The sequence below is a fragment of the Mytilus galloprovincialis genome, chromosome 10 (genome assembly GCF_965363235.1).
Source record: "Mytilus galloprovincialis chromosome 10, xbMytGall1.hap1.1, whole genome shotgun sequence".
NCBI lineage: Eukaryota > Metazoa > Mollusca > Bivalvia > Mytilida > Mytilidae > Mytilus > Mytilus galloprovincialis.
The window spans coordinates 5,631,256-5,703,344 of record NC_134847.1 but is presented as its reverse complement, the minus strand read 5'-3'; the positions used below and the strand labels follow the sequence as shown (position 1 = coordinate 5,703,344).

Here is a 72,089-nt window from a genome sequence, read left to right as displayed (position 1 = left end):
AGAACATTCTATATTTTCAACGTATAAATAAAGGCAACAGTAGTATACCGCTGTTCAAACTCATAAATCCATGGACAAAAAACAAAATCGGGGTAACAAACTAAAACTGAGGGAAACGCATTAAATATAAGAGGAGAACAACGACACAACACTACAATGTAACACACACAGAAACGGACCAAGCATCAGACAAAATCCCACATCAACACCAAATACATGAATTTGGGATAGACAAGTACCGTGACACGTCTTATCGCAATGTGAATTTACACTCAAAATTAAGAGAAAACATACGACGCAACGTTAAAATGTAACACACACAGAAACGAACTATAATATAACAATGGCCATATTCCTGACTTGGTACAGGACATTTTTAAAGAAATAAATGGATAAATCTTAAGAAAAGTGGGTCTAAAAATATTTCGTATATTTCTGCTTACCCTTCCGGAGCACCTGAGATCACCCCTAGTTTTTAGTGGGGTTCGTGTTGTTTATTCTTTAGTTTTCTATGTTGTGTCGTGTGTACTATTGTTTTTCTGTTTGTCTTTTTCATTTTTAGCCATGGCGTTGTCAGTTTGTTTTAGATTTATGAGTTTGACTGTCCCTTTGGTATCTTTCGTCCCTCTTTTATTACCACTAGGTCGATGTCTCTGCTGGTGGACATTTTGTCCCCGAGGACATCATCCGCCCAGTAGCAAAACTACAATTGCATGAACTTACGAAGATCAAACAGGAATCTGGCTCGGACGTCGCCCAGTATAAAAAGGTTCGAAACAGACGTCACCATGGACACGGTGTCGTCTGATACGGCAGGTGTCCCGTCATCACCAGACATGACAAATATCTCAAACACGACTCATTCAGATCATCGTCCTAGTGACAATAGCAATATTACACATATACAGTCATGTTCAGTTCTCCTTAAAGACATTTTGGTGTTTGATGACACAGAACAACACTGTCGCATTTCAAAATGTGAGACAAAAGGCTGCAAAACATGTGCTATTTTAATTACAGATGCTGAATTCACTAGCAATTTGACCAAGAAGTCATATTTTACCAGAAGTTACGGTGATCTGAATTGTAAATCGATAAATGTCGTCTACGGATTAGAGTGCAACCTTTGCGGATTGGTATACGTCGGTGAAACGAAAGGAAGGCTTAACAAACGTATGTGCGGTCATAGATCAGACATTAACCTTTTTTGTAATTATTTTATTTTTGAAGATGAAACATGTGATATTACATAATACAGTATTAGACACAAGTATAAGAAGTTAAATAACACTTGTAAGGTCAATTAAATCATAATGGTATAATAAGATATAAATATTACAATTGATTCTGTTAATTTAATGCTGCATCTAACAATTGCCACTTCTGATTCAATTTTAATTTTTGTGTAGGGGTTAAGAAACATACAGAGTATTTTTCTATTTTGATCCAATACTTTAAATATTCTATGCCACCATATTTTGTGGGCAATACGCTCTTACATCTACATTTGTATATATTGTATTTAAGTAACAACAAAATATTATTAACTGTTTTACTGTTGACAAAATCCTCAGACACACTTAAAATGACCTCTTTTGCACTAAAAGGCAGGAAGATGTCATAATTTCTAATCAAATCTATAATGGAAAACCAGAAGTTTTTTGTTACATTACATTCCCAAAAAATGTGAAAAATATTTTCTCTAACTTCTGAACAAAATGTACAAAGTTCAGTTTCTTTTAATTTACATTTATATAAAAAGGAATAACATGGTAAAATTATATGAACAATCTTAAATTGAAAATTTTGTAAAAACGAATTTCTTGTTATAATGAAGGGCATGGAATAAATAGCATTCCAATCTTCAATCTGTATATTTAAGTCTATTTCCCATGTGTTACGGGAAGATAGTGATAATACTTTATTATCCTTCAGAAATAAATTATAGAAAAATTTACAAGATTTTGGTTCTTTTTTAACTTTATCTACTAATTTATTTTCAATATTATCAAGTTTAGAACTACCTTCTATCCTACTTTTCCATCTATTTGGAATAGCACTTAAAATACCATAAAACTCTACAAAATTAGTCTTGATATTATACTTTTTCTCAAATTCTTCATATGAGAATAATGTATTATTATCTGACACCAGATCATTGATAAAAAAATATACAATTTTCAATATATTTACCCCTTCAAAATCATCTTGCCATCCATTTTGATGTTTGGATTTAGCTATATGGACTGGGCCAGAATATTGGTATTGTTTTCAACTTTCAACTTATTTTTCAATTTCGAAAAATTTACCAGGATATCATGCCAAAAGGGATTGACTTTTTTTGCTAAATAAAGCAATCCTTCCTTACTTAAATGTAAAATTTTACCCCCCTAAAGTTTTGTATATAACTAAGCAGCAAAACTTTCCAAGGAGAATAATTTTGGGGGTCTAGTAATTTATACAGCCAAGACATTTTTACACTATAACAAAAATAGTAAATATTAGGCATCTTAAGACCGCCATCACAGTGTTCGGACATAACCACTGTTCTTTTCACTTTATCTGGTTTTCCTTTCCATAAAAAATTGAAAAATATATTTTGAATCTCCTTCAAAACCCCATCTGGGGGGTTAGGAAGGACAGCCAGAACTTGAACCAAAATGGGAAGTGCTAAAGATTTAATAACAACCACCCTCCCAATATATGTTAGTTCTCTATAAGCCCAAGTATTAAGAAGTGACTTGATACTGTTTATCTTGGCTGTAAAATTACATAGAGTCTTATCCCTTTTAGCAAGCTCAAACCATATACCTAATAGTTTGAACCTCCCAGAAAGGTTCCAAACAAGATTTTTTTCTGGCAAAAGTTTTTCCATACTACCCTTTTTTGACCCAATCCATATGGCCTCAGTTTTGTCAACATTACACCTAAGTCCAGCATATTCTAAAAATTTATCAAACAAATTGAGACATTCATTTAGAGACTTTTGGTCACCATCCAGGACTAGGGAAGAATCATCAGCATATTGACTCAATAAAAATTCAGAGTCATTAATTGATACCCCAGCAATATCAGGGTCATTTTTAATAGCTGCACTAAGTAGTTCCAAAACTAATATAAATAGATAAGGAGACAGAGGATCCCCTTGACGAACCCCTCTTTTCAATGAAAAGAATTCTGAAATATATCCGTTGTTTAACACTGCACTAGAGGCATCACAGTAGCATGCCTTAATCCAACTTATAAATGTATGGTCAAAGCCATAAAACTGCAAAGCCTCTAGTATGAAAGACCATTCGACCGTGTCGAAAGCTTTTTCAAAATCGACTAAAAGTAAAAGTCCAGGAATGTCGTCTTCCTCCATCTTTTCCATCAGATCATAAATAAATCTAGTACATTCGCCTATATACCTACCTTTAAGAAATCCTTTTTGTGTTTGACTAATTATATTTACCAGCACCTTTTTTAGTCTATTTGATAAACTTGCTGTAGCAATCTTATAGTCTACACACAAAAGTGTGATAGGTCGCCAGTTCTTTAAATAAGATTTTGACTTACCCTCCTTTGGTATACAAGTAATGAGTCCCTGCCTTTGTGTGATTGAGAACTTTCCATATTCTAAAGCCTCATTTAAACATCTTACCAGTGGTATTTTAATATCATTCCAAAAGAATTTATAAAACTCAACAGTAAATCCATCTATACCAGGTGATTTGGAGTTCTTCATAAGTTTAAGAGAAGACAAAAATTCCTGCATTGTTAAAGGTCCCCCACAGGAACCCACCTCTTCCTCATTCGGTTTTGTAATAAAAGGATTATCATGTTGAAGAAATGTGTCCCTGTGAGTTTTCAGTAACAATGGTTTACAACTAGTATATATATTTTTTTTATAAAACTGTTTTTGTTCATTTCTAATAGTACTGGGATCTGTTATCTCAGTCTCGTCCTCCAAAATAAGTTTAGGAATAATTTTTCTGTGTAATGTTTTTTTTTTTCCAAATTACAAAAATAGTTACTTCCCTTCTCCCCCTCTACTTGCCATCTTGCCTTAGCTCTTGTTATTATCCCTTTTAGATTTTTTTCCCGCAATATTTTTAATTCTAGTTCGATTCCTTCCCTTTCTTGGTATACTGATGGCAAGTTATTCTCCAAAAGTTTTTCATCTAATAATGATATCTTATATAGTAATTCTTTTTCTTTTTTATTTCCTTCTTTTTTCTGGAAAGACGAAAATGAGATTGCAGATCCACGGACTTTCATCTTAATCATATCCCATAAAAGCTGATAGCTTATATTAAACTGTTTATCCTCTGTCTCAATATCCATAGATGGATCAGACTCGTATTCTTCTATGACAGTTTTGATATCCCCTTTTACTTTATCAATAAATTCAGTTTCCTTCAAAAGACTGTTATTAAATTTCCATGTACCCTTCTCTCTTAGCTGACTAGAAAACCTTAAATTAATCAATACAGGAGAATGATCTGATCTATAACTTATCCCTATATCTGATGAAACTACAAATGCTTCTATATCCGAGGTAATCATAAAATAGTCCAAACTACTTTGTTTGTGATTTGGACCCCGCCATGAGTACCTATTATCAAAAGGGTGCTGCTGGCGCCATATATCTAATAAATCTAGTTCATGCATAACCTTATGAATCTTGGCTTTTGACTGGGGGTTATTTTCACTTCTATAATGTTATGTGTCCATGTCATAATCTTGAACAACATTCCAATCTCCCGCTACTACAATTGACGAATTGCCATAGTGGGATATTTTGTGTTTTATGTTCTCAAAAAAGACTGGGTCATCATTATTCGGTCCATATATAGCTGCCAAAGTTATACGGTAGTCCTGAATGGTGATATCTAGTATAATAAAATTACCCATCAGGTCTATAGTTTCCTCATGGATCTTGAATTCAAAAGTATTTTTGAAAAGAATAGCTACCCCTCTACTTTTACTAGAATAAGAACTAAATTTCCCCACATATCCCCATTCATGAAGCCATTGTTTTTCTTTTTCAGATGTGCTATGGGTGTCTACTAATATAGTTATATCATATAAGTCCTTATATTTTGTAAATATATCAATTCTTTTTACTGTTTCTGATAAACCCCTGCAGTTTACGCTACCAATAGTTTTAGTCGACATAATATAATAAAGTGTTTAAAAATGAGTAGCATAAATAATATAAATATCCACAAGCACAATATATCAAAGCAGCATCAACAAAATATACACATATGCATCTATAATACGTAAAAGTTGTTTCACAATGTTTCAATTTTTTACTTAAAGTTACCCCCACCCCCCAAAGAGTTTTTGTCGAAAGCACCATGCTATAAATAGAATGAGCAATTACTTTTGTGCTAAAATAGAAATAAAAAATATATCATAAAAGTTCTGTTAATCTCCAATTTTTTGTTCTTCAATTTGCTCGTTTTAAATTTGTGTATCGTTTGTATAAAGGAGCAGATAGACAAACTAAGATGAATTAATAATAATAAGCATCATAATGGAAAAACTGAAGAAAAAAGTAAGTAACGAAAAAGAAACAACACAGAATATTTAACAACACATAAACATGATAAACTTGTTTTCACACAATGTAAACAAAACACATATAAACATATACACACATGCGCCCCCACATACATTTGCTGAAACCAGAACATACATCTATTCATGTACATGTATATATATATAAAAAAATATTGCTGACTCCATCTTAACTGTATATGCAAGTCTCCAATTTTAGAGTTATCGAGAATCAAAAACAGGTACATGTACTATAACATTGATTGTCCTATAATAGAATACTTTCAAGTTTGAAATGGATAGCGGGAATCATAGGTTTCCTGCCTGAATTTTTAAGCGGCACAGATTTACTACATTTCCATGAACATGTACATGTACATGTATATTCTTTTTATTTTGCATAAATATTGTAAGAAGAGTGCCAATTTTTAAGTATGAGCATACCCAGATTTCACGAATCTGTATATAGAAGTTATTTTTGCATACACATCGAAGATGATCCGTAATTTTAATAATGAACTATCTAAAAGTACACATGAACCCATGACCTGTCACCTTTCACCATGTTGAAGTTGTAGCTACATATTCTAGTTCAAATGGGAATTATAAGGTTAAAAATACTTTGAACTGCATTTACTCATATACTTATAGTCAGAACTGATTTACCTCTATTTGTTATTAATTACAATGTAATCCTGCTTGTGTACTGGTTATTTTGCTCACTATTTGGAAAGGGAAAAAGAATTCTGTTTGGAGAAAGCCTGTTTCAAATAAAATGCATGCTAGTATGTTTATTCATACATATAAGGTTTATCTCTAACTGGTTCATAATTCCATGTTATCAGACTAGTTTTATCAAAGTATCTGAACGGACCAAGAAAATAAAAAAGTAATAGTGTTCGTTTTTACGTTTAGATGTTGCCGTGTAGAGTAATTAAGATTTTACTTATATTTTATAGAATACGCAATATTGGGTGCACTTTTGCATATCAGTGTAGTGCCATTTAAGTTTTTGAGTTAATAATCACAGTAAAAAACGATTAATTCCTACCAATAATCTTTATATAGTGTATTTGCGTGTTTTGATAAAAAATTGTACACCGGAAGTTTTGAAACGGATAGTAAAAGTATAGACAAACACGGAAATGACTTTTTATATTCCGTAAAAAATAAATTAAATTCAGATAATTCTGGCTACAATTACAATATTCATACTTTCAACTCTTATGTTAAATCAATATTCAATAGGAAAAAAAAAACAAAAATACTTTAGGAATAACAACAAAAAACTAGTTACAACTTTAAATAGCTTGAAGTGAATGAACATCAAATATCAAATGGACATAATTTACGAAACTATTCTATGATTTGAGTTTCTGCCTTATGTTGTCATAAATGTCAAAACGATGTCGTTCTCCATTATTGTCAGTGCCATATATGTGTCCTATGAAATACCACGCACTGGTAACATCCTCATGTAGGTATAACCGATTAAGAAGTCCTTGGTTTAATCTTGTGACATCATCAGAAATCCGAACTTCCAGCTTCTCGTTGATTAGTTTTCTATTTCGTAGTAAAGCAATTTTAGATTCCATGCGGAGAAATTTTACTAGAATTGGCCTAGGTTTGCCCGGTTTTCCAGGAATCCTGTGTGCTGCTACAATTTCTGATGGGTCAATTTTAACGCCCAGTTTACCTATCTCATTAAGAAAATTTTGAGGCAATTTTTCCCCCCTTTTTTCTGGAAAGTCAAATATTTTAACGTTTTTCTTTCTTGAATATTGTTCATTCCAATTAGATAATTGCATTGCATCAGTTGCTCGCCTACCAGTATTTTCAATTTCTTCTTTCAGTAGTCTGTTTTCTTTATGAAGGCTTGCGTTTTTTTCTAAAATGTTTTCATTGTCAAATTCTACGCTATCAATTCTTGCACTTAGCCTAGATACCTCTGATTTAAAGTGTTGTTCTACTTTCTCTTGGTTAGTTTGAATTTCGACCATCATTTCTTTTTTTAATTCTTTTTTCATCTCTTTTTTCATTTGGGTAAGTAAGCTTGTTACAGTTTCTGTGACTATCAATTTAACATCTTCTTTTTTCAATATGTTTTTCATGGAATTTATTATTTCATTTAATTCTGTTTCAATGCATAGACTGTGATCGCCATCGCTAGATAGACATGTATGTGGGCGTTTTGCAGATTTTGGTTTTGCGGGTGTTGAGTCACTAAATACAGAATACAGTCATTTTCCTGTGTGGCAGATAGTTTGCCAACATTAGCTGTCGATACAAAGCTTGTAATTTGCTGTTGTAGTGCCATTATCGGAGGACGGAAAATGTTAATGTATAAATACTATAATAATACAATATATAGATAAAGGCAGATCTGGTGTGGGTGCCAATGAGACAACTCTCCATCCAAGATATATGACTTTGTTTTGTTTTTGTTTACAAAGTTTACGATCTATTTTTGAACTGCTATTATATAGTGAGTTTTGTTTACTCAATTAAGTCACTACCAATGTCTATATTTAGAATGTGTTTTCTATTGTTCCAACTTCAGAAGGCCTTTAAAGTATCTTTCTTTGAAAAAATCACCAAAATTGTTATTAAGAAAGACTCACATCTAATTGCTAAAGTTTCCAAAATCCAAGAAAAATCATTTACAGAACTGTAAAACTTCAAACTAGCACAAAAACATCGGAGCGTCACTACCCTCGACTGACCATAGACACCATATTTTTCTCTTTTTCCTCTTTCATTACCCTTAATGCTAACGACATTCTATACCAGCATTTCAATCAGCCCGATCATTCCATCATTTATATGACAGTTCGCATTATCGAAAAGATATACCATAGCTCTAACAATCCTAATCTTTCAACGACTCTCCGTAGACAAAAAGAAGACTACTGGATTAGACAATTGGGAACTGCAACACCTTATGGCTGCAATGACAAAATTGATGGTATAGGTATTCTATCTAGTCCTTCGTGTAACTCGGTGAATGTGATGAATATTTTCAACTCGACTCCTCGACGTAGACGCAGTCATGGTCATCGTCATTATACATCACTTTCTCTGCATGATGTCTCTATTAATGACTTGCTGTCATTCATACAAACGCCGTTAGGTATTCATCACATTCGCACGAAACTTTATTCATTACCCCTTTCAAAACTTCATTCTCTGTTCAATTTATGTTTGGAATCCACTGTTACAAACCCTCATTCAAACCAATACAAACTTGAAGCTATAATTTCGGATATTGCAAGTCACAGACTTTTCAAGCCAGTTCGTATTGGAAAAGATGAAAAAGAGAAAATATCTTTTCTTAATCTTTCCTTTGCCAACAAAGGTCTCGATGGCGTCAACCTAGGCAATATCCTTCATCATAAATTAGTGCAATCGAAAATGCCTCCTTATTTCGAAGACTAGTCTGTACCAATAATTTTTTATACCTATACCAAACCTATTGCAACTAAAATTTTCAATTACAAACGCGTTTTGCAGGATCTCGATATTGACGACTTCAAGTCTAAACCTCCTGATTGCACTTGTGCTAATTCCAAATTCACATATAATCCTGCTGGCCACGTTATTACCGGTGACCTTAACATTGTTAATAACACTTCTCTACGAAATGTGTTATCGAAAGGTCCCAAATATCGTGAGCCTAAATCCATCAATTGGAAATACAACTTTAAAATTTTGATGGATTCAGTCGAGGATTATGCCAGGCAATGGGCTAAGCGCGAGAAGGAAGACGTAGACACTCTTTCCGAATGGATTAAGGCAGTGAGGTCGTTGATACAAATCAGAATTAAGAAACTGAATGGGTCCATCAATGCCCATGCTACGTCAATCTTTAAAGACCCAAATGTTGCAAAACACCTATCTGACCTCCATGACAAATATGTTGTTGTCCCCGTAGATAAAGCCCAAAATAACATCGTTTTTGTGTGTAAAAGTCACTACATCAACTGCTTGATAAACGAATTAGGTATTGACAATTCACTTTGAAACTCAACATATACCCTCACGACACTTACCAAAGAGGAAATCCTGGATAATCATAGGTCTGTTCTATGTTCCTTTGGAATTTCAACCAAAGATGAAGAACTTGATCTTCCATCTCTGTATTGGATACCTAAACTACATAAGTGTCCTTACAAACAACGGTATATTGCTGGGTCTTCCAAGTGCTCCACAAAACCTCTTTCTAAATTATTAACATCTATTTTATCAGCAATCAAAGACGGGCTTCAAAGGTATTGTGAAACTGCCTATTCTAGAGGTGGCGTGAATCAGATGTGGATACTTAAAAATTCAAAAGATCTTTTAGAGTACATACAATCTAACTCTCTTTCATCTTGTAACAGTATTAAAACATTTGACTTTTCTACTCTGTACACAAGTATTCCACATTCCAAACTAAAAGATAAATTGAAAGAGTTGGTATTACTTTGCTTCATAAAAAAGAATGGCCAACGTAGATACAAGTATCTTGTCTTAGGGAGGGATAAATCCTACTTTGTAAAAAATCACTCTGATTCAAACAAAAAATTCTCTGAAACTGATATTATCAAGATGCTTGATTTCTTGATTGACAACATATTTGTTACGTTCGGAGGACGTGTTTTTCAACAGACTGTCGGCATTTCAATGGGAACAAACTGTGCCCCTATACTCGCCGACTTGGTTCTTTATTATTATGAGGCTGACTTCATTCATGAACTTCTTAGTTCCTATCATTGTAGTTATGACGTAAGGAACATATCCGATATCATTTGTGAAACGGTTATGCCATAACGGTCAAACAACTCGTGATGGCGTCCGTAAAATTTACGAAGGGACGATTTCAATTTCACTATTTGGAACTCTTGGTTTAATAGCTTCATTGTGAGCAGGAACCCTCTATTAAGAAATTTATGATAGGAAATGCAAGCACAGAAATATCGTGTCAATTGGGACTGGCACAGCATTATCAAAGAAATAAACAGTCGGTAAAATTCAAGAATAATGAGCGTATTGATAAAAAACAAGGGTTCTAAAATAGCCAAAATAATCCTTCATATTGTATGAACAGCAATATTTTGCACTTAATTTACAAAAAGAATACTGAAACAAAGAACCATGAGCGCATCATACACCTGTCACTTTTATTTTAAAGAGCCATAACTCCTAAAGTCATATCAGAAATTAATTAAAAAAGAGGAAGTTTATTTAAATAGATTTAAACAAGTCATCAAGTTTTCATAAAAACTGTTTCACTTATTATTTAAGTTGTTGTCCCAAAACTGGAAAATTCCTACAATTTTAAAAAAAATCAAAAGGGGACTTATTTCAATATATAAAAACATTTCATTAAAGTTTTATCAAAATTTATTAAATCGTTTTTGAGTTATTGTCCGACATAATGACGAAGAACCGACAGACGGACAACAGTATAACATATTACCTTCCGTAAACTAAGGTATAAAAAACAAATAATTTATTTCATGAAACTATAAATGTGTAGCTGTATCATTTTTTAATGCCAATTAGTTTTTCAAAACATTATTATTCTTTTATCAAATTTATGTACATATATATTCTCCATATAACTACGCATCTTCGAGTCTCAACTTGTAGTGATTCAAACAAGTTTGTGAAAGATACATTAGACATAATAAAGATGGATGCTTCGATCAAATATTTGACTTTTGTAGTGACGAAAACCTCCCCGCTACAGAAACTATTATTTATGTCCCTCAGAATATATGTCACAGTTGTCATCAACTACACAGAAGGTACTAGATCACAAAGGTGAAAATCATGGTCCTAAAAAACAACTGTTGGCCCCTTGCTGGTTCTAGAACCCTATTATGTGCTATCATTCCAGTGGAAATAGGGATGCTAGGATTTATAATAGGAACAATGGCGTGGTCACCCAAGCAAGCACAATAAGTGTCAGTTCTAATTTCGGAACAAACATGCAACATATCAAGCATCAGGGTGGATTACTCGTACCTTGGAATTTAACATTAAATCTATCAGTTTACCTTAAAGCTGTGGTGTGTAATGTATTTTCTGGAATAAGTTGAAGCCTGATTACTTCTGAATGAGGTATTGGTACTTGTACAGCATGGTAATCAGGTAAACGTTTTGGTACTAAACTTTTCGCAGTTTCAACAGATATGGTTAACGATAAATACTATTGGTTACATAGTGTGCTAGTGACCTAATACGGTATTTATGGGGGTCAGTAAATTTCATATATACCGTATTAGGTCACTAGCACACTATGTATCGAATTTATTTTACCGACTATCTTAACGTGTGAAATTTAGACCTATCAAAATGAGCAAGTCTTCAATACTGTTACCATTAAGAAACTACTTCCATTGATCTTAATAAAAACCAGATACCAACAATAACAACTTGTTAGGTTTAAATTTGTTTGATGAATTTATATCAATCTAAATCATCAACTTCTTCGTCTGTTGAAACTTTTATGTTATTTTCACAGTACCGTTTTGTTTTTATATGGGGACGTAACACCACTACTAACCGTGTATGAAATAAGCCCCGCCTCCCTACTACCTTATATGGAATTTAAAGGGACGTAACACCTCTACTAACCGTGTATGAGATAAGCCCCGCCTCCCTACTAACCTAATACCAAATATACACGGTCTCCACGAGGACGCTTTTAACCAATCACATTCCTAGAAATGTGTAGGAGGTAAGATACAATTCATTACTGTCACATCTTTCGTGGACTGACATCATTTATTCATAACAAAAAATCAATAAATTTGGTATCAAAATCTTTAGAGATTTATAGTCCAAAAGCAGGTGAGGGTCGTCACAAGTAATCAGAATTTCTGCTACTCTCTTGAATAGCAAACTGCTCTTCATTTTCTATGGAAAATTCCATGTCAGTTGATTCATGGTATAAGTGCCTTAGAACTGACTTGGAGGCTTTCACATACTGATAATATTTATTTATGAAATCCTTTATCATTAATCTGGTTGACAATTTAGGAAAGTCATTATAAATTTCAACTATTAATTTTGTATTTTGTCTGGCCATTTCACAAGGATCGTCTTACTCAACTGTCTAAATAAAATTTAAGGTACACCACCATATGACATATATATAAAAGAATAGTTGGTTTTGATAGTTGTAAATACGTTATATATTTTCGTCTTTCTAGCCGGTCTGATGGTTCAATAACAAAACATTATATGGCTTAATAGTTTGAACCTGATCATCAAGTTTTTCTGATTTGTCCACAGGACTACAGGAAGCATGAATTAACTGAAAGGTTATGTCATTTTATATTGTACGAGCTGGTTTAGTGTGGTATATTGTCTGGTGGCGAATATTGTCTCCATATAGTCTCTCCTTGTATTTAGTCAAACAAATTATCAAAACTCAATGTGTTTGGCTTTAACTTTATGACCAGCTGTGGACATGCAATGAAAAGACATTTTGACAAATCCATACAATTGCCATTTTTTTTTCAGATGGTAAAACTGGTGAAATGAGATGACGCTTTCCAAAATCACTGTATCCGTAAAAGTGTTTAAAGGGTAGTGGTACTGGACAACATTTTTTTCAGTTTACCATGGTAACTATCATTATCAATGTACCTTAGTGCATTACACAATTTATTTAAACTCTTTTTCCTGTGTCGAGAACATCTGGTGTCCTCCCCTTGTCAAAATTGGACACCCATTTAGGGCATTCTATCATTACAGAATACAGTCTTTATGGTCCAGATAACTTATTTCTTTTTGGGGCTTCGGAGGTAGCTGTGGTGTTTTTAGATGCCTTTATCATGTTTATGAATGAAAAAAAAAACCATTTTGTTTTCGTCGGTCATTTGTTTGTGGTGACTGTACATTAGATAGTCCTATATTACTCTGACGTTTAACAGTTGTTATGCCAGACAAGTTAGGGACGACAAAAAATCCATTGGACGTAAGATTAATCTTGGACTGTATATAAGATACACCCGAAATTTTAAACTTAACATACTTGCAAAGAAAGTCCTGTAACGACTGTAGCTTCATATACGGTGACTTTTCAAGACATCAGTTTTCGTATGGTCTTTAATTTTCCTGCTGATAAACCTTCTGTCCTTCTGTCCTTTGAGATCTGGTATGGATAACTTAAACTCACATTCAACTGCCGTGTTCTGCAGCAGTGTCTTTGTATGTTTTACAACAAATATCACGGTCATGTTTTATTCCAGAAGATAAACTCAACAATATAATGGCATAAAATTGGGTAAAAAGTTGTTTTAACCTGCATGTCAAGAAACATCAAACAGAATACAAATATAACTGTAAATGTGTTGAATATTCAATAATGAAGTCAATGACTAACAAAATATATAGTGACTGACCGGTATGACTCTCGATCACTTTAGTATTTCAGGGACAATACTGTGATTATCTTATTTTCTTCTTCCAGGGCTCAATAACTATTCAAAGGATTTGTTTTAGATATTGATAACAACATAACAATCTGCTATCGTTCTATCAACATGTGAAACAAAAATTGTGCAGTATACATCTGATAGGTCCAAATCAAATTGAAATTTCAAAAGGTCTAAAAGCAGTAAAATAAAGGACCAAACATGTAATCGACAACAAGTTTCAAAACATCAACTCTTCTTTTGATTACAGTCCAATATGATACCAATATTTGAGTAACTATAATTGTGACATTTTCAAGAGCTTACCAATATGGCATCTAGTACTCTCTCACAAGAAGAGGAAAACTATGTACGAATGTCATTGTTACTCACTGGAATATCCCCATGTGCTGTTCGTGTCCTGTTTGATAAAGAATTTCCTCCAGCATCTTTAAGTTTGACTGTAAATGATAAAAAAGTGAAACAAAAGCTGAATGACTTGAGCAGAAAACGAGTTATTGACAAGGCACAGTGGGATCTCCTGTTTCCTACCAGTGGTAAGTATATCTAACTAAACAGGTACAGTAGTATCTCCTGTTTCCTACCAGTGGTAAGTAAATTTAACTAAATAGTGGTAAACAGGTACACTGAAATTATTTACTAGGTACCATTGAATTTCATGTTTCTTATCATTCATCCAAGAGTGTGACTCTACCACGGTTAAACGAGGGAGAAAAGGGGAGGGGGACTTTGTAACCCCAATTAAAAGGACCATGCATGAATCTTTTAAAATCTTTAAAAATATATTATGTGGATGGCTATTAGGCCACGTTGGTGAAACACACCCATTCTACCTGAAAGCTAGAAACAGTATCTGCTAAAAACTAGTGCAAAGACAATACAAACTATTAAAAAATCATGTATATTTGATTTCATATGTAATATTGTCCTGAAGACGCCACGCTTGTTGGCAAACATGTCGACCAGACTAAACTCTTACCTTATAGTAATTGATGAGTTTTTACGTTTTTATTATCGTTTTAAAATTAGCATATGAAAGATATTTTTGAAAACTTTAAAATGCTGACTACTGGTCAGGTGAAACATCTGGTGATGAAATGTGCATTAGCGGTGGCATCAACTATAAGTACCTGCTAAAACTCATCAATAAGCATTGCTTATTATTTCTATGAACAAGGGTTTTCCAACATAAGCATGATAAAAATCATCATTTATTAAAACATTTGGAAAGCCAAATGAAATTGAAAAATGAAGAAAATAAATATCAAATGTCAGAAATATTTCGCAAAATATGACTATGGCAATCCCCAGGTTACGGTTGGTGGGCCCCTGCATATGTAAATTATGTGTTTCTTTCTTGTTTCATTTCTTAAAAATAAGTCATTATACGGTGCCTTTTTTTAGCTTCCTATGCGAATCAGAGTTTGCAAATTGTTAAAGAGGTCGTATAGTGACCTATAGTTATTTGAACTTTGGTTAAGAGTTGTTTCATACTAAGGCAATCATATCACATCTTTTTTATTTTTATATTGATATACCTTGTAGTAGAAGAACTTAAGGGTTTAGAATAACTTTAGATAGTAATTCGAAATAACCTCAAATAATAAAATATTATACATGTATAGCATTGACTTTGAACTTTTTGAAGACAGGATTTCTTGGTAATCTACATTTTGACAAAATAAAGACAGTTTAAAAATTTATCAACAATTTCTCCAAGATTATTTGTTCTGTTACCAGGTATCACAGATTCTAACACTTTTGATGTGACACTGATGATAGCATTGCTGAGGAATCTGACAACCTTGACTTCTCCTATACAAGGATATGACAAACTACCTGGTGCTGTAGAAACAACACCTGCCTCAGATTTAGCAAGAATTAAACACTATCGAAATTCACTGGCACATCTTAATGATGCCAAGGTAGATGGCACTTTATTCAATACCGCATGGAAAGATATAAGTGATGTAAGTAAAACCTCAGAACAAAACACTTACCATCAATTGGTGTCCGTTATCATAGCTGTTAACATTTTCAAAGATTTTTTTTATGAAACTTCTGAACCAATTTCAGACAACATTTGGATGTATGATCCAAGGTAGTTATATGAAAGTTTGTGCTTGCCCTCAGTCAATAACATGGTGGCTATGGTTAAAAATAAAACAAGGATAAAATTCATTAATTGTTTAATAATATATATATATATGTCTCAAAAAGTTATAATCACATGATAATAGATAAAGTTTGATAGGGGAAAATATGCTCGGAATGTTCAATATCTACCTTAATTCCTGAATGCTCCATAATTGATAGATGACAATTACATGTATTATAGGAGTAGTTATTCCCCTCATTTGAGGTGTTTTTTTTACTCATGTTCAAGTCTTTGCCTTATATCTTGCAAACTATAACAGATAGGCACGATCACTCTCCCAGGTTAGGGGGAGGGTTGGGATCCCGCTAACATGTTTAACCCCGCCACATTATTTATGTGTGTGCCTGCCCCAAGTCAGGAGCCTGTATATTCAGTGGTTGTCGTTTGTTTATGTGTTACATATTTGTTTTTCGTTTATTTTTTTACATAAATAAGGCCGTTAGTTTTCTCGTTTGAATTGTTTTACATTGTCTTATCGGGGCCTTTTATAGCTGACTATGCGGTATGGGCTTTGCTCATTGTTGAAGGCCGTACGGTGACCTAAAGTTGTTAATGTCTGTGTCATTTTGGTCTTTTGTGGATAGTTGTCTCATTGGCAATCATACCACATCTTCTTTTTTTTTTTTATATTAAACAATATAACAAAATTTGATGTATTTCTTTTGAAATACTTTTAAAAAATATGAGTCAAGTACAACTGCGAAACTTAGTCATGTTACAGGAATTAGGTTCTAGTTTTCATCAATTCCAGTCTCACCAGAATTTAAACATGAGGCACCATCTGATAGGCCTGTACACTCATTGGATTTGAATTCTGTTGTTTTTTTATACGACCGCAAAAATTGAAAAAAATTTTGGTCGTATATTGGTATCACGTTGGCGTCGTCGTCGTCGTCGTCGTCCGAATACTTTTAATTTTCGCACTCTAGCTTTAGTAAAAGTGAATAGAAATCTATGAAATTTTAACACAAGGTTTATGACCACAAAAGGCAGGTTGGGATTGATTTTTGGAGTTTTGGTCCTAACATTTTAGGAATAAGGGGCCATAAAAGGGCCCAAATAAGCATGTTTCTTGGTTTCCGCACTATAACTTTAGTTTAAGTAAATAGAAATCAATGAAATTTAAACACAATGTTTATGACCACAAAAGGAAGGTTGGGATTGATTTTGAGAGTGGAAGTCCCAACAGTTTGGGAATAAGGGGCCAAAAGGGGCCCAAATAAGCATTTTTCTTGGTTTTCGCAGCATAACTTTAGTATAAGTAAATAGAAATCTATGAAATTTAAACACAAGGTTTATGACCATAAAAGGAAGGTTGGAATTGATTTTTGGAGTTTTGATCCCAACAGTTTAGGAATAAGGGGCCCAAAGGGTCCAAAATTAAACTGAGTTTGATATTAACAAAAATTGAATCATTGGGGTTCTTTGATATACTGAATCTAAAAATGTACTTAGATTTTTGATTATTGGCCCAGTTTTCAAGTTGGTCCAAATCGGGGTCCAAAATTAAACTTTGTTTGATTTCATCAAACATTTAATAATTGGGGTTCTTTGATATGCCAAATCTAACTGTGTATGTAGATTCTTTATTTTTGGTCCCGTTTTCAAATTGGTCTACAATTAAGTCCAAAGGGTCCAAAATTAAACTAAGTTTGATTTTTAACAAAAATTGAATTCTTGGGCTTCTTTGATATGCTGAATCTAAACATGTACTTAGATTTTTGATTATGGGCCCAGTTTTCAAGTTGGTCTAAATCAGGATCCAAAATTATTATATTAAGTATTGTGCAATAGCAAGAAATTTTTAATTGCACAGTATTCAGCAATAGCAAGAAATCTTCAATTGCACAGTATTGTGCAATAGCAAGAAATTTTCAATTGCACATTATTGCGCAATAGCAAGAAATCTTCAATTGCACAGTATTATGCAATAGCAAATATTTTCAATTGCACAGTATTGCGTAGTAGCAAGAAATATCTACTTGCACAATATTGTGCAGTAGCAAGAAATTTTCAATTGGAGTCTTTGTCCAGAATAGTAGTTGAATCAACTTAAATCATGTGTCCATACTTGTTCTCATTTCCGATTTCATAAATAAGAAGAAAATTTCTTCAAACATATTTTTGAGAGGATTAATATTCAACAGCATAGTGAATTGCACAAAGGCAAAACAAAAATTTTAAGTTCATTAGACCACATTCATTCTGTGTCAGAAACCTATGCTGTGTCAACTATTTAATCACAATCCAAATTTAGAGCTGAATCTAACTTGAATGTTGTGTCCATACTTGTCCCAACCGTTCAGGGTTCAACCTCTGCGGTCGAATAAAGCTGCGTCCTGCGGAGCATCTGGTTTAAGTTGAAAAAAGTTTATTCAAATGCAATCAATAAAAAGAATTAAATGAGCCATCAAAAGTTGTGATTGCTAATGAGACAACACTCTACAAGAGACCAAATGACACAGAAATTAACAACTATATGTCACCATATTGCAAGTATTGTTGTTTTCTACTTATGATCAAATATGATTTAGTGAAATCTATGGTAAATAAAAAAAAAATACTTTTGTGAAAAAAATTACCAGTATGGTATTTATTATAAGGAACAGAATAAGGTAACTAAATGAGGTACTGATTTGTCTTGGTCCCGAAATGTCTCCTGCGTTTTCAAACTGTCTATCAATCATGTCTTCTACAGTGCCAAACTGTCTATTAAACTTGGAGCTGAATCTTTCGATGTGACGAACTGTACCTTATCTACAAAGCCCATCATTGATTCAGATCAGTAAGACTGGTTTCTGAGAAAAGTATACCTTTTACCTGTTAAAAAGTACCTGAAAAAGAACCAGTTAAAAATTATCGATTGCAAGTAAACATGTTGATGAATAAGGTTTTCATTTGAATAAACAGAATTCAGAAACATGTCAAAATAATATTTGTTTTCTTGTTTTTTGTTTATAATTACTTTGTTCATCAAAGTTGCATTACATTTATTTTCTACAGAATAAGTGTACTTGTCCCGACGGACAAGCTTGATACAGCTTTTACTTGTCCGACCTTTTTTCCCTCTGGTACCGGACAATCGGACAAGCGTTATTGTCGAGGCCTGACAATAGTTATAAACTGTATAAGAAAACACACACACTGCACAAAATAAAAAAAAAAAGTTATCTACTCCCAAAATGTTTGTAATTGTTAAATGGAAAGATGCCAATTTTGACAACTTTATAATTGTGTACTTTTTCAGGCTGTTTTTAGATTAGGAGGAAATGCAATGAAACAAGAATGTGATCAGTTGATGACAAAACCACTGGACAAGTCAAGCCATGAAATCTTAAGAGAAGTACAGCAAGCAAAAAAAGACATTGAATCAATTAAACAATCTCTGCAAAATGGTCAGAGGGAAGTGAGGTTAGATGTACAAAATATAAAATCTGATTATGAAATATTGAAAACTTCACAAGATTTGCTTCAGAGTGATCAGATAAAAGCAAAGGAGGATGTGAAAAAGCTGACATCTCGTTCTGAGGATCCAGTTCCATGGAATAGAAGAGGTATTTAATATATTTTTTAAAACTAATAACCCTATGGACTTGGATAAGTGACATAGGAAAACAAGTTATAAAAAAGGAGAGGTTTGTACAAAATTTACATTTTATCCATGTTTTTATTATACATGTTATACGCCCATCGTTGAAGACCAGGACAATCTAGCTAAAATATATATCTCTAATTTCATTATCCTCATATGAGATCTTACACCCATGAGTATGTAGTTTCACCTCTGAAGGATTTCACACCTGATTTTTTTAAGCAATCAGAATTTTACTTACTGATTTTGGAAAGTGAACCTGGAACAAAAATTTCAAGCTGTTCATTGAAATGAGGTTATCAATAGGGAACAACATCAGCGAACAGAAGTTTCTCGTTTCGAGGCTAGCATTGTTGACAACTATATCTGGTACCTTCCTCATTGTAATGAAACCACAAAATAACATTCAATACAAAATATTCTGACTATAGACAAAGCATAGTTAAAGTCTGTGCCATTTGTCATAGTTAACAGTTGTACCCCGAAAACCTTTTTCATGTCTTGACTTGCAGTCAAACTGAAACTACTATAAAACTGTGTTATAGCAGTCTTGGTCGGATTGTAGTATTTAGGGCACTCTCAACATATTTAGCGTTTATAATTTGTGTACAATTTGCAAACAACCTACAGGGTTTTAGTTTAGTTTTCTTGCTTTATTTTCAATAAAAAATATTGCCAAAAAATGGTTATGTCTGTTTTGCAGATGCTATAAGCAATATGTCTGTGCTATTTGGTGTTTTGAATTATTTTAAGTTGTACATCTACCCTGACAAGGTTCATCTGACCTTGACCTTATATTCATGGTTTATTTGTCATTTTTGAAGTTTTGATGGGTCTGTCCGTTTCGCAGATACTAATAACAATTATAATCATGAAAATGTATATTATATTTTGCATATAGAAATTAAGAATGATTGTAAGTTGTACATGTCCGGCTGGCAGAACTCGTCTGACCTTTACCTCATTTTCATGGTTCATTGGTCAATGTTTAGTTTTCCTGGTAAGGTTCATTTCATACTATTGGCAAGGCCAAATAAAGATATATGTGTGGTTCTGGTTTCCAGACTGACCCTTTTTAAACCTCCCTTTCTGAATGTTCTGATAAAAATAAAAAGTATAAATTAGCGACAGACTACTTTCAGTTTGTCGCTGAACAGAAGAAAATGATGTAAAAGTATACTTAATTCATAAAAGCAAAGTTGGAATGATACCTTCATTGATGTTTAACATTTATAGCAGTATTAACTTTCTATTTACTTTCTAGTGTCAATATGGTCAAAGATTATTACAGGTGTGCTCATGTATATTTATGCAGATCCACATGACCATCATGACCTATTTTCACGAAGTTGATTATTCAGTCTTATTAAATTGCAATACTTCATACATGATATAACCATGATCAATATTATATAAATGATTGACCTATATCTTAAATTGAAAACATATTTCCAAATTTAATTAATAAACATAGCAATCTTGCAAACACATTAATGTGATGCTCACATGTTAAAATTGGTGTATTTACTTTTGTTGACAACCATGTGCTTTTTGATGGGAAAATATTACAGAGAGACATTGTATTTGATCATTTGTAGACATTAAACAATTTCATCCTTACAAACACCGGTAGTAGGAACTTGTCAATAAAATTTATATGAAGAATAATTACTATCTGGGAAATAGAGTGAAACAAATATAATCAAGAATTAAAACCCAATTGTTCAGAGAACCATTGATGGTTTTTCCACCAGTTAAGACCTTTTTTATATGAAAATATTAAAATTTGGTTTTAAATGTCAATTTTAGCGTCAAAGGACAGCTTTTTGAACGCTTATTCCAAAAATATATTGCTTCTATACAAAAATAAATAAATAAGGGAGATAATTTTTTACTTCCAGTTTAAAATATGTTACTTCCGGTAATTCTTTATTGTTTACTTGACACTGATTCCAAAAATTTATTGTTCTATATACTTTTTCATTAATTAAGTACAAAATATACAGTTGGGTGCAGACCAAGCATTACATAAAGTAAACGCAAGTTAACGCGGCGTGCACATATTTCGTTAGTTAACTTTAAATTTCGCGTTTACTAGTAAACGCCCGTTTACTTCATTAACGTTAACGCGGTCAAAATGGAAATTTCTAATGTCTACTCGAGTAAACGCGCGTTTACTCTGTGTCCGTTTAGTCAGTAGTAAACGGCCGTTTACTTCAGATTTCACAAGTTTAATTTTACGTGCACGTAAAAGTAAACGGGCGTTTACTACAGATTTCTCAATTGTATTTTTACGTGCACTTGAAAGTAAACGCGCGTTTACTTTTTGCGTTAACTAATTGTGTATCTTATAAAATAATCGTCGTGTGCATTTGTACATTTATTTATGTTGCTAAAATGACTTAATATTTTACGTATATGTGTTTTGAACCTTAACATTCAAAAACACTTTTTATTAGAAATATAAACATTTATCTAGCGGATATTTCTAGATCATTACGAATTGTTTCGTCAATAAATTCTAGATGTACTTCCTGTAACATTTTCTGTCTAGTGTTTACTTTAAAGTCAGTAACACATCCACTCTGACGGAAACGTCGTAGAAATGCACTTATCCCCTGTCTAGAAACTTGAACATTATCTGATCGTACATGTATCAACTCATCTCTAACTTCAGTATGTTTTTGCCAGATCTTCTTATACTTAATATCCTCTCACGAATGGTTTTACAGCTCCAGGACGAATTTCCATTTTGTTCTTATATGCAATGATTAATTTTCAATAAATTAATCAAAGAGGTGTCATTTCATTAAATGCAATCGTCAATGTGTTGATCGAAAATGGACAGATGGATATTTTGATGTACCTTATCATGTGATATATTTTGGTCAGTGTATCCAGGATACGAGGTCAATCTGCGTTAACGCGCGTTTACTACGAACAGTAAACGGGCGTTTACTTTTTTTTTTACAAAAATAGAAGACACGCCTTTTTCGCGTTAACGCGAAGTAAACGCGAAAGTAAACGCCCGTTTACTCTTTACAAAATTAGAAGACGCGCGGTTTTCGCGTTAACGCGGAGGTAAACGCGAAAGTAAACGCCCGTTTACTATTTATGTCTACTAAAATTTCGGAGTTAACGCAGAGTTAACGCGGCGTTTACATGAAGTGCACGCGAGTAAACGCCGCGTTAACTTTTTAGGCCCGTTTACATGTAATGCTTGGTCTGCACCCAACTGTAGCTACTTCCGGTTTACAAAAGGTCATTTCCGATTATCTTTTTCTAGATTACATTGCTTGCAACCTAATTTAAAAAGTCCCATGTCTTGATCATGTACACATATGAGGTAAAAGCAAAGGTCAAAATCTAGAACGTTACATTTACCTATGACCTTGAGCTCAATTTCGGGGTCATCAACCAAGGACCTCAAATCAAAAGACTCTAGGCCTCTACTATATATTGTTAATGAGTTGTATTACCTTACAACTAATATTAGATATAAAAGAGGGCAAAACTGGCATCAAATTTCTACGTACTCTTTCCACTAAAATTTACGTGTTACGACATGTCGCAACTAACAATTTAGTAAAAATAATTTGTCGATAATTAAGTTATACGGCTTTTGAAAATAAGTGAAAATAAGCCAAAATCAAAATTTATAATATGACCTTGACCTAATTTTAATTTTTTTGAACCAAGGATCTCAAATCAAAAGACCCTAGGTCTCTATCATTTATGGTTTACCAGTTAGAAATGCATATTCTTATATCAAACATAAAACGGGGGATAACTCTCATATGGAATCTATATACGGCTTCGTTCAAAATAAAACAGAACATCCTGAGGATATAACGAGCAATTTGGAAAAACAAATTTATTGGTTTCTTTTACAATTGCGAAGACTTAGAGATAACAAGAAAAACAGTGTTCGGGGAGATAACTCTTATTTAGGAAAGTGTTCGGTTAAGCAGAGTTGGTTTCAAAAGCGAATAAACTGTTCGATATCATATTCCAAAAATATAAGCGACATCTTGCGAAACAAAAAAACAGCGAAGGAAAAAAATTAGGCAGAAGAAAAAAAAAATAATCAGAAGAAATCCAATAGGTCTTTTCACGGAAAAGTGGAAAGACCTAATAAAACACTGAGATATCATAAGTGAATATATAAAAAAACTGACATACTTTTCCTATTTTTATACTACCGCAATTTTTTTTAATGATATCGCAATGTCATCATCATCGGAAAGCATTCGGTTTACAGACAATTATAATACTTAAGTATAAATGTAGGTCTGTCCCAAGTCAGGAACATCTGGACTTTGTTAGTTATGTATGTTTTTTTAAATTTTGGCTGATTTTTATGTTTCGAAGTTTAGTGTGACGTTTATTTTCTCTGAACTAGTATATATATATAATTGTTTAAGGGCCAGCTGAAGCCTGCCTCCGATTGGATTTTCTCGATGTGTTGAAGACCCATTGGTGGCCTCTGCTCTTGGTCGGGTTGTTGTATCTTTGACACATTCCCCGTTTCAATTCTCAATTTTATTTTATGGATCTCTATGAAATTGTATCACAAGGTGCCATACCACAAAAGGAAGGTTGGGATTGATTTTTTTGTTGTTGTTGTCCCATCTGTTTAGGGGCCAAAAAGGAGCAAAAAACTAGGATTTCTGGTTTTCTGACAATAACTTCAGTAAAAGTCTATGGATCTCTATGAAAATGTATCATAAGGTTCCATACCAAAACAGATAGGTTGGGATTGATTTTTGGGGTCATGGCTCTAACTTTAGGAATTAGGGGCCAAAAACAATACTTTTCTAATACTTTATGCACTTCTGTACTTTCTGTATGAATTCCTTATTTCTTGACCAGTTTCAATAGGTTTAATTCTTGAACAATATCGATTTATTGGGGTTCAGAACGGGCTCACACTACTTCAGAATCATAGGGAAACGTGACTTCTCTTTTTGAAACTGAGAGGGAGAAGTGGTGAGATTTAAAAGAGAAGTGCTTGTTCGCTCGCGGTGCTACAATGTTTGGTTTTTACTATAACACAAAGGGCCATATGTATCTTATTTTTTGCGGTCGTATATTGGTATGACGTCATCGTCGTCGTCATCGTCCGTAGACACATTGGTTTTCGCACTATAACTTTAGTATAAGCATGATAAGTAAATAGAAATCTATGAAATTTAAACACAGGGTTAATGAACACAAAAGGAAGGTTGGGATTGATTTTGGGAGTTTTGGTCCCTACAGTTTAGGAATTAGGGGCCAAAAAGGGGCCTTAATAAGCATTTTTCTTTGTTTTCGCACAACAACTTTAGTTTAAGGCCAAATAAAAATATATGTGTGGCTCCAGTAACCGTACCTTCCTTACTTTTTCGCCTCAAAAATAGCCTACCCTTAAGATTTTATTGTCTTTTTCATTAAGCACTGTTAAAGTCAGAATGTTACTCCCATAGACTCAATGTAAATAAAACCCATAAAATTAAAAAAAATCCCTACCTACCTACCCTAACTTTTTTTCAGATGTAACTGGAACCACACATACTTTTTTATTTGGCCTAAGTAAATAGAAATCTATTAAATTTAAAAACAAGGTTTATGACCATAAAAGGAAGGTTGGGATTGATTTTGGGAGTTTTGGTCCCAACAGTCATGACAGTTTAGGAATTAGGGGCCCAAAGGGTCCAAAATTAAACTTTGTTTGATTTCATCAAAAATTGAATAATTGGGGCTCTTTGATATGTCGAATCTAACCGTGTATGTAGATTCTTAATTTTTTGTCCCAACAGTTTTCAAATTGGTCTACATTAAGGTCCAAATAGTCCAAAATTAAACTTAGTTTGATTTTAACAAAAAATGAATTCTTAAGGTTCTTTGATATGCCGAATCTAAACATGTACTTAGATTTTTGATTATGGGCCCAGTTTTCAAGTTGGTCCAAATCGGGGTCCAAAATTAAACTCTGTTTGATTTGATCAAAAATTTAATTCTTGGGGTTTTTTGATATGCCGAATCTAAACATGTACTTAGATTTTTGATTATGGACCCAGTTTTCAAGTTGGTCCAAATCGGGGTCCAAAATTAAACTTTGTTTGATATCAACAAAAATTGACTCCTTGGGGTTCTTTGATAAATGCTGAATCTAAACATGTATTAATATGTTTGCTTATAGGCCCAGTTTTCAAGTTGGTCCAAATCGGGGTCCAAAATTAAACTTTGTTTGATTTCAACAAAAATTGAATCCTTGGGGTTCTTTGATATGCTGAATCTAAACATGTAACTAGATTTTTGATTATAGGCCCAGTTTTCAAGTTGGTCCAAACATGTATTAATATGTTTGCTTATAGGCCCAGTTTTCAAGTTGGTCCAAATCGTAGTCCAAAATTAAAATTTTGTTTGATTTCAACAAAAATTGAATGTATTTAGATTTTTGCTTATAGGCCCAGTTTTCAAGTTGGTCCAAATCGGGGTCCAAAATTAAACTTTGTTTGATTTCAACAAAAATTGAATCCTTGGGGTTCTTTGATATGCTGAATCTAAACATGTAACTAGATTTTTGATTATAGGCCCAGTTTTCAAGTTGGTCCGAACATGTATTAATATTTTTGCTTATAGGCCCAGTTTTCAAGTTGGTCCAAATCGTGGTCCAAAATTAAAATTTTGTTTGATTTCAACAAAATTGAATGTATTTAGATTTTTGCTTATAGGCCCAGTTTTCAAGTTGGTCCAGATCGGGGTTCAAAATTAAACTTTGTTTGATTTCAACAAAAATTGAATATATGGGGTTCTTTGATAAATAGTGAATCTAACCATGTATTTAGATTTTTAATATTTTGGCCCAGATATCCAATTGGTCCACATTGAGGTCTAAAGGGTCCAAACTTGAACGTTATTTGATTTCATCAAACATTGAATTCTTGGGGTTCTTTGATATGCTGAATCTAACCATGCATTTAGATTTTGGATATTGGACCATAATAGGTAAATGTCTAATTTAAAAATTTCAAGTTTTTAAGTTTAAGTTCTTAGACCACATTCATTCTGTGTCAGAAACCTATGTTGTGTCAACTATTTAATCACAATCCAAATTCAGAGCTGTATCAAGCTTGAATGTTGTGTCCATACTTGCCGCAACTGTTCAGGGTTCGATCTCTGCGGTCGTATAAAGCTGCGCCCTGTGGAGCACCTGGTTTTATATTGTTCAATTTGTACCTGGGAATACAATAAAAGTAACAGTTCAAATTCAAAGTTGTTTAATTATATCATATCTAGTTGCACAATCATATTAGTGGTTTTGTCAGAAAAAAAAACCAGTTAAATATCTAACAATAATAAAAAAGAAATTGTTTATATAAAAAAGGAAAAGAAAGTTGTTATATCAATTAAACTTTAATTGAAAATGTACTCTGTTATCATGTTTATGAAATTCAGTGTTTCTCATTAAAATAATATATATATATATATATATATATATATTTAACACAGTTAAGCTTGGACATAATATAATAGTCCCAGAGCTGAGAAATTACATAGTTAAATTTGGCATATCAACGTAATTTTGGGACTCGTTTTCAAATTTGTCCAAATAAAGGTCCAAAGGGTTTAAAATGAAAGTTATTTTGATTTGAACAATAATTGAATTCTTGAGGTTCTTTGATATGCTGAATCCCACCATATATCTACAGACTTTTTAATTTACTCTTGGGACCGGTTTTCAAATTGGTCCACAAGAAGTTCGGAAGTGTCCAAAATTAGACTCTTTAACAATTAATGAATTCTTCTGGTTTTTTTATATGGTGAATCTAACTGTATATCTAGACTTTTTAATTTACTCTTGGGACCGGTTTTGAAATTGGTCCACAATAAGGTCCAAAGTGATTTTAACAATTATTGAATTGTTAGGGTTTTTTTGATATGCTGGATCTAACCGTGTATTTAGATTTTTGATTTTGGGCCCTGTTTTCAAATTGGTCCACATAAGGGTCAAAAGGGTCTTAGATACTACCAGAATGAAGTCAACTTTATTTGGTGTATGAAATGATTGTAAGGTTGACATGGTTGTCCATCATTGTTCATATGACCTTGACTTTATCATACCCCACACAACAAAGTTGTCTAGGGCATAACGTTTCTGACCCGTCCCTCCGTCAGTTCTTGTCATCACAACTCCTCTGAACCACACAACAGAATTTCATGAAACTTTGTAGATAATAAGGACATACTTTGTAGATGCGCATATTGACAGGAAATTATGATTAAATTTTTAAAGGTATTGCTTTAAGGCCTGACTTTCAAGTCACGAGGTTCATCTTTCCTTCCGCGACATCCAACAAATCTATGCTGGGGGTCATTTGACCAGAAATAGATCTGGAAATGTTTAATTTTCTCCTCTTCTTTTTGTGGTATGAAATGGTTTTTTGTCGAGCCTGCAACTTTTGTTGCAGAAAGCTCGACATAGGGATAGTGTCATCATCCGGCTAACTTCTTAAGAGCCATTCTCTGTAAGCATCAAAATTTCTGATATAGGGTGGGAAAGTGAGGACCTCAAATTTCAATGAAACTTGGTAGTTAATACTCATATGTCACCCTTGTTTGAAATTTGGTATAATATTGATACACAGAGTTGTGGTTGCCATGGTTACCATACATCATACTTTTTTATTTGGCCTAAGTAAATAGAAATCTATTAAATTTAAAAACAAGGTTTATGACCATAAAAGGAAGGTTGGGATTGATTTTGGGAGTTTTGGTCCCAACAGTCATGACAGTTTTGGAATTAGGGGCCCAAAGGGTCCAAAATTAAACTTTGTTTGATTTCATCAAAAATTGAATAATTGGGGCTCTTTGATATGTCGAATCTAACCGTGTATGTAGATTCTTAATTTTTTGTCCCAACAGTTTTCAAATTGGTCTACATTAAGGTCCAAATAGTCCAAAATTAAACTTAGTTTGATTTTAACAAAAAATGAATTCTTAAGGTTCTTTGATATGCCGAATCTAAACATGTACTTAGATTTTTGATTATGGGCCCAGTTTTCAAGTTGGTCCAAATCGGGGTCCAAAATTAAACTCTGTTTGATTTGATCAAAAATTTAATTCTTGGGGTTTTATATATGCCAAATCTAAACATGTACTTAGATTTTTGATTATGGACCCAGTTTTCAAGTTGGTCCAAATCGGGGTCCAAAATTAAACTTTGTTTGATATCAACAAAAATTGACTCCTTGGGGTTCTTTGATAAATGCTGAATCTAAACATGTATTAAGATTTTTGCTTATAGGCCCAGTTTTCAAGTTGGTCCAAATCGGGGTCCAAAATTAAACTTTGTTTGATTTCAACAAAAATTGAATCCTTGGGGTTCTTTGATATGCTGAATCTAAACATGTAACTAGATTTTTGATTATAGGCCCAGTTTTCAAGTTGGTCCAAACATGTATTAATATGTTTGCTTATAGGCCCAGTTTTCAAGTTGGTCCAAATCGGGGTCCAAAATTAAACTTTGTTTGATTTCAACAAAAATTGAATCCTTGGGGTTCTTTGATATGCTGAATCTAAACATGTAACTAGATTTTTGATTATAGGCCCAGTTTTCAAGTTGGTCCGAACATGTATTAATATTTTTGCTTATAGGCCCAGTTTTCAAGTTGGTCCAAATCGTGGTCCAAAATTAAAATTTTGTTTGATTTCAACAAAATTGAATGTATTTAGATTTTTGCTTATAGGCCCAGTTTTCAAGTTGGTCCAAATCGGGGTTCAAAATTAAACTTTGTTTGATTTCACCAAAAATTGAATATATGGGGTTCTTTGATAAATAGTGAATCTAACCATGTATTTAGATTTTTAATATTTTGGCCCAGATATCCAATTGGTCCACATTGAGGTCTAAAGGGTCCAAACTTGAACGTTATTTGATTTCATCAAACATTGAATTCTTGGGGTTCTTTGATATGCTGAATCTAACCATGTATTTAGATTTTGGATATTGGACCATAATAGGTAAATGTCTAATTTAAAAATTTCAAGTTTTTAAGTTTAAGTTCTTAGACCACATTCATTCTGTGTCAGAAACCTATGTTGTGTCAACTATTTAATCACAATCCAAATTCAGAGCTGTATCAAGCTTGAATGTTGTGTCCATACTTGCCGCAACTGTTCAGGGTTCGATCTCTGCGGTCGTATAAAGCTGCGCCCTGTGGAGCACCTGGTTTTATATTGTTCAATTTGTACCTGGGAATACAATAAAAGTAACAGTTCAAATTCAAAGTTGTTTAATTATATCATATCTAGTTGCACAATCATATTAGTGGTTTTGTCAGAAAAAAAACCAGTTAAATATCTAACAATAATAAAAAAGAAATTGTTTATATAAAAAAGGAAAAGAAAGTTGTTATATCAATTAAACTTTAATTGAAAATGTACTCTGTTATCATGTTTATGAAATTCAGTGTTTCTCATTAAAAATATATATATATATATATATATATATTTAACACAGTTAAGCTTGGACATAATATAATAGTCCCAGAGCTGAGAAATTACATAGTTAAATTTGGCATATCAACGTAATTTTGGGACTCGTTTTCAAATTTGTCCAAATAAAGGTCCAAAGGGTTTAAAATGAAAGTTATTTTGATTTGAACAATAATTGAATTCTTGAGGTTCTTTGATATGCTGAATCCCACCATATATCTACAGACTTTTTAATTTACTCTTGGGACCGGTTTTCAAATTGGTCCACAAGAAGTTCGGAAGTGTCCAAAATTAGACTCTTTAACAATTAATGAATTCTTCTGGTTTTTTTATATGGTGAATCTAACTGTATATCTAGACTTTTTAATTTACTCTTGGGACCGGTTTTGAAATTGGTCCACAATAAGGTCCAAAGTGATTTTAACAATTATTGAATTGTTAGGGTTTTTTTGATATGCTGGATCTAACCGTGTATTTAGATTTTTGATTTTGGGCCCTGTTTTCAAATTGGTCCACATAAGGGTCAAAAGGGTCTTAGATACTACCAGAATGAAGTCAACTTTATTTGGTGTATGAAATGATTGTAAGGTTGACATGGTTGTCCATCATTGTTCATATGACCTTGACTTTATCATACCCCACACAACAAAGTTGTCTAGGGCATAACGTTTCTGACCCGTCCCTCCGTCAGTTCTTGTCATCACAACTCCTCTGAACCACACAACAGAATTTCATGAAACTTTGTAGATAATAAGGACATACTTTGTAGATGCGCATATTGACAGGAAATTATGATTAAATTTTTAAAGGTATTGCTTTAAGGCCTGACTTTCAAGTCACGAGGTTCATCTTTCCTTCCGCGACATCCAACAAATCTATGCTGGGGGTCATTTGACCAGAAATAGATCTGGAAATGTTTAATTTTCTCCTCTTCTTTTTGTGGTATGAAATGGTTTTTTGTCGAGCCTGCAACTTTTGTTGCAGAAAGCTCGACATAGGGATAGTGTCATCATCCGGCTAACTTCTTAAGAGCCATTCTATGTAAGCATCAAAATTTCTGATATAGGGTGGGAAAGTGAGGACCTCAAATTTCAATGAAACTTGGTAGTTAATACTCATATGTCACCCTTGTTTGAAATTTGGTATAATATTGATACACAGAGTTGTGGTTGCCATGGTTACCATACATCATACTTTTTTATTTGGCCTAAGTAAATAGAAATCTATTAAATTTAAAAACAAGGTTTATGACCATAAAAGGAAGGTTGGGATTGATTTTGGGAGTTTTGGTCCCAACAGTCATGACAGTTTAGGAATTAGGGGCCCAAAGGGTCCAAAATTAAACTTTGTTTGATTTCATCAAAAATTGAATAATTGGGGCTCTTTGATATGTCGAATCTAACCGTGTATGTAGATTCTTAATTTTTTGTCCCAACAGTTTTCAAATTGGTCTACATTAAGGTCCAAATAGTCCAAAATTAAACTTAGTTTGATTTTAACAAAAAATGAATTCTTAAGGTTCTTTGATATGCCGAATCTAAACATGTACTTAGATTTTTGATTATGGGCCCAGTTTTCAAGTTGGTCCAAATCGGGGTCCAAAATTAAACTCTGTTTGATTTGATCAAAAATTTAATTCTTGGGGTTTTTTGATATGCCGAATCTAAACATGTACTTAGATTTTTGATTATGGACCCAGTTTTCAAGTTGGTCCAAATCGGGGTCCAAAATTAAACTTTGTTTGATATCAACAAAAATTGACTCCTTGGGGTTCTTTGATAAATGCTGAATCTAAACATGTATTAAGATTTTTGCTTATAGGCCCAGTTTTCAAGTTGGTCCAAATCGGGGTCCAAAATTAAACTTTGTTTGATTTCAACAAAAATTGAATCCTTGGGGTTCTTTGATATGCTGAATCTAAACATGTAACTAGATTTTTGATTATAGGCCCAGTTTTCAAGTTGGTCCAAACATGTATTAATATGTTTGCTTATAGGCCCAGTTTTCAAGTTGGTCCAAATCGGGGTCCAAAATTAAACTTTGTTTGATTTCAACAAAAATTGAATCCTTGGGGTTCTTTGATATGCTGAATCTAAACATGTAACTAGATTTTTGATTATAGGCCCAGTTTTCAAGTTGGTCCGAACATGTATTAATATTTTTGCTTATAGGCCCAGTTTTCAAGTTGGTCCAAATCGTGGTCCAAAATTAAAATTTTGTTTGATTTCAACAAAATTGAATGTATTTAGATTTTTGCTTATAGGCCCAGTTTTCAAGTTGGTCCAAATCGGGGTTCAAAATTAAACTTTGTTTGATTTCAACAAAAATTGAATATATGGGGTTCTTTGATAAATAGTGAATCTAACCATGTATTTAGATTTTTAATATTTTAGCCCAGATATCCAATTGGTCCACATTGAGGTCTAAAGGGTCCAAACTTGAACGTTATTTGATTTCATCAAACATTGAATTCTTGGGGTTCTTTGATATGCTGAATCTAACCATGTATTTAGATTTTGGATATTGGACCATAATAGGTAAATGTCTAATTTAAAATTTTCAAGTTTTTAAGTTTAAGTTCTTAGACCACATTCATTCTGTGTCAGAAACCTATGTTGTGTCAACTATTTAATCACAATCCAAATTCAGAGCTGTATCAAGCTTGAATGTTGTGTCCATACTTGCCGCAACTGTTCAGGGTTCGATCTCTGCGGTCGTATAAAGCTGCGCCCTGTGGAGCACCTGGTTTTATATTGTTCAATTTGTACCTGGGAATACAATAAAAGTAACAGTTCAAATTCAAAGTTGTTTAATTATATCATATCTAGTTGCACAATCATATTAGTGGTTTTGTCAGAAAAAAAACCAGTTAAATATCTAACAATAATAAAAAAGAAATTGTTTATATAAAAAAGGAAAAGAAAGTTGTTATATCAATTAAACTTTAATTGAAAATGTACTCTGTTATCATGTTTATGAAATTCAGTGTTTCTCATTAAAAATATATATATATATATATATTTAACACAGTTAAGCTTGGACATAATATAATAGTCCCAGAGCTGAGAAATTACATAGTTAAATTTGGCATATCAACGTAATTTTGGGACTCGTTTTCAAATTTGTCCAAATAAAGGTCCAAAGGGTTTAAAATGAAAGTTATTTTGATTTGAACAATAATTGAATTCTTGAGGTTCTTTGATATGCTGAATCCCACCATATATCTACAGACTTTTTAATTTACTCTTGGGACCGGTTTTCAAATTGGTCCACAAGAAGTTCGGAAGTGTCCAAAATTAGACTCTTTAACAATTAATGAATTCTTCTGGTTTTTTTATATGGTGAATCTAACTGTATATCTAGACTTTTTAATTTACTCTTGGGACCGGTTTTGAAATTGGTCCACAATAAGGTCCAAAGTGATTTTAACAATTATTGAATTGTTAGGGTTTTTTTGATATGCTGGATCTAACCGTGTATTTAGATTTTTGATTTTGGGCCCTGTTTTCAAATTGGTCCACATAAGGGTCAAAAGGGTCTTAGATACTACCAGAATGAAGTCAACTTTATTTGGTGTATGAAATGATTGTAAGGTTGACATGGTTGTCCATCATTGTTCATATGACCTTGACTTTATCATACCCCACACAACAAAGTTGTCTAGGGCATAACGTTTCTGACCCGTCCCTCCGTCAGTTCTTGTCATCACAACTCCTCTGAACCACACAACAGAATTTCATGAAACTTTGTAGATAATAAGGACATACTTTGTAGATGCGCATATTGACAGGAAATTATGATTAAATTTTTAAAGGTATTGCTTTAAGGCCTGACTTTCAAGTCACGAGGTTCATCTTTCCTTCCGCGACATCCAACAAATCTATGCTGGGGGTCATTTGACCAGAAATAGATCTGGAAATGTTTAATTTTCTCCTCTTCTTTTTGTGGTATGAAATGGTTTTTTGTCGAGCCTGCAACTTTTGTTGCAGAAAGCTCGACATAGGGATTATGTCATCATCCGGCTAACTTCTTAAGAGCCATTCTCTGTAAGCATCAAAATTTCTGATATAGGGTGGGAAAGTGAGGACCTCAAATTTCAATGAAACTTGGTAGTTAATACTCATATGTCACCCTTGTTTGAAATTTGGTATAATATTGATACACAGAGTTGTGGTTGCCATGGTTACCATACATCATCAAATAAGGCTTCTACAAGAGTCTTTCAATCAGGGAAATTACTGTTTTCTTTGCATATAAAACATAAAGCAAACTGTTCTGAGGTCATATTCTTTATTTGTCATCATGAAGACAATGATCTAAGCATATAATAACATATATAACATAATAAAAAAAAGTTTCTATCACAGTTTTTTGAAGCTGCCAAAACCCATGATTTTGACTTTTTGGGGATTTCTGGAAAATTGTATTTTTTACCAATTTTAATAATAGACTGTGAAAAAACGCACTGACAGATGTTCTTAAAATAATGCATATATAATGCTTAAAGCATAAAGTCCAAAATATCCAAAAAATTGGAGTAGTGTTATTTCTCTAAAAAAAAAAATGCGTTGCCATGGCAGTGAATGAAAATTTATAAAAAAAAAATTTTTTTTTTGAAATTTGCAAATTTTAAGTTAAAAATGAAGAAAATTTAGTTCATTTGGATCTAAATATGAATTTTACTCTATTTGAAGAGATAAATGTTAATTTAAGATTGTGGCTACCATAGTAACCATTAGTATGACCCTAAGCAAAAAAAAACAAAAAATCGCCAAAAATATGTATTTTATAGCTTCTGCATACAAATATTTACTCCAGTATCCTTTCAAAAAGCATATCTCAAACAAAAGGGTGTTGTGAAGGTTACCATGTCAGTAAAGATTCAGACTTTATCAACTCTCAAGAGTCTGTAAATAACAGTTTTATGGTAAAATTGTGAAAATTTTAAGTGTAAATTTAGTCAGAACCAGTAACAGTAAGTGCATACATTGTGCACCTCACTTCACTTCAACTTTGAAAAAATATACTACAGCCTTGCACTGGTGTTAAAACACTATGCAAACAAAACACAAGTCAATGTCTGTCTTTGGTTGGAAATATCAAAGGAAATCCAAATCTCATCATTTATCAAACTTAAGCAAGAAAAAGATTGTGTCAACCGTCCAAAGATGCCCCATGCACACTATCATTTTCTATGTTTAGTTGACTATGAAATTGGGGTATAAAAATCTAATTTGGCATTTAGACATGTTAAATTAGAAAGATCATATCTTAGGGAACATGTGTACTAAGTTTCAAGTTGATTGGAGTTCAATTTCATCAAAAACTTCCTTGACCAAAAACTTTTACCAAAAACTTATAACGGAAACTCTTACCATCATTGTCTATGTTCAATGGACTGTGAGGTTGATGTCTCATTGTTTTTTTTATTAGAAAAACAAATTGTTTTCGCAATTCAACTTTAACCTATTTAAATTTGTCATTTTGAGGCCTTTTATAGCTGATAATGCAGTATGGGCTTTGCTCATTGTTAAAGACTCTACAATGACCTATAGTTGTTGATTTATGTGTCATTTATAGCATTTATGTCATTGACAATCATACCATATTACAAGTGCATAACATATTTGTAGTTTTTTACATAAAGATGGTAAACGAAATTTAATTAAGTTCATCTGCAGTTAGTTCTCTCCTGATAGTTGTTATAGTTTCTTCCCTTGATACATCAACAGAATCATCAAACGATTTGTTCTTCCTGCTCATGCTAGAAAAGAAACTTGTAATTTGCTGTACTGAAAGGATTTCATCATATGAAAATCTTCTATTTCCATCTTCTTTTCTCTCAGTCAGCATTTCCTCTGATACCAAAAAAGGATCTTCCTTTCTTCCAGTTTTTAGACCTTTATTAAATTTTCAGTAAGATATTCTTTTTGGTTCACATTAAATCTTTTGTTCTTCATTTCTTCTTTCAATGCCCAGCCAAGTTCTAAATCAGAGTTGTCATCAATTCCAACTGTCAGCCCTGCTGATGAAACTTGAAAGTTGGTTGAAAAAGACTTGGACATCTTTGAAATGTAAGTCTTCTTAGTAATATCACATCCATTACTAAACTGGCACCTAAATTCAAACTCACACTTGCCGAACATTATGTGGCTTGACAGCTCATGAAAAGAAGAAAAAGACAGTGTGCATCCCTCATTTGCACATGTTATGGTGTTTTCTTCCTTTTCAGCTTTAAGTGGCAGTTGGTGCAAAACCACATCAATTTCACCCTCTATCTCTGAACATGAAGTGTTTAGAATACACTTTTCAACTGTTGGAATATCAGATGAAGGTATTAGCTTTCCTAAAATGTGGAAAATAAAATTATTTAACTTATAATTTGAGAATACTGTTTAAACAATAACTGATCAATTGATTGATTGTTGCTGTTTTACACTCAGTGAACATGAATTGGCTTTATAGTATAGCTATTGAAATGAAATGTATGTGTGAAATGAATATAACTAAACTTTGAGTCTAGTGCTGGATATATATAATCCCTGGCTGCCACATTTAGTCTGTGTCTATATTGTTAGTTGTTTTTTGCTTTGTATTGATCAAGAACTGTTTTTTATAGTTTGTTCTGATGTTAAACTGTTACACCACTGTCCCATGTTAGGGAGTGAATTAAATAGTGCCAGCAAACTTGTTTATTTGGATCTTAAACCTGCTAACCCACATGAAGGAAACGGTTTGCAGGAAGACATAAATAATATTTGGACACTATATTCTGACTTGGAGCAAACTAAAAAATATGTGAGGTTGTTTTCAACATAATCGCAAAAACCAATACTTGAATCATATATATAAAGTTATGTTCTATTGACTGCTTACAGATAACAATAGAAAATCAGTGTTTTGAGATCTTAATCATGATTAGGAAATTATAAAAAGAAAGGATAAGAAAATAATAAATTAACAAGCATTCTAAGAGTACTGCAAAGACTCCAATGGGCTTTGCTCATCATTGAAGGCCATATAGTGACCTATAGCTGTTAATTTATGTGTCATTTGGTCTCTTCTTGGATAGTTGTCTCATTGGCTATCATACCACATCTTCTATTTTGATATTCATGTTGCAGGGAATTATGAAAATAAAATTTATCTTTTTACCTGTGCCAACTTGGTATGCCTTCCATGCAGTAATGCCATGTGCGCTAAATGTGAAGTTACTATAACTTGATATTGCAGGTATAGCAGTGTACTTGGTTTTCCTACACTCAGTTCCTTCTATAACACGAACTATGTACTTAACATTTTTTGTTGACTTGTCTATTGCCTGCAAATAAACTGAAATTATTGTAAATGCTTATAAGAAGAAAAATAACTAGTGTAGATTAGAACTGTTGGCTTTTTTGGTTGTAAAGCTTTATTTAAATTATAATAACCTCATAACATAATAGATATAAAATCATAACAAAAAAGAGCTTACAATGAAGTATCTGTTTTGTTCATTGTTTAAGGCCTTGCAGTGACTTATAATTGATAAATTCTATGTCATTTAGTCTCCGGTGGAAATTAGTATCATGTGCAATTATACTGATTCTTGTTTTTATATTTATATAGAGTAAAAAAGTAACTTCAGCTGTTCCATAACTGTTTTTATAACCAAATAAGTTATTGTTGTTGCTCACTGGTTTCCACATGCTTTAAATCTTTTTAAAGCTGCACTCATGCTCTTCTGGATCTTTTATAATAAACCTTGTTAATTGTTTTGCTTGGCACTGACATTGTTAGAATACTGTAAACTAAGAAATTATTGTGTGCATTTGTTATTATAATTTTTGAAGAATGAATGAAATTGTGGGATAAATTACTGCCATTTCTGCAAAAGGTGCATACAGACGTATGTTTAAAATATCAGAATGCGAGTTCTTATTATTACTATAATCAACCAGTCAAATAATTCCCATTAATGATCATTAATAAAAACATTGCAATAATTTCTGAATTTCAAAGTACATTTACAGCTGTAACCTTGAGATTTTTAAGACATGAAACTGATTGGTTTTTAAAATTATCTGTACCTTTTTCATTGATTGTGCTGTAAGTACATCATTACCCTGGTTTACATATCTTCTAATAGAAGATTTGATGGTTGCAGCAGTGCGGTCACATGGTCCCTTCCCATTCTGGGATTCACAGAAGTCATATTACAGGGTAAGACCTGAATGGAATAAGAATGAAAGCATCTCTGTTGACTTGTAGCAACCAGCATTGTCAGACCATACATGAAATTTGATGTCAGTGGTGTTAATTTCTCTAATTTTATCCATAACATCTTGGATAATACTGGCTGTTACTTGGCTGTCCTGTTAAAAGAATATAAACAAAATAAATCACAACCTTTAAACTGCTTTATAAAATATCCATTTCCTAAGTATTGATCAACTACAACTGAAATTAGAGCACAGATACTAAATTGTTTTCAGAAGACAGTATCATATCAAGTATATGAGTGGGCATTCGAACACAATTTTGTTTAGGGTAGTCATACATGTACATACACTATTTGATTAATTATACCAAAGGTTAACCCCAAGATAAAAAAAAATTAACAAGCCAATCTTTAATTCAACATTAATTAATGATATACATGTTCACTTGTTTGTCTTTTATTCTTAGTGTATAAAAATGCATTATGAATATGGAAAATACATATCTCACAACTACATCAGTGTACTGACCACATTTAATCTCACCAATGGCACCATTAAATTCATTAGCCAATGTCTTTGCTTTATTTTTTTTAAGTGATATTCTTACTCATTGTCATGGTATGGTTCCTCTTACACATTTTAAAAATATTTTACAAGTTGTCTGCTAGGCCTATTACACCATCTTCAGCTTGCTTTATTGTGTGCCATTCATATTTATTATAATTTAAACTCTGTTATATGTTGAGATGTTGTCTCATGTACATTTACCCTCTATTCTTTCTTTGTTATAGCTGAATTTTGCAACAAAGTTCCTACTTGCCCTACCATATATTTTGCAATATGTTATCTTTACAGTAAAAAATAATTATTTGTACATAAAAATTATAGCTTATTCATATAAAAAGTTCTAACCTGGGATATTTGGGTTGCAAACAAATGAACAAACTCAAGGCTACCAATGCTTCCATCATCTTTCCTACAAAAGGCTATAGATATGTGCCATGGTATTTATTCCTCTCTTTCCGAACCAATCACATTGATCTTCAGGAAACTTTCGGGGCAAAAACTTCATAGCCCAGTCACATACCAGTAAAACTTCATCAGTAGGCATGGTTTCAAACAGATGAGTTTTTGCTAAGTCTTGGTTTTTGCATCTTATTATATATAAATGTGCTTTTTCAGACTGAAAATACTCTTTGTTGCTTGTTGTACCTAAAAATGAAGATCAATTCATAAAACATATTTCTATTAAGTTTTATTCTAATTTCAGGTATGACCTGTTAGGTAATATCTTGTTCTGATCTTTGATGTCTGAGTTTTCTAAAATGTATATTTTTTCATTGGTCTTTTCTTAGGGGAATAATTGAAGCAGTGTAAACATAAATCATAGACTTTCCTGTTGCAAACTCAATTAGCCTAGTGAAGATTCATTCACACTTCAAAATAGAATATTCTCTGATAAAACATATCCTAAACTAGTTAGTTCTTTTTATTTAATTCATAAGTTAATACAAAAATAATTAAATATTAAACAGCTGCTCTTTCCATCTAGTCCAGTACATGTATTGTGTAAAGGAAATTTTATGCAGAATGATAGCCAGTCAAATAGGAAGATTGGTCATGAATTAACATATTGAAAAAGATAGTATTGTATTTGGGAAAAATATATTCATATATATTTGGAGGAAATATTCAAAGAAACTAATAAGCTTGATTACATCTCATAGCAAGCTGAATTAACAGCAAGTAACAATAATAGATAAGGGTAATGAATTTCCTTGAACGATCATATGTAAATGTAATCAAACTGTTTTACATTTAAAAGTGGTTATGTGAATAATATAATAAGTTACCCTGAAATTGAGGTCATTCATCTCATCTTCTTTTCCATCTACTGAGGAAGTAACAAAGATCTTTTGAAATGCAGCAATGGTCTCCTTCAACTGTTCACAGCTTTCACAGACCATCTAGTGATTGTGAGAACATTGTTCTGTAAATGCATCATCTTTTTCGTCACTGAGGGCATACAACATACAGTGATCTGCTACTTCTCTTCCCTTTGAAATATGAATCTGAAAATATTATAAATTAATGTGAAGGTATATAAAATAACATATGAACAACACTTGTTCCACTTTCATTGGCCTAATACTAATGGTTTGCAAATACATTTAAACTGGATCTCATCACAAACTATGCCACCAATGCTTGAAACAGCATACATATGAGTCGCTTTTTGACTATCTCTAGGCAAGACAAAAATCAAGGGATTATTTAATCTAAATGAAATTTCTGTAATGGATGGACACAACTTGGTAAATAGTTGTCTTATTCACAACTTTACAACATTTCCTTATTTTCATACAGAAGCTTTTGTCAATGGAAACTCAATGAGAAATATACAAATCTATTTCAGATAATTGTAGTGGCAATAATATCAGATTATTAGGCAGCCACCATTTGATTTTTTTGGGGGGGCTATGGGTTTTTTTTTAGGACAAATATTGTTTTTCGCCTACAAGTCGAAAACAATTTTTTTCTTTCAATTTTAGCATTACATATAGTGGCAGCTGAGGGTGAAACAAACAATTTTTTTTTTCTCAGAATCAAAAATAAATTATTTTTTTTATCCAAAAACTGGAAACAAACTAAAAAAAAATAGCCCCCCCCCCCCCAGAAAATCAAATGGTTGCTGCCTTACATGGCATTTTTCATATCGCATGTATTATCAGCCCTAGGTTTTATATCAGCACAAGAGCCACATGGCTCTAGGACTCATATTGACCGAGGGCTGATAATGAATGAGATATGAAAATTTACATGTTATGATCTTTTTATCATATGCTTCAACAATGGAAAAAAATAACAGATTCATTAAAATGATCCTTTTACGTGGTTCCAAAATAGAAGTTCATAGATTGAAAAGTTCACTGACGTTGGACCCTAGATTTAGTACAATTCGATATGAAATTTTTCTATCATAAGCCTCAACAGAGAAGAAAAATATAAAAATATGGACAAATCGACAAAATAAATAATTCAACAATATACATAATGAACACTGTTTGGAAAAGTCAACTTTTTTAAAAGAAACTTTCTAAATTATGTTTGAAACTTTCAAAACATGCGTTTATTAAATACATTTTTTTATTATTATTAATTTTATTCTTCAAACAATATACTTTCCAGTATCCAAATATGATTGTTTTATACACTACTTCAAAAAGTGTAATGTTTTTCATTGAAAACGTAGCATTGAGGTGTATTTTCCGGAATTTGCCGAGCATCACCGGAATACCATGTATTAACTTTACAGAAAGGCATGTGATAACAATCGAAGCATGTGATAATCTCTTCATATCAGCCCACTAAGCACCAATTCGAAAGATATGGAGTTTACGTTAATTTAATGTTATTATCATACAGTAAAAATCAGATGTTATTTAGTCTAAGTATATGATAATATATTTTATCTTACCTCCTATAGATTTATGGGGATATGATTGGTTAATGAATTACACATGGTGACTATATATATTTGATATAGAGTGTCCTCAAAAATACATGGTTAGTTACAGCATAGGGTTAGCAACTATATAGGTTTAGTATTTTGTAAGTAGTTACTTCCCTTTCAAAACAAAAATGAAATCAGAATGGTTTAAACAGACAAATACATTTTGTAAACTGATAATGAACGATTGAAATACATTCATAAAACAAATTTAAAGTCCTACTAACTGTACAAATTTAGGCTCAATCCCAAACACTTGTAATAAAAACGTTATAATTCTAAAGTACCAGAAAGAAGTCTTCCTTTTCTCATTAAAGAACTTTACAATAATATTTGTTGTTTATTTGTTGTTGTCCTAAAAATGCATGAAATATTTGCCACATGACGTAATGTCTCCTGTTAAGTGATGTTTGAAACCCCAAATTTATATCAAAGAACCTGAAAACAAGTTGTTAATGTCTGTGTCATTTTGGTCTCTTGTGGACAGTTATCTCATTGGCAGTCATACCACATCTTCTTTTTTATAATATGATTTCAAGAGCTTTCAAAAAAATCAGAAATGTTGAAAAAAAAATTAAAGCACCTCTGCAGGGAGCTAGTCCTGCATTATCCTCATACATGTTTAATATTATTATATATACTGCAACTGTGCTATTTGAGCAGTCAAATTGCATTGACCGTATATTCATATGTGATATACAGTCACTGACCGTATATCACCTTTTTTATGACGTTGACAATGCGTTTCTGTAGAGTTTTATTAATGACGTCAATAAAACATACAGGTTTGCGGAAATTTGACGTCTTCCGCTCAAAATTAAGAAATGATGTTTTTTTTACCCTAAATACTTCATTTAGAACAGTTATAAGAGTTGCAGTATATAAAGAATAACCATACATTGTCTCTAAATATAAAAGTTATTTGTACTCGGCTCAAAACAGCTAGAAATGCTCGGCACAGCCTCGCTTTCTACCTGTTTCTTAGTCTTGTACAAATAACATTGATATTTCGAGACAATGTATGGTTATTCTATATATAGTAAAGTATCACAGCAGAGTGTTAGTACACGTACACAATAATTTTCTGAGTAAAAGATTAATATAACCTGATAACTGTACTAAAGTTTTTGTTTTCACTCTAAATATGCATCAAATACTTGCCACTAGACATTACACAGGCAGCGGTAAAGAATTATGTATATGTTGATAATCAATCTTACATTAACACAAACAACTGAACAATGTAATGCTCATATATTTTGAATGTTCTTCTTTTAATTCTGTTTCCTATTAATTTCTGGTAATTGTGCCTAAAATATATACTTCAGGATTCATGTCTTTTGAATGCGGCTTTAATTTCTGTTTTTGAGTTGTCACATTGATCATGTTTAAGTGTTAATGATATAAACTTTAATCCATGTAAAGTGATAGAATACTTATTTTGGAGATTTTACTTACTTGTGACTGAGATAAATAATTTTGACTGCCTGTTAGTCACTCTTCTGATGTAACTGTATATTCGGATGCTGAAATTTCAATCTGAAAAATAATGATGACGTTACGCTCGATGTTGGTGACGTTTTCTGATTTCATGTACCTCTGATCAATAATCGGCTTAAAATAAGAAAAATACCGGGAATATCAAATGTTTTTTTGTGTTAAAATCTTCGGAGCACTTAAAACATTATTTTTACGGTGGCTTATTAGTTTTTATTAACTTTTGTCAATAAGCTTTCCAAAAACAAACGAGACAAATCATATGTTTTTGCGTGTAGACGGGTAACATACTTATATTGTTTTTGAGGATTCCATCTTATTTCGGATACCCACAAGTAAATAAAATATAAAAATTGTATACCATTTGGAAGAGGAACGTTAGGGCTTTGTGATGTGATATTTGTATTACGCAATCGGCACTTTTCAAATCGAGTAGACCTTGGAAAAAGCCAATTCAGCTTGTAGACACTGAAGGAAAAATATAAGCCCTTTGCGACATAACAGGTGAGAATCGATCAATAGCGAGATTATTTGTCATCAAAGTCTTTATATCAAATATCATTATGTAAAACAAACTTGGAAAATGCTTTAAAAACATTGAATCCCAATTTAAAAGAACGAATTCAATGAGAACTTCGACATCATAATCAAAATCAAAGCCCCGAAAAACACTGTCACAACAACGTTTAAAAAAACCATACTATACTTGAAATTATCAATACCGAGTAAAAATATGTAAAGCATGTTATCTAGTCAGAAAATACTACATGTCCGGTAATCTAGAACATCTGAACGGCATTTATTCATATCGCAGTCTCTTTTTTAGCATTACATAAAATCATATTTTGTATATGAGTCCCCACAGGGCTCCCGTCACAAAACTTTTAACTAACGTTTAACGTTAGTAATTTCAATGGTTTTTAAAGAAAACGAAGAGAAAAAAAAGGATCGTGCATTTTAAAACGGAGAAATGAATCCAATATGATAAATTCCTAATAGAAACGAAACGGTAGTATGCATTTATTTATAATTTTGTCAATTTATTTCGATTACTAATGCGTTGGAAGGGTGTCTACCAAAATGTCACAAAAATGGCATCTTCATTTTTTTTTCTAAAATACTAAAAACAAGTTGTTAAAAATCTTTAGAAATAAGTGAAAACTGTATAATTAAGAAGAAAATTTAAGCGATAATCGAAAATTCTCAAACCGAAGGAACATTTCAATATAAATAGGATAAAGATTAATGTACAAATTATCAAATTACAGTGGTCACATGGTGGTCTACCAAAATGTCACAACGTCGCTTTTTTTACGTTTTTGACGTTCACCATTACATGTAACCGTTTTTTGCATTATAGCGTTTTTGAAACGTATTTATTTTGTTATAAAAACATCTAAAACTTAAATTCGGAATAAACTTTTTCTTTCAAATGTTTTTTCTTTTAAAGATTTTTTTCTTTCATGTCATTTTTTGTTAAAGCTAATGAAACAAAAACCCAACAACAACAAAATCATACATGTATATACAAAACTAATATCTTCAGTGGAGAATATTATTATCGCCTTAAATACAACTAGCATATCATACATAATGGTTATTCGTATCAATTAAAGTATTGAATAAGAAAGTTGAACGTTGTGTATGCATTATTGTGTTATTACATACATTATACGAATACGGACACACGGACACATATCGATATGTAAACAATAAAATACGGAGATATGTTATATGTACAGCTAATTGGATACTAATATTTCCAAACATAGGTGGAAATTTTTCCGTTTTTAATATGATTAATATTTTAAAAGTATATATGTAACAAATAAAAATCATCGATACTTTATGTTGCCTTACATAGATATTGACGAAGAAAGTTTTGGACATTAAATCAACATGTTGGATATTTAGGTTGGCATGTCAAATATTCACCTCAACATGTGTTGACTTGTTAGATAATTATACTGACTTGTCAGATGTTAGGTCGACGTGTAAGATATTGAAGTCGATATAGTAGATAAGTGTATCACCATACTAAACAATGTGACTTAAATACAACAAAAAACCCAACGCAAGCTCTTTAACGCCATATACTCAGTTATAGTAGAACAAAAATACTACTAGAAATAATCTGTATATTGTCAAAATATATAAATAAGGAGATGTGGTGTGGTTGCCAATGAGACATTTATCCACTAGTAAGACTTAAGTTCTAATGACGAAGACAAATGCAACTATAGGTCATTGTATTGGTACCCTAGTAGAATCTGTAGCCGAATTTGGATATAAACAAATAATTGTGAATTATTTTAAAAGTTGTCATAGAAAGAGTCCACAGTATGCCGCAGGTGGACTTTTGAAAAATCAAGTAAATATTGCCATTATACGTAGACAATTTCAGATATATGTTCGACTGTATAACTGTTTCCATTCACACAGTCACGATTAACAACACCATGGTCATATGCTTGTAAACGAAGAATTTCTAAATATGTAGAAGAAATTCCTAGAGATAGAAAATCGTTTAAACCAATAAAGGGTATACGGACCATGCATCGAGTAGAAACAAAAAATCTTTAAACGGTCCTAGTTCGGGCCGTATCGTGTTATTGCGACGGGTGCCTTGAGCGTGACTATTGTTTGTTTACTGAGTCTAGTTAGCATTTTGTTGGAAGTCAAAGTAGACCGGTCAAATTTTTGCAGTTTTATGTGATGATGAGGAAAATTGTTTAAACTCCAAATCTTACCTTTACCCATACCTAACCGTAACACTCGCCCTAACCATAAAACCTAACCCTAACCTAAAACATCCTCTAACCTCACAATTACCATGAATGAACCCTACCTCTAAAGTATAGGGACCCCTAAAGTAAAAGAAGTCCCAACTTTCCCTGAAGGAACATCTGTAATTAATGGACATTATTTCATAAAGAAAAAACATCACAGTTTACAGGACAGTCTTTTGAAAAATCAAAAAGCAATTGTCCCAAGCGCTTCCGTGTTGTATGTATGCCAAGACAATATTTTGAAAAGATATACGCTCGTTTTAACCGAAGAAGGGAATACAAATATTTTTGAATGTGTAAATTTATGTTAACTGCTTCATTGATTTACATTTGACATTTATATTGTGTCACGGCTTCGTAATGTGTCACGGCACAGGATGAGAGCACTACATAGAACTTTCTCAATATTAATTCAATATTGTCCAAAGCAATAAATTAATATCTATTACATTGAAGAATTTTTTTTTATTTTATTTTATTTCTCCAATTGATATGAAAAGAAGTCATTTAGAAATGTATGACGTGTAGTTTATCTTTTTTCTCGCGTTAGATAAATCTTGTATTGAACAATGAGTACTTTGTTTGTGATATTTTAGGAAAATGCACAATTGAAAACTTTACTTCGGAGAAAATCACATGACACTTAAGAACATCTTTACTTAAATTGTATTTTAAGGAACAGAAAATCATTTCGTTGAGAAATAAAGAATGCGCCAAATGAGAACAATTAAATAAGATACCATCAACGACAAAAAAACAGGTAAATGAGAGAGAGAAAAAATAACAGCAAAACAAATACAGAACAAAGTAAAACATAAAATATAAAATTGAGAATGGAAACGGGGAATATTTCAAAGAGACAACAACCCGACCAAATTAAAGAGCAGACAGTAGCCGAAGGCCACCAATGCAGCGAGAAATTCCTGCACCCGGAGGCGAGCCTTTTATAACCACCCCATTCCCCAAAAAATCAAACTTGACAATAAATACTGTCATCATTTAAAGTTAAAACAAAAAGATCAAAAAGCGTTTCTCCTCTTAAGCACGATTTTCATAATAAGAAAAAATCTTGCTTTTTTCAACCGGTAAATATTATTTTAAAACAAACTGGCATGAATGCATACGCGTGGATTTGAATGTAGCGTAAATCCCACAATTTCCGTCCTTTTCACAAAACACCATACGCATTTATCTTATATTTCCTTTATCTAGAGGTCACCTAGCATACACCCATATCTCCTTTCATTAACAGAAAACCAAGTGTTTAACGAATATACTGGACGTCAATATTACAAAACGCCTATATAATATGATTTTGACGTTAACAGACGACGTTACCAAAAGTGACACCAACATCGAGCGTAACGTCGATGTATTTTGTTTAAATTTTTTAAAATCCTGAACCTTGTTTTAAGTTCGACAAATATATATATATTTTTTGGTACGTAAGACACAGACACATGTACTAGTATATAATACATAAACCTGTTTATAAAATCTTTACATTTAAACATCAAACATCGAACATCAACAAAAAAAGTAATGCAGAAAAACAAATGCAAATATATACTTTAGTTAAAATCAAATGTATTTCTTAGCAAAATGAACATTTTATATGTGCTTTTATTTCACACTTTTATCAATTGCAAAGGTAATTTTAATTCAAATTTTATAATTCAAAATCATTGCAAAAAGGGACAGATTTATAGAGGGGGGAAAATGCTAGTTTTCCTCATTGCATTGTTTTACATTTGTCTTTTGGGGGCCTTTTGTAGCTGACTATGTGATTATGGGTTTTGCTTATTGTTGAAGACATTAGAATGACCATTAGCTTTTAACGTCAATGTCTTTCGTCTCTGGTGGAGATTTGACTCGTTCTCAATTACACCACATCTTCTTGTTTTTGTATGAATTGTGCCCAAAAAATTATAAATATGTTGTTCTTGTGTTGAAATAATGCAAATGATGACTAAAATATCCTTTACCTTGTTATTATTGTCTAATATTTTAGGACCCCCCCCCCCAAAAAAAAAAAAACAAACAAAAAAAACCATCATTTATATCGAAAATGACACTAGTTGTGCTTACAAGATTATCGCAAATATCTTCTTTTTCTGTTAACACATCCAGCTCGTCAGTCTCCATGAGACAGGTTTCATCATCTGTTTTCAATTTTGTGCATTGCTGAATCTGTTGAATACAAATATAAAATCAGTATATTTTTTATACTATTGATAAGAATTGTATTGGTCATTCAATGTTTTTTTGGTACATCCTGACATTTATTTTCTATTTTAGACTGCTTTACATTTTATTATCCAGGGGCCCTTTCTCTTTTTATAGCCTTTCCATACCAAAAGAAATTGTTTTCATTTCAAACCCATACAGTAACCTGCATTTGTTCATATCTGTGTTCTTTGGTGGGTAGCTGTCTCATTGCCCATCATTCAACATCTCTATGTAGAATTTATATTGAACAAACATACAGTCAATCAAGCATAAACATATATGCTAAAGACCTATATCTTAGCAGATTATGGTGCAATGTGTCTGTTGTATACAAAATTGTTCATAAAGTTGATACTGGTGTCAGACAGGTTTACGAAGTTTTTTTTTGGATTATTTTTTGTTCCAGTAAATAAGGTAAGAGTTCATTGACCCTATATGGAATTTGTATAAAGTGTAATTAACTTATATAATTAGCAGTTATGATTGGTATGCATTGGATTATTTTTATCCATATTTATGTTTATAGAGCTTGCTGTACATGTAAATTTAAAAATTTAGATAAATGTACAGATATATGTACATGTACGCTGATTGTTAAAACAATATTTTGTTTGCCTTACCTGGTCATCTTCACACTTTTCTTGATCCAGACTTTCAGCTTCTATCTCTGTGGACTGCTTGGAAATTTTAATAAGGCAGCTAGTGCATGCAGCTGAAAAAAAGAAGCATTGACTTGACATAGGCTGTATTGATCATTTGGAAATGTGCTTCTTAAGATTTTTTTTTAAAAGGGCATATGGGTTGTTTAAATATTTTGGATTTTTTTCCCATTTGGGTCCAATCATTCCTGAAAACTTACATATATATACATAACATGTACATGAATATGGTTAATAGAAACTTTACAGCAATGGTTAGGTTTATATTGAGATTGAAAAGATCAAAACATAGTTTTTACAGACATCTTACATGTAACAGAAAAGATCAACATGTTCATGTGTATGACCTATTGACATGTAAATTGCACCCCACTGATATACTATAGTTTTATATAAACATAAATCAGTACCTCAAATGTAGGATCCTCCCCTTATTAGGAAGCTTCCATTTGATTTTTAAAGGGTTAAGGATAAAAAAAAAGGCAGGACAGGACAGGAGCATCAGAAGTTTTGAGGGAAAAAAGGCTGGATGAGCAACTTTGTCCACAAAATGGCAGGATGACAAATAATGTAAACAAAAAGTCAGAATAAAATCAATAAAAGAACAAAACAGGTCCCAATATCTAGATAGAATGAAAATGAAAAATAAAAAGGCAAGAAAGAGATAATCTCAGATTACAACTAAAAGAAGTACAGGACAACCCCCCCCCCCCCCATAAAAATTCAAATGGTAGCTAAAAAGGGACTCTTTTGTATTTCTAGAGTGTTATTTGAAAAAATATTAAACTAATGTAAACTACCAGGCAATTGGAAAGAAAAAAAAAATAAACAGTTACATATAATTTAGTTTTTAAGGTTCATGTGGACCCTATGGCTAAAATGGCCGTATTTTCACCTCAAAATTTACTCTGAGTACAGACAAACCTGTGCATCTGTAAAAAATTTCAGGCATAGCATGCCCTAGATAAATAAATTTCAAATATGTTTTATGTTTTAGAAAAATAAAAACTTACCAGGATTTTGCCGTGCACTTTTTTTCATTCCTGACCAGAAGGTGCCAAAATAAACTAAGTTGGGAAACAGGTTTGAGAACTTCCCCACAGGTAATAATTGGAGTGAGCTGTATTGCTTGACATGGACAATAGATGGACAATAGATACCTGACAATAATTGGTTTATTTAAACTGTGTACCTGAGTGGTAACCTCAACTGTTTGTTGATTTTATCATCTTCTGCAGGGACGAAAAAAAGTGTACGGCAAAATCCAGTTAAGTTATGAATTTTCTAAATCATACAATGCAATTAAATTCTATTTATCTAGGGCATGCTATGCCTGAAAACTTTCCCAGATGCACAGGTTTGCCTGTACTCAGAGTAAATTTTGAGGTGAAAATACGGCCATTTTAGCTATAGGGTCCACATGAACCTTAACTTACGTGTTCCAATAGGAAGTGTGAGGCCATAACACTTCTGAATCTTCTCTACATCATTGATGGTGATATTGCGGCTAGGCTTTGGAATTTTAACAGTCTAACACCAACAACAGAATGTGATGCTACTGGAGGATGAGCACTTATCAAAGTAGTCCAAATAATTATGACGTCTGGCAAGGCTATTTTAATTTTTTTCTGGGACGCCTTCCTCCCAGAAAAAAATTAAAATAGCCTTGCCAGACGTCATAATTATTTGGACTATTATCAAAGTAGAAAGCTGACATACTTTTCTCCTTCTCAAATCAGAGTTTCTTTTCAATAATTGGTTAAAATGGGTTGAGCACGGCGTGACTTTTTACCCCAATATACCCCAACATACCCCAATATACCTCAAAAAACAGTTTTAACATCCCAGTGGGCACTCAACGTTGTCACAACGTTGAAATTTGGTTGAAATATGGTCGTGACGTTGATCGACCTAAATTCAACGTTGATCTAACGTCAGGGTATTCAACGTTGACTTCACAACGTTGTTTCAACGTTGAATTTACGTCGTTAAAATCAACGTTTAAACAACAACGTTAATTCAACGTTGGGTTAACGTCAGTCAATCACGACAGAAAAATCTTATTGTCAAAATTGAAGGGTACAGATATATATTGGATGAGCAGATCGAACAAGGAGCAGTGCTGCAGTGTTATAAACGATTGGATAATAAGTGTCTAATCTAGAATTTATAATACTTATAAGGGGGTCCACTGACTGCCATAAGCGTGAGGGGGTTTCCTCCTGTCATGCTTCCATGATCCCTATATAATCAATCATTTTTTTTCCACAAAAAAGGGGTAGACCGAATTGCATTGTTTATGCATGGAAAGGAGTTTTGGACAAGAACAAGTGGTCAGAAGACATCACCAATAACAAATCGGCTTTTTCAAATTAATTTTGTTTTGTGATTATTTTTCAAGTGTCTTTAAAAAAATAAATTCTAACCAATTGTTAAGAAGATCTAATTTTGGTTTATTAATTATCTATATTTTGGGAGATCTCAAAACCTGTTTATGCTATTTAAATTATATGTATATCTGTATAAATATGATATATTCTTAGTTTATATATTTTTTTTTTTTTTTTAAATCAAATCGATTTTTTTAATTGCTTTCATTAAATTAAATAAATAGGTGAAATTATTCGATATATTTATTTAATTATTTTTACCGATTGATATTTAATATATAAACTTAAAATATCATCGATGTACAATGTAATCATAATAATTGAGAAGTTTTTAAATTTTCGCGGTTTTTCAACTGGAGTTCCGAATATTTACATTTGGATGCGCACGCAAGCACGCGCACCTCTTTTTAACATCCGTTTAGAAAAATTTGAAAATCATCCTCGAGAAATTATCGCACCAGGCTGATGAACAAATAGAGAACAACTGCGTCTAAGGAATATAAAGAAGATAGAAGACTTTTCTGTATAAACCTCTTGATATTAGCGTAAGTCTATTTTACAGTTAAATTAACGAAGAATCATGATATAAACAAACACATTCAAATTATTTATCAGATTATCTGCATGTTTACCTTCACAGAAATTATGAGAAGGTCTTATCTTACTGAATCTAATTCAGTTTCATGTCAAAACATGATTGCATATATCCTCTAATTAGCAAACTAACATAAAACATATCTAGCCATGCACAGAGTCAGTAATATCAGAAAAAGGGGGAGGGGGTGTCATCGAAAACTAGCCATTCGTTCCAATACAACTCGATATGGTGTGTCTGACACACATAGAAATGGTCTGCTCTTAAACACTGTTTTGGTCTTTAAGATTTTTTCGTTAAATATCTCTCATCTTTGATAGTTTTATCTGTATATGAACATTTTGGTTATTGCAAAACAGATCTGGTTTAAAGGATTCATGCTTTGTCTTGTTATTTATGCAAGCTGGTACAATTGTTTCAAATGAACATTCTGGCTTGTAAAACAAAAGTACACAACTTTATTTATGTAATTCAAATTTATGTTATTTCTTTTCCATGCTTTCAGATGCTGTTCTAGCCTGCCACAAAGAGACACCAGAATCCAAAATATCCGAGCAGTGATCAGGACATTTGAAGTGTGCCCCACAGAGAGCAGAAGGAGTTTCTAGGCCAAAAGAATAAATCATTAAAACAAAATAAATTTTTCATTTTAAAAACCTCTTTTTTTAATTTCTACAGTTAATTTAGTGCCAGTAAAAAAAGGCAGTGAAATTTAGAAATACGTTATTTGGTGCATCTTTTTTTCTCCGGTTTACTCAATTGTATCGGGTGTATAGATAATGATTGAATGAGTAAACAGCTTGGTGATGGTATGGTTTGTTCCAAATGCCTTCAAGATAAATTTTAAAAAACATACGGTATACCCTCAAAAAGTCAAATTTCAGATCAACAAGTATCAATAAAAATGAAAAAAAGACAATAAAATAGAAGTAAATACATGAAATATCGGATTACAAAAACTTAAAATGAAAACATTTTTTTAATGGTCCTGCTATGTATTCACATAAAACAAAGGAGGCATTTTGTGTCACTGTGTCAAATTTGCTGCATTTACATAATTTTGTATAAGTTGGAAAACTTGATCAACCAGAATCAAACCAGTGTGCTGTAGTAAGTTTTTCTTTTTTCCTTTGCTTTGAGAAATTGATGTGCTAGAAAAGTAAGCTTTGTTAATATTGATATATTTGGTTTCAAATAAAATTTTGATATTGTAACTGTCTCTTCTCTTTGTTTCTGATTGTTATTGTCTACTATTCTCTTTTGGAGTCCCTTGTTGAGAAAGGAACTGTTGATAGACACCAACTTGAAATAAAACTTGAAAGTGGCTTTTTCATTTCATAATTCAGGTATCTTGTTTTTGTATTTGAACACGTGCCAATAAGGATTAATGTACACCCCAAAACCATCACTTCAACCAAGTTGAACATACAAATGACCCAACTACAACCTAACTCGACCTGATTTCAACCTAGACCCGACCTGATTTCAACCTAACTCGACCTGATATCAACCTAAACCCGACCTGATTTCAACGTCACTGGACCCGATTTCAACATGTTATCAACGTCAATACAACGTTGAAACTACAACGTTGATTCAACGTCAGAATTTCAACGTCATTACAACTTTCAAAACTAACCCAAGTTTCAACGTTGTAACAACGTTGAAGACTGACTTTGGATCAACGTTGACACAACGTTTTGTGCCTGCTGGGATATTATTATTTAAAAATAACATTATTTTAGGCATATCCAAGTTATTTTAACACCAATAATACTTTTTTTAATAAATATATTTAATTTTAAACCGTACATATCGACCAATCAGGATTAGCCATACTCTTAATTCTGAATACCATATGCTCATTCTCGACTCGAGTCGAGATTAAGAATTGAACGATGGACACTAAGGGCGTGAATTTTTCCTGCTACCTGATTGGAAGATATCACGAGACGTGAATAATTAAAATTTATTGATTGGTTAGGACAATTCAAACCAAGTAAATGTCCTTCAATCCCGTAGAGTATCGGATTTGTCGTCTCTATTTTAGCAATTAGATTTTACACAGGTAACTTTTATCTATAAATAGACGAATCTTCTGGAGTAAATAACAACGTTAAACGATACTACAAGTTCATAACGTGTGACCTCACGTGTGTGGTAAAATTTGTTGATTAATGCATGTGGATATTCTAGTAAATGAATTAATCTACAAAGCGAGAGCTCTTTCCATTTTCATCAGCTAAGAGTCGAATTTAGCACTTTGAAAGGCTATCGCTTGTAAAGGTTACAATGTACCAAATAAAATTACATGGGCGCAGCCATTTTATGAAGGGAACATGACATAGAGATGAAAATATATGGCTCTCTGTGATTGGTTGTTATATCTTTTATATATTTTTCTTCTGGAAAGCATTATGAATGAAGTTTCATGCAAGCACAAATTTGTCCTTAAATGTATAGTATGAAATGCCGAAAATAATTTTTTTATGTTGCTCAAAATTAGGGAAAATTTTCTGCGAAATCGTCAGGTATCGTGAAAATCCCCAACATTCACCAAGAAAAGCCATGGGACCATATATATTTGAGTGCGGTAAAATCACAAATAGATATCGAGCTTCAATTAGACAACAACAGATTTTCCATAATTAGTTTAATGAAAACGCCTTTTAAGGAGATAATTGCTAAAAATAGCATTGCCGGCAACGGGGCCATCATTTAGTACTTTATATCCATAAAGTGGCTGCGCCCATAAAATCTAATGGTGTATTGTAACCCAAAACAACCACACAATTAACGATGCCTAGTCCTTGTTGTTGTGTACCTGAGTGTCATTTATGGAGGACATGCATTTCCAAATGACTTAATAAGAAGTAAAAGTTGGATCAACGCCATGGTTCATACGTAGATTGTCATGATGAAATCGGGGTTAGACCTATAATCCGACAGTCCCATAATCCGACAGTCCGATAGTCCGACAGTCCTTTAATCCGACAGCCCGATAGTCCGACAGTCCTATAATCCGACAGCCCGATAGTCCGACGCACGGTCACTTGTCTCTGAAAAGTATGCCTATATAGACATGGAACGTTCATAAATTGGTATATTTTTTCACACAGAAAATTAACAAATCAGTCAGTATGACGTCTTGTACAGGACCGCAATAATCCCATACGAATCGGAAATGAACGGAATCCGAGTCCGTTCACCTTAAAAAATGATCGCTCTCATTCAAATTCGCCCTCTTTCACTTTCACACCCTACACGTTCTTACTAAAAGTCCTGTTTGCACCCTATACGTTTGCTTTTGTTTATTAGGAAAACAATGATAAACATATTTATAGCAATACTCTTACTGCCCAATTAATATACTAACCAAAACTCGATTTTTATTCATTATTTCATAATAAATTGACATTCTAAAAACATTTTTTTGTGTTGATGGTTTGGTTAGAGACTTGCAATGACTATATATTTTTTTTATTGTTTCAAAATGAAGAGGCATTCTGGCAACGGTTTTGTGTTGAATAAATCTAAATCATGTTTTGGTTAGTGTATTTGTATAGCTATAAAAAAAATCATTGTTTCTTAATAAAGTGCCTTTCTTATTTCGTGCTGTCATTTTAAAAACTTCAGCACTGCAGTCATAGGTCTCAACCGCTATCTGCTTTGTCTGCTGTGTGTGAATAAGTACTGTCTTCATGTCATTGCCCATCTTCATTCCAATCTTTTTCACATAATTGGTGTCATGTCGTGATGATTCTATGACTAGGGATGCTTTCTTATAATAATTTACATATAAATGTTATCCTTTATCAGCAAAGAGTTCAGGTTTTGGCAATCAGTAAACCAAAAAAATACTAGATAGTACAGCGGTTTATATTGCCATACAAGCTAGAGCAATGGTAAGGTATTATAAATAGACGCAATTTAAGTTAAGATTTCATTCCAAATCATTAACTATGAAACCGTTCTGAAAGTGGTTTTGCATCTTGACTGAAATTTGAGATAATGACACTATTCCTATTTTATCAAAACTAATTGCTCTTTTTTAGAAAACAAAAGAAAAGATGAAATAAAATATTGATACTTTTATGTTATTCTATCCGAAGTAGTCGTTTCAGATCTTCGGGGCGAAACCCCTCAGATATAAAAGCATACATCTAATACTTGTGACATATCAAATTCAACCAGATTATACGTTACATCTAGGAACAGTATATTTAACAATATATGTGCTCCTGGTTACACGCATGCGTTTGCGTATGTACAAAATGTATGTAACCAGACATTCTCGTTATCAACATCGACATGATGATATAAGGAATCTTATATTAATTGTTCAAACAAGAAGGGGGGAGCAATACCTTTTTGTGTTAACCTGTTATGGCCCTTTTCAAGGTGTTGTTAACTGTTATCTGAGATCAATTTAAGCTGTTAACTGTTTAAACCCACTTGGTTAACTGTTATCAGCATTTCTGCATTTTTTGTTCTGTTTTTGCCAAAATCGAGTTGTTATTAACATGTTAACGGACCCCCTATTGCCCTCCCTCAAGAAGGGATTTAATTTAGTACGGCTTCGTGTCGGACCATCGGATTGTCGGATTAACGGACTGTCGGACTATCGGACTGTCGGACTACTGGACTGTCGGAATTTCGGGGTGTCGGATTATAGCTACGCTCCCCATGGTAAAACTTTTTTTTCTTTAAAAAATATATATACTATTATTTATATAATCGCCATGCAATTAAAGTCTGTTTGCAACCGCAATTATCGTTTTAAAATAATAAAAAAAAGGGGGGGTTAATTCAAGACGTCATAATTTTTGGTGAATGCTACAATAATAAGGTTTTCCTACAAGAGGTATATCATACTGATAATTCTTTTAGCATTAATTTAATAATGTTAATTTAAGATGTAATGACAGGAATTCATGAGCTATATGCCTGTGCCCTCAGACAGGCGAACGGACCTTAGGGGCGAAAATGTTATTAGAGCGAATGGACCCGATACCCCTATATAACTATAACATAGAAGAGAGCATCATTCATATGCCTCAGGCTTTCTTGAAAAATATCAATGACAATGTAAACAGGAACAAAACATTGACATGAATGATGCTACAACAAATGGAAGTTTTTTTTAAACGACCTTGACTGGCTAAAAACTTCTATTTGTTGTAGCATCATTCATGTCACCTAAGGTCCGTTCGCCTGTAGAGTCCGTTCGCCCTACTAAAATAATATTCAGGTCATTGAAGTTGGATAAACTTATTTAGATATTTATATTTATATGGTACCGTATCTATTTTTGAAATTCTGGAAAACGTATGGAATTATTTAAAAGTTTATGGCTTTTTTAGGATTGTTAATTGTTCAATGACATAATAATTCTCACTGATTGTTGTGATACTTTTCTGATGGATTAATAATAAAAACAAACATTTTGTTCTGATAAACTAGGGACTTTCTATACTAACTAATTACTAAATTAATACATTGTATTCCAGTATACTATGCAAATCAAAGCGAAAATTATATATTGGTTGCTGTAATACAAATATTCGGTATATTTGTCAACAAACTTTAACATATTCTGTTCAAATAATTAACATTAAAAAAAGTCATTATATGCAACTGGACAACAATTAAAAAAAAAGTAGGGCGAACGGACCCTGGGCGAACAGGTTTCAAGGCGAACAGGTACTAGGGTGAACGTGAATCAGGGCGTGTCATGTATGTGTATTGCACAAGTCTTTCACAAGTTTCAAAAAAGCTAATGTTATAAAACTTTTTTCAGGGCACAAACCCATCTTAAAGAGACTTGTCTTCTGCCATTCCCAGCCTATTTTCATGCACCATTTGCAAGCAAGAGACTGAATGGTTTGCAAAATTAAAAATCAGGACGGTGTCCCGTTAAACTAAAAGAACTAAACTGGATGTATATTGTAGGAGAAATCTAGAGGAAAATTTTGATTTGTGAAATTGGTTTTCATGAAAAGTCATTCATCCTGCAGAACGGATTTATAACTGTCCACCACCAACTGTCGATCTTATGTTGAGCTTTACAGATGGAATTACTCAAACACCATCAATGCCTATGTTTTTAGCACAGATTTCGCAAATCATGACAAGCTGTGCATTTTTTATACCTTTTAAGAGTCGTATACTAAATTTTATTTTTATATGAATAAATACAGCACAGCGGAATTCCATGAAACTTTTAGTAAACATTGTAAATGAATGAGGACATAATATGTAGATGTGCATATTCACAAGGAATTTCTATTATTTGACTTTTTAAGAGTATGAGTTTATAAAATTAGGAATCTGATGAGATTTTGCCCAGTGACAATGTGGAGGCGTGGAGTATGTGCTCTCAAAGGTTCTTTGATTTTCATTGATATTAATGTTAAGTATATGCGATACCGGTAGTAAGATGGTATGACTGTTATCTTTAAGACTTTCAATTTACAATTCAGTCTTGATCAAATTAAGCAAGGCCATAAAAAAGAATAGGTTTGTTTGCCCAAATCCTACCTACCCAGAAAAAAAGCTGCCTACTCAAATTCTTTTATTGTCCTGATTTGAAGACGTTTTTTTTTAATCAGATAGGCATGAAGACTAATAAACACCCGATATTTCAATTTCTTTTGTTTTTAAAAAGAAAAGAAAATGCCTACCTACCTACCTACCTACCCACTGTCTTAACCTTTGGTAGGGTTTGGGCAAACAAAAATATCTTTAATTGTGGCTCAGAGCAGATATAATATTGCTCCCATCACTTAATATGCATTTACCATCACCTGAGACAAGTTAGTAAATACAAATTTGTATGAATACATATGATGAGCATTACTACTTTATCGTTTTTGTCGAGCCTGCAACTTTTGTTGCAGAAAGCTCGACATAGGGATAGTGATCTGGAGGCGGCGTTAGCTAACTTCTTAAAAGCTTTATTGTTTAGAGGGTGGAAGAACTGGTTGCTTCATACTTTGTATATAGATGCCTCATGTTACGAAGTTTCTGTCAGTCACATGTCAAATGTCCTTGACCTCCTTTTCATGGTTCAGTGACCACTTGAAAAAAAAGTTCAGATTTTTTGTGATGTTGAATTCTCTCTTATTATAAGTAATAGGATAACTATATTTAATATGTGCGTACCTTGCCTTGCAAGGTCCTCATGTCTGTCAGACAGTTTTCACTTGACCTCGACCTCATTTCATGGATCAGTGAACAAGGTTAAGTTTACGTGGTCAAGTCCATATCTCAGATACTATAAGCAATAGGGCTAGTATATTCGATGTATGGAAGAAGTAAGGTGTACATGTCCAACTGGCAGGTGTCATCTGACCTTGACCTCATTTTCATGGTTCAGTGGTTATAGTTAAATTTTTGTGTTTTGGTCTTTTTCTCATACTATATGCAATAAGTTTACTATATTTGTTGTATGGAATGATTGTAAGGTGTACGTGTCTAGCGAGCAGATGTCATGTGACCTTGACCTCATTTTCATGGTTCAGTGGTCAAAGTTGAGTTTTTGAGTTTTGGTCTTTTTGTCTAATACTATATGCCATAGGTCAAATGTATGGAAATATTTTATGATCTTTATGTCAGTCGCGAAAGTTTTATTTAACCTTGACCTCATTTTCATGGTTCATTGCACAGCGTTAAGTTTTTGTGTTTTGGTTGATTTTCTTAAACATGTCAAACTAAAAGTTATAGGTCAACTATATATATTGTATAGAAGCATTGTTAGCTGTACATGTCTGCCTGGCATGGTTCATCTGACCTTGACCTCATTTTCATGGTTGATTGTTCTTTGTTTAGTTATCTTGGTTAATGTTAATTGTATGTGACAGTTGTAATAAAGCTTTATACTAAGGACTATCAACATAATATCAATGATTAGTGTAGAAGACGAGACATTTCAGCGTGTGCACTATCTTTGGTAATAATTTTTTCCATGATGTTTCAGTGCTGATTAGGAAGTTGTTGGATGCATGGCTGAAGAATGCTGATAACTTTGTTGAAACCAGAGCTGCAAAATGTGTGTTGAAAGGTGTCATGGAAAACAGTTGTCTCACTATTACATCTAGTTCTGGTGTTGGAAAGACATCTACACTACGTCATGTGGCATTCAAAATGAAAGAAGAAGGGTATGATATACTACCAGTTACTAATCCAAATGATATTATTCAGTTTTATAATCCATATCAGAAAACACTGTTTGTAATTGATGACTTTTGTGGGACTTATTCCATAAACCAGTCTGACCTTAACAATTGGGAATCAGTTATGGAACAAATAAAGATTATGATTGAAAACAAAATTACAAAAATTATTGTCGCGTGTCGATTACAAGTGTACCAGGATCGCACATTTGAATCTTTATCAATTTTTAGGACATGTGTTTGTAACCTGCTGTCAGAAGATTTGTGCTTAACACAAATGGAGAAAACGTCAATAGCAGAATTATATCTGGATACTAAAGCATCAGAAATTATTGAGTACTGTGATTTATATGATTGCTTTCCACTGCTCTGTCAATTGTATAATGAAAATCTTGAGGCCAATATAACAGATTTCTTCAAGTATCCATTTTCGGTATACAAAACTGAAATTGACAAGCTTTATGAAAAAGGACATTATACAAAATTCTGTGCTATAGCTTTGTGTGTTATTTTTAACAACAACTTAGAGGAGGAATTGTTTTCAGAAGAAATAAATGTAGAAACAAGAATGATTATTGAAAAAACATGTGAGGCATGCAGACTGGACAGAGGAACATCACGGTTTGCCCTACTTGATGAACTAAATTCACTTGAACATACTTTTATTAAGAAAGTACAAGGTGTATTTAAAACAAAACATGATAAATTATTTGACTTTCTTGCATACTATTTTGGACAAAAAATGATCCAGTGTTTGATCGGAAATGCACATCCTGTTGTTATCATGCAGAGATTTTTACTAGAAAGAAATGATGACATGTTTCAGTTTATTACTATTGTACCACCTATATACCATGAGATGTATCTAAAGAGAATGATTGATGACTGGTCAATTGGTAGAGTAGATTATGTGTTTAGAAATACCAACATGAAGATACAAAAGTTCAGACACAAATTCCTATGTTATCTAAAAAAAGTTGAAATGTCACTCCAGAGACAATTAGCTCTGAATTTTGATATTAATAGCAAAAATACTGCACTGATATGTTGTTGTCAATATGGGGATATTCCATTTATTTATTGGTGTATTGATCATGGTGGTGATGTTAACCTGTGTAACTGTAAATGTGGTAGTCCTTTGTTAGCAGCATCAGTCAATGGTCATACAGAAACAGTAAAGATATTACTGGACAACAAGGCAGACATTAATAGGTGTATGGATAATGGAGCATCTCCTTTGTATATAGCTTGTTACAATGATCATATAGAGATAGTAAAGGTATTACTGGACAACAAAGCAGACATTAATAAGTGTGAGGATAATGGAGCATCTCCTTTGTATATTGCTTGTCAGAATAATCATATAGAGACAGTAAAGGTATTACTGGACAACAAGGCAGACATTAATAAGTGTAGAGATGATGGAGTATCTCCTTTGTATATTGCTTGTCAGAATAATCATATAGAGATAGTAAAGGTATTACTGCACAACAAGGCAGACATTAATAAGTGTAGAGATGATGGAGTATTTCCTTTGCATATTGCTTGTCAGAATAATCGTATAGAGACAGTACAGGTATTACTGGACAACAAAGCAGACATTAATAAGTGTGATGATAATGGAGCATCTCCTTTGTATATTGCTTGTCAGAGTAATCATATAGAGATACTAAAGATATTACTGGACAACAAGGCAGACATAAATAAGTGTATTAATAATGGAGCATCTCTTTTGTATGTTGCTTGTCAGAATAATCATATAGAGATAGTAAAGGTATTACTGCACAACAAGGCAGACATTAATAAGTGTGATGATAATGGAGCATCTCCTTTGTATATTGCTTGTCAGAATAATCATATAGAGATAGTAAAGGTATTACTGGACAACAAGGCAGACATTAATAAGTGTCTGGATATTGGAGTATCTCCTTTGTATATTGCTTGTTGTCAAAATCATATAGAGACAGTACATGTATTACTGGAGAACGAGGCAGACATTAATAAGTGTGCTGATAATGGAGCATATCCTTTATACTTTGCTTGTCAGCAAAATCATATAGAGATAGTCAAGGTTTTACTGGACAAACAGACAGACATTAACAAGTTTATGGATAATGGAGCATCTCTTTTGAATATTGCTTGTCAGAATAATCACATAGAGACAGTACAGGTATTACTGGAGAACGAGGCAGACATTAATAAGTGTGCTGATAATGGAGTATTTCCTTTGCATATTGCCTGTCAGAATAATCATATAGAGTTAGTAAAGGTATTACTGCACAACAAGGCAGACATTAATAAGTGTAGAGATGATGGAGTATCTCCTTTGTATATTGCTTGTCAGAATAATCATATAGAGTTAGTAAAGGTATTACTGCACAACAAGGCAGACATTAATAAGTGTAGAGATGGTGGAGTATTTCCTTTGCATATTGCTTGTCAGAATAATCATATAGAGATAGTACAGGTATTACTGGACAACAAAGCAGACATTAATAGGTGTATGGATAATGGAGCATCTCCTTTGTATATTGCTTGTCAGAATAATTATATAGAGATAGTACAGGTATTACTGCACAACAAGTCAAACATTAATAAGTGTACAAATAATGGAGTATCTCCTTTGTATATTGCTTGTCAGAATGATCATACAGAGATAGTAAAGGTATTACTGGACAACAAGGCAGACATTAATAAGTGTACAAATAATGGTATCTCACCAAAACAAATTGCCAGTGAAAAAGGCATAATTGCTGTCATTAAAGAACATTCTAGAGAGGAGGTTATATATCAAAGAAATTAAAGGAATATCAATGATGAATTGTGAATTGGCATTGAAAGATTTTTGAAAGGACATTTTGTTTAAAGATAACATTGTAATTATTACTTAGTGTTTTCTTCATATAAAATATTTATTTTAATTTGTTATTATTTGGTCCCATCAGTTATATAAAACTAATGAATCAATGTATTGGATGTATTTATTTTTTTAATATAGTGAAATTTACTAATGTTTGTAATTTGAAAATATATTCTTTAAAGGGGCACTAGCTACGAGATATATAAAAAATCTAAAGTTAGATTTTTTCTGTTCAATCAATAATGAAAGTGAAATAGTGAAATAAGAATTCGCTTTTTGCAGCCAAAAAGGTTCAATTTTGTCAAATTACGCTAAGGAACATTGATAATTAGTTATTCACTTGCAAGTAAATGAGTCGACCTCTTTAAATCCGTAGTCATGTGAACTTCAATTTAACCCCTAGCTAGAGATTGACAACGCATGCATTGTACGTGTACTGGTTATTTAAAGAAAAAGAATGTCAACAATGAAAGTGACACTACGGTAAATCATTTGATTACTTATTCGATGCACATAAAATCATTCTTATACGGTTAAAAACAATGAGATATAATACATGTATTTTTAATCTATAAAATAAAATCAAACAATCCTATAAAAATCCAATTGCACGTGTTGGTTTAATCTATTCATATCTTTATTTATGTTTACATCGCTTATATGGTCATCTGAGGTCAAATCGATAGTTAATTAGATGGCGTCTGGACTAAAATACACACGAAACGAACCTATATATTATCTAACCCATGCTCTGTAAACTGTTATTTTAGACTTTTGATAGTTTGGATAAATGTTTTACATTGTTACAAATCAAATATGAGAATTTGAGTCAAATCGGTGACCATGAATTTGACAGCTAGTGCCCCTTTATTATAATGTAATTTTTATACTTTTTTATGTGGGATCTCATTAAAAGTGAACTTTTGATTCTGAAAATCAAAAAATAAATGGTTAACAAATGAAAATAAGGTTAGATATGATCCTTTCATGAGATACATTTATCTTCCTGTATTGTTATTGAAAATTATAAATTTTTAACATATCTCGCAGCAATGCCCATAATTTGAATGGTATTTTTTTTCCATACTTGCTTTATACAAACACAAACAGACATTTGGATTTGTTTTTAACATGTCTATAATCATGATAATGATGATAAAAATAGTCACTTTAAATTAAATATTAGTTAATACAATCTAAAGTTTCAGTCTTTTTCCCTGTTTTCCAAAACACTTACCACATGGAATAGTCAAAATCTTTCATACAGCATGTACAGTATGAAAACCAGTGACAATTTTCAAGTCGATGACAATTGGTTATCAATAAGGAAATACTATCTTTAATTTGTGTCATTAGTATATAGATATGCTAACAAAACTTTGTCATATTGATTCATAATTACTGTCAATATAAACAATAATTGGCAATACATTTATATAAATATGATCTTTGTGTTAAATGAACGGAAGAAATGAACTTTCAATATTGCCAACTGTAAAATCAATGACATATTTGCTTAAGATGAAGTCACAAAAAGTATGTATGTGATTTAGATTGATTAAACTACTGTCAGTTGTATTAATTGGCTTTAAATGTAATCAATATGGGAGTCTGTGTGACGACAATATGTTTCCAAAATGTTTCTATCATTGTTATAAAAAGTACTGAAGATACCAAAGACACAATGAAAACAGCATGATAAAAACTATGAAAAAAACACCAAGACAGGAACAAAAGTGTACAAAACACTACATAAAGATATAAAGACTGATTAACATGAACGCTACTAAAAACCAAAGGTTGTTTTAAATTCTCCTGAAGAATAAGCATATCCTGCTTCTCATGTGGCTGTGTTGCTCATAGTTAATCAATATTCATAATAAGTCTCTTCTTGGTAATCTAATTCGCATACGGCAATTGCCGTGTTGCTAATGGTTTGCCAATATTCACAATAAGTCTCATTTTGGTAGTCTAGTTCGAGGAAAAGAGAATGGAGTGGTTGCTGCTCACAATAGATAAACTCTGTGTTTATCTAGAAAAATGTCGTTTGTGAACCCTTTGCAAGGATGACCTCAACATTGCAACTTACTAGTTTAAATATTCCATCGAAATTCTGTTCTGTAGACATATGTCAGGATCATTTTAAATACCTGTACCTCCTCATCAAGGCTCATGCAATGTACTCCAAAGTACATCTAAAAATATATAGATCTACAATATAAGCTTACATGATTTCCTATCTTGGCTTTGCTCATTGTTGAAGGCCGTACGGTGACCTATAGTTGTTAATGTCTGTGTCATTTTGGTCTCTTGTGGACAGTTGTCTCATTGGTAATCATACCACATCTTCTTTTTTATATTCACTATAGGATATATGAGATGTAAACACTCACTGAAGTATATGGAATTGTTGAATGATAAGCTATCATCAGTATATCATATCTGCTTAGACTTGCATGAAAAATGTTTTTTCTTTTGTTTTTAAGAAGATTTTCTATGTATGTGTCATTTCTGTTACCTATCAGCTATGACTTCAAAATAAAGCAAATAGGTATTCACAATTAGTACCGATTGTCTACAAACTCAACAAAACTTATGTCCAGCGTTTTGGTGAAGTCATCTTTTGTTTGTTGTTCAAATCAGTAAGGTTTTTTTTTCATGACAAGAAATTTGTTTCTACCATTCTCACTTGTTGTAGAACAAGTTTCTGTTTATTGAGTAGTATACACCGCAGAAATATAGAATAGGATATTACTACAAATTATAGTTTCGTCGAAGTATGTAACAAGGGGTTACTATCAGGTGGTGGCGGCAGCGTTAACTATTTGTATAAAGCTTAATATTTCAGAAGGTAACAGACCTGGATACTTCATATTTTGTATGAAGATACCTTATGTTAGGAAGTTTCCGTCTTTCATATGTTTGACAATTGTCCTTGACCTCATTTTCATGGTTCAGTGCTTGCTTGAAAACAAATTGAGTTTTTGTGTTCGTGTGTATTTCTCACTTTTGAGTAATACGATAACTATATTTGGTATATGGGTTTCTTGCAACGTCTACATGTCCGTCATACTGGGTTCAGCGGACCTTAACCTCATTCAAGGTTGAAGTTACATGATTGTTAGGTGAACAAGTCTCTCTTGCAGTTATCAATTGACTTTGACGTCATTTTGATGGTTCAATGGTCAATGTTAATTTTTTTTTTTTTTTGTCTGTTTTTCAAGTACTAGTACTATAACTAATAGTTCAAATATATTTGGTGAATTATGTGCATACAAAGTCTTCAATGTTTTACCAGGTGAGCGACACAGGAACAAAACAAGTGTGTCTGTTGTTATAGCAGCTCCGTTCTCTTATGGAGGTAAAGGCTGGATCAAATGACGGACACTTAAAAACTGTGTAACTTTTTAATTCAAAGATGACCACAAAAAACTATAAAAAAAACACCCGTAAATACTGCACCTTGTCATCATATCGGTTCTAATCACAAAATCACACACAAAAAAAATTACTCAAAGTAGCTATAATTACTGTAAATAGTCACAGATCGGGTTCAATCACAAAAAAAAAAACAAGACACAAAATACCCGTAGATACTGAAACTAGCTCAGCGCTCAATACTGATTATGGATAAAACAAAAGACAACACTTAAGGAATAACAGTACTGTAGTAGAAAAGTTGCCACCGTCAATTGTAGATTTGACGGTCGCAAATGCAGTTTTACTGGCGACGCGTAGCGGACACAGTAAAACGGAGATTTGCGACCGTCAAATCAAAATTGATGGTGACAACTCTTCAACTACAGTACTGTTATTCCGATTCTAATGCATTACAAAAAAAAATAATACGATAAAACGTGGAAAAATGTCTTAATTTGACAAATAAAAAATAAATCCGCAACATCATGAACGATTTTGGCGCAAAGACGTCATAGGTAAACGTGATGTTATACAAATGAAAACTTACAAACTCGAGGTTATTACGTTACCTGTACGCTTCAAATTCGGATAAATTTAATTTAAAACGACGAATTCGAGGTAGGTGTTGTTTTATTTTCGATTATGTAGTAGTAATCGAACATTTGTTGATTCAAACATTTTAAAATGGTTGTCCCTCCTTAGTTACGCCTGGTCAACTGTGGATTTGACGGCAACTTTTAGCCAATGAAAAAAATTGTTACATACAAATTGCATTAGAATAAAATATCAATTAGTATACTTCAAACAGATTTAGTAAAGATTTCATAAACAGTTTGATGAAAACCCCAAACTGTCAATCAATGACTTATGCAAATATCAACGAGATGCAGTACCACAAGCGGTAATAAATCAACATTAACGTACCGAATGGCTTGTGGTGATGTGGAAACTACTTTAAATGAGATAGAATATGTTTCTTAATATAAAAGAGTGAGACATATATATGTAGGACTCTAAAGTGCGATGGTAATTTAAAGTGCGATGGTCACGCTAAAGTGCGATGGTCTACGCTAAAGTACGATGGTATTTCAAGCAAAAGTGCGATGGTTGTTTGTTCGCTTCAGTACGATGGTGTATTACGCTAAAGTGCGATGGTCCAAAGGGTTAGATTTAGGGATGAAAACATCGAGGTTGAAAAAGTCTTTTTGCAAAAGCTAGTATGCTAAGGTATATAACATATGTGTTAGGCTTTATAATTTACCGGTGGGCTTTTTGTTACATCTTCTGACATCGGACTCGGACTTCTCTTGAACTGAATTTTAATGTGCGTATTGTTATGCGTTTACTTTTCTACATTGGCTAGAGGTATAGGGGGAGGGTTGAGATCTCATAAACATGTTTAACACCGCCGCAATTTTGCGCCTGTCCCAAGTCAGGAGCCTCTGGCCTTTGTTATTCTTGTATGATTTTTAATTTTAGTTTCTTGTGTATAATTCGGAGTTTCGAATGACGTCCATTATCACTGTACTAGTATACATATTTTAAAAGGCCAGCTAAAGGACCCCTACGAGTGCGGAAATTTCTCGCTACATTGAAGACCCATTGGTGACCTTCGGCTGTTGTCTGCTCTATGGTCGGGTTGTTGTCGCATTGACACATTTTCCATTTCCCTTCTCAATTTTATTTTATTAACTGATTGTTTCTAAATTAACAAGTCCGACCAAGTAATAACTGCTATAAAGGTAATTTATGAGTAGCAAAATACTATACTTCTTGTAAAATGAAATTTTAACAATTCGGAGCGTCTTGAATATTTGGATACTTGGTGTAGATTGCCGTTCACACTAATGTTACAACCTCCCTTACATTTGTCATTGAAAATTAAAAATACAAAATTCGTTCATTGTCGAAATATGCAACATTTATTAATTGTATAATCATTAATCTAAATGCGAGAGAAATGTAATGTTCGCCGAGCTTTCTACTTTTTCATAGCGAGTACAAATACATGTTTTATGTTCCTACAATGTACAGTACGAACTAATGTTTAAGCAGACAATTTATAGTCACGCATGAAAACATGTATCTCTATTTTACCGACGTTAATTTTCATTAAAATCGACGGCATTTTAACGGGGATCACAAAGTAAACTGAAATTTATACGGTAATAACATTTAGATATTTCGGTTTTAAACGGAAACTCCGCACTCAAATTTACGACAAAAGGCACGATTTTTCGTTTCCTATTGTTAATTTTCCATTTTTTGATTTTAACGAACGCAATCTATGTATTGCAGGTAAATTATTAAACCAGGGATATCGTTACCATAAATTACTTAAAACCTTTACTAAATTTTTCCATAGATATAAAGATTTGGTTTTGAAGTTTGGTTGTACCTGACGGGATAGCACATCCTCATTTTTACGGAAATGTTGTTAACCGTGTCCGGAAATTTAGAAATGATCCTTGTAAACTTATCGCTCTTTTAAATAAACTTAAATTAAAAGGTTACCAACTCAACACTGTAATAAGATCTTTGAATATTGTTTTTATTGGTATAAATATTGACTTTGCTATCAGTAAATTAAAAGCAAACTAAATATAACTAGTATTTTATATACATATACATATTCATGGATCTACAATCTGTTGATACCTGTAACTTGGCATTGCACAAGGTCATGTTTTTCTCTGACTGTTAATGACGTCTTTACACTAAATTCATTGGATGTTGGATGTGTACGGATTGATTTAATAGTCTTAGATGCATGATTTTTTTTATTAGTTGTTAGTGGTTTTGAACTGGCTTTAAGATAACTGCGAGTACTCTCAGATCTGTTCCTAGTATCTTTTCGTTGTACCCGGCCACGTCCACTTGTATGTTTGGCCATCTGATGAGTTAAGCCTTTTTCAACTGATTTTTATAGTTCGTTCATATGTTGTACTGTTATACCACTGTCCCAGCTGGTTAGGGGGAGTGTTGGGATCCCGCTAACATGTTTAACCCCGCCACATTATTAATGTATGTGTCTGTCCCAAGTCAGGAGCCTGTAATTCATTGGTTGTCGTTTGTTTATGTGTTACATATTTGTTTTTCGTTCATTTTTTTGATACAAAAAAGGCCGTTAGTTTTCTGGTTTGAATTGTTTTTCTTGTCATATCGGAACTTTTTATAGTTGACTATGCGGTATGGTCTTTTGTTCATTGTTGAAGGCCGTACGATGACCTATAGTTGGAAATGTCTGTGTCATTTTGGTCTATTGTGGACAGTTTTGTCCATTCGTTTTTGATGCGTTTTGTTATTTGATTTTGCCATGTGATTATGGACTTTCCCAATTGATCTTCATCAAAGTTCAGTATTTTTGTGATTTTACTTTTTGTTTCATTGGCAATAATACCACATCTTCTCTTTTTAAATGCCACATAAACAATGATTTGAATGTATCCATTCGCTTCAAATAGAAGCATGATAAGTAAGCGTATACTGTTTTGTATTTATATAGCAAAATGGTCGACTGTAGGCTTCTTCCAGCACTCGAAAAAACTTAAATCAATTACTCGTAAGTCGTGGACATTTGGTGTAAAAAGTGTTAATGATATATTCCTAATCTATCTTCCGGCATGTTCATTTTTAGTTTGTATAAACGACTGGTAACGTCATTATCGAACTACGATTCTATTAAACGTATATACTTACGCGGACCGTCGGGCCTAAGCGTATGGAAATAAATAAACTCATCATAGATACCAGGACTAAATTCAGTATACGCCAGACGCACGTTTCGTCTACAAAAGACTCATCAGTGACGCTCGAATCCAAAAAAGTTAAAAAGGCCAAATAAAGTAGGAAGCATCGCACTTTAGCGTAGACCATCGCAACAGATTGATTTTATACATGTTCAGGTGCTTGATAGTGATGATTTGTAACACATGTGATTTTCTTTTGGATTTAATGTTTGCTTACTTCCTGTTTGTTGATATTTTCAATTATGAATAGGGTATGCTAAGCAAGACAACACATGTATTCTTGTTGTAAAATTGCATTCTTTTTAGCTCACCTGGCCCAAAGGGCCAAGTGAGCTTTTCTCATCTAACTTTTACAAAAATCTTCTCCACTGAAACTACTGGGACAAATTTAACCAAACTTGGCCACAATCACCATTTGAGTATCTAGTTTAAAAAATGTGTCCGGTGACCCGTCAAAGCAATCAAGATGGCCGCCATGGCTAAAAATAGAACATAGGGGTAAAATCTAGATTTTGGCTTATAACTCTGAAACTAGAGCATTTAGAGCAATCTGACATGAGGTAAAATTGTTTATCAAGTCAAGATCTATCTGCCCTGAAATTTGCAGATGATTCGGACAACCGGTTGTTGGGTTGCTGCCCAACATTGGTAATTTTAAGGAAATTTTGACGTTTGTGGTTATTATCTTGACTATTATTATAGATAGAGATAAACTGTAAACAGCAATAGTGTTCAACAAAGTAAGATCTACAAGTAAGTTAACGTGACCAAAATGGTCAGTTGACTCCTGAAGGAGTTATTGCCCTTTATAGTCATTTTTTACCAATTTTTCGTTGGTTTTTTTTTTTAATATTTTACAAAAATCTTCTCCTGAAACTGCTGGGCCAAATTTAACTAAACTTAGCCACAATCATAATTGATGTATTTAGTTTTAAAAATGTGTTGGGTTATAACTCTGTAACCGAATCCTTTAGAGCAAATCTGACAAAAAAGGTTCAATTGTTTATCAAATCAATATCTATCTGCCCTAGAAGTTTCAGATGAATCGGACATCTGGTTGTTGGGTTGCTCCCCCAATTGGTATTTTTAAAGAATTTTTGCTGTTTTTGGTTATTATCTTGAATAACGTTTTAGATCGAGATAAACTGCACACAGAAATAATGTTCAGCAAAGTAAGATCTACAAATAAGTCAACATGATCAAAATTGTCAGTTGACCCTTTAAGGAGTTATTGCCCTTTATAGTCAATTTTTAACCATTTTCATTAATTTTGTAAATTTTTGTAAATTTTTTCAAAATATTTTCGTCTGTTACTGAAAGGCCAAGTTTATTATAGATAGAGAAAATTGTAAGTAGCAAGAATGTTCAGTAAAGTAAGATCTACAAACACATCGCCATCACCAAAACAAGAATTTTTTCAAGAATCCATCTGTGTCCTTTGTTTAATATTCACATAGACCAAGGTGAGCGACAGTACACAGGCTCTTTAGAGCCTCTAGTTTTAATTGGTTTAATTGAATTATCGATTTGCCAATTCTTTAGAAGGGACATAAATATACACTGACAATGAAAAGCTAGTGGAAAGAGCCAAATTACTAATGATCATGAATAGACATATATAAGTTCTTTTCTTTTATTGATACAGTTGTTAATGTTTTACTTAAAATATTAATAACTAAAGAATTGTTTAAACATTGACTATGCTTGTTTTATAATTAAACTTTAGTCGAGACATATTAATTTATTTACAGTAAAATAGGAGAAGAGCAGTCAGCAGAGGATGCTGAAGATGGACCACCAGAATTATTGA

The 72,089-nt window shown here is 32.7% G+C and overlaps 3 protein-coding genes, 1 long non-coding RNA gene and 1 pseudogene across 4 annotated transcripts; 3 read left to right on the top strand and 2 right to left on the bottom strand.

Moving 5' to 3' along the window:
* The first annotated feature begins 14,175 nt into the window (after positions 1–14,175).
* LOC143048840 (E3 ubiquitin-protein ligase DZIP3-like) lies at positions 14,176–19,696 on the top strand. Its single transcript, XM_076222710.1, has 3 exons — positions 14,176–14,512; positions 15,717–15,946; positions 19,382–19,696. Exons 1-3 carry the CDS (start codon positions 14,287–14,289, stop codon positions 19,694–19,696), a joined length of 771 nt encoding a protein of 256 aa, XP_076078825.1. The 5' UTR covers positions 14,176–14,286.
* Positions 19,697–37,292: 17,596 nt separating this feature from the next.
* On the bottom strand, positions 37,293–39,517 carry LOC143048839 (uncharacterized; annotated as a pseudogene).
* Positions 39,518–43,377: 3,860 nt separating this feature from the next.
* On the bottom strand, positions 43,378–51,293 carry LOC143048838 (uncharacterized). The gene is made up of 5 exons (XM_076222708.1): positions 51,288–51,293; positions 50,528–50,621; positions 49,053–49,144; positions 48,292–48,393; positions 43,378–43,456 (listed from the first exon to the last, which is right to left on the bottom strand). Exons 1-5 carry the CDS (start codon positions 51,291–51,293, stop codon positions 43,412–43,414), a joined length of 339 nt encoding a protein of 112 aa, XP_076078823.1. The 3' UTR covers positions 43,378–43,411.
* A 394-nt stretch (positions 51,294–51,687) lies between these two features.
* LOC143049700 (uncharacterized) lies at positions 51,688–52,732 on the top strand. Its single transcript, XR_012970289.1, has 2 exons — positions 51,688–52,026; positions 52,582–52,732. It is a non-coding gene; the product is annotated as an uncharacterized LOC143049700 (long non-coding RNA).
* An 8,500-nt stretch (positions 52,733–61,232) lies between these two features.
* On the top strand, positions 61,233–63,053 carry LOC143048837 (uncharacterized). Its single transcript, XM_076222707.1, has one exon. The coding sequence runs from the start codon at positions 61,233–61,235 to the stop codon at positions 63,051–63,053; it is 1,821 nt and encodes a 606-aa protein (XP_076078822.1).
* Positions 63,054–72,089: the final 9,036 nt, after the last annotated feature.

What these genes read in the sequence shown, in the direction of transcription:
- LOC143048837 (XM_076222707.1), top strand. Translation starts at nt 61,233, where the DNA reads ATGTCACTCCAGAGACAATTAGCTCTGAATTTTGATATTAATAGCAAA.
- LOC143048838 (XM_076222708.1), bottom strand. An exon ending in CACACTTCCTATTGGAACAC is followed by an intron (nt 49,145 to 50,527) that starts GTAAGTTAAGGT and finishes TCTTTTTTTCAG; the next exon opens with CTGCATGCACTAGCTGCCTT. An exon ending in AAAAGTGTGAAGATGACCAG is followed by an intron (nt 48,394 to 49,052) that starts GTAAGGCAAACA and finishes TGTATTCAACAG; the next exon opens with ATTCAGCAATGCACAAAATT.
- LOC143048840 (XM_076222710.1), top strand. Translation starts at nt 14,287, where the DNA reads ATGGCATCTAGTACTCTCTCACAAGAAGAGGAAAACTATGTACGAATG. An exon ending in TCTCCTGTTTCCTACCAGTG is followed by an intron (nt 14,513 to 15,716) that starts GTAAGTATATCT and finishes TTCTGTTACCAG; the next exon opens with GTATCACAGATTCTAACACT. An exon ending in CATGGAAAGATATAAGTGAT is followed by an intron (nt 15,947 to 19,381) that starts GTAAGTAAAACC and finishes GTACTTTTTCAG; the next exon opens with GCTGTTTTTAGATTAGGAGG.